This window comes from Lactuca sativa, chromosome 6 (assembly GCF_002870075.4).
Source record: "Lactuca sativa cultivar Salinas chromosome 6, Lsat_Salinas_v11, whole genome shotgun sequence".
Lineage (NCBI taxonomy): Eukaryota > Viridiplantae > Streptophyta > Magnoliopsida > Asterales > Asteraceae > Lactuca > Lactuca sativa.
In genome coordinates, this window is record NC_056628.2 from 192,238,933 (window position 1) to 192,311,021 (window position 72,089).

At 38.1% G+C, this 72,089-nt stretch overlaps 1 protein-coding gene across 2 annotated transcripts; it reads left to right on the top strand.

Annotated features, from left to right (window-relative positions):
• Positions 1 to 31,480: 31,480 nt before the first annotated feature.
• On the top strand, positions 31,481 to 37,294 carry LOC111879667 (amino acid permease 3). 2 transcript variants are annotated; one of them, XM_042895985.2, is made up of 7 exons: positions 31,481 to 31,631; positions 35,046 to 35,163; positions 35,268 to 35,501; positions 35,587 to 35,680; positions 35,790 to 36,004; positions 36,236 to 36,375; positions 36,467 to 37,294. In XM_042895985.2, the coding sequence occupies exons 2-7, from the start codon at positions 35,046 to 35,048 to the stop codon at positions 37,124 to 37,126; spliced, it is 1,461 nt and encodes a 486-aa protein (XP_042751919.1). In that variant the 5' UTR covers positions 31,481 to 31,631; the 3' UTR covers positions 37,127 to 37,294. The 2 variants fall into 2 exon arrangements, with proteins under 2 accessions (XP_042751919.1, XP_023731898.1); XM_023876130.3 differs by lacking the exon at positions 31,481 to 31,631 and having other exon boundaries at positions 34,782 to 35,163.
• The last annotated feature ends 34,795 nt before the right edge of the window (positions 37,295 to 72,089 follow it).

Sequence of the window (72,089 nt, forward strand, 5' to 3'; positions counted from 1 at the left end):
TTCCTATTGAGATACACGACACTAGCAACAGAATGGACACAACCATATCCATTGAGTTACATTAACCTACATGAGCATGTTCTCCTCTCTAGATCAACCTCATATGCATCTCCAATTCCTCTCACCCCAAACTGATTCAATCCACTTGGTAGCACAGTGTAGTTTCTCTGATAGACCTTTATTTTCTTGAGTAGCTCTTTAATTTATAGGAATACTTGATTTCCCCATGCTTTTCCCTTAAACTTAAACTTGTATAATCTTTCCATCATATGCAATCTTAACTCCTCTAACATTGTGATAGGAGGATTTTTTTCTAGCATCCACTATGAGGTAATTGAAGTTTTCACACATACCATTCTCTACATCAACACAACATCTTCCAGCTTGGTAAAATGCCAATGACCAAGTCATTGGGTTTTTGTCCATCAGGTAATTATAAGCATCTGTATTTATCATCTTAAGCTCTCTCATTGTGTTTTTGAATGATTGTTCATTTTTTGATCGTGGAACTCTCCAAAATAAGGTATTGTAGTGGGCACCACTATATGTTGTATGCAAATTTTAATTAATGTGTACATATTGTTTGTGCTCTGCAGTGGGTAGAATCTCTTTCACAACTTCCATCAAGCTCTATAACAAAAAACCTTAATAATATTAGATACAAACAAACAAAGCATGGATAGTCAATAATACTTAATAAAAACTTAGTAAATACCTTGTGTTGATCTGAAATTAAGTTGTATGCATTTCCTAAATTAAATTGCAAATCATCAATCATATTATCCAAAACCACTTCCAAATCTCTTTGTTCTCAACAAATACTATTGCCCATGCAATGGGATAAATCTGATTGTTGCATCTCTGTCAATAGCACATAGTAATTCTCCGTTACAAATGCCTTTCAGAAAACATCCATCGGGTCCTATTATCCTCCTGCATCCTATCCATCCTTTTTTTCACTCCATCAAAGTAAACATAAAATTTACTAAAGTACTTCATCCCATCTAACATATGGTTCACATCAAATTTGACAGTTGAACCTGGATTTAATCTCCTAATCCCTTCTCCATATGAGCATAACTTTGCATAATGCTCCATAAGAGTTCCCATCTATTAGTTGCCAAGCATATTTCTTAGCCTTACTGCATTGACCAAGACTCACATGAATACCAAACTTCCTAATAACTTCTAATCTTAATTTTCTCACACTCATCTTTTGTCTATGTAAGATTTTTTTGGTATAATGACTTCCTATCCATGAATAGGAAATCAATGAAACTAAATTAAAGTTCCTAGCACAATTACGTTCTAAGTTCAGAGATTTAATCTAGAAGTTGTCTTCATCACTCATCCATGAGGTACACTTACCCTTGCAACAATGTGCCAACAACCTTTTCCTATCATTTTTAACAAAGCATAATTGGTGCCCATTGACTACGACATAGTAGCACAACATAGTTTTTATTTGAGTTGGATCTTTAAATCTCATACCAAGTATGGGCTTTTTTTTCTTCCAATGTGTTGATTCATAAAAAAAGGCATGAACTTGAATTGTGGGTTCACTTTCATCCTCATCTTCTACATCATAGTTGGTATCCTCCTGCTCCCCCTCTTCTTGGGCATACAATTTAGTCAAGAGTTCATCACTAAATGTCCTATTTATAGTAACTATTTCCTCATTCAATCCATTGGCACATCCCTAAGGGTACCTATGTCATCATCCTCACCGCTAATACAAGAATCATGGACATCATCATATCATCCTTCTGAATCAAACATATTATCTATTCCATCACCAATATAATCCGTATAAATGGATATTTGACCATCAGTTTTGTATGCATCAAAGATGAAACCTGCATATTCTATTTCATTCAAGATAGGTATAATGCCACTCAAAAGGGGAGCACCTGGCTCATAGTAGTATAGCTTCTTACAATCTAATTACATGAAACGTTTAAGAAAAGTAATACACTTTGAGTGTGTCATAATAAAAAAATCATGATCGATGAAGGTGAATTTCATATCGTTAGTTTAAGATAAAGGGCGACAAATAAACACCCCCTTAAAGTTCAGTTCCACTATCAAAAATATCGCTTGGGGGGTTTAAGGTTGACATAACTTCTATTCCTCCCACTTCACTTCGTTCTGTGGAGGACTTGTAAACCCTAGCTCTGGCTCGAGGTTTTGGAGTACTGCTAATGAAAACGACGAATAACGGTTAAATTTAAGTTCCTCTCATTTACACCCGTCTCAATTAACTTGATAATTACGTGGAACTACCATCGTGACCTTCAATTTTCTTTCTAATCATTTTTCTAATTAACATGTAAGTAAAGTAACTAGTTCATCCAGTTCCCTTGCTCAAAATGATGTAATTAATAGGTAATTTTAAAGTTGAAGGACTAATTGCACAGAAAATAACTTGAGTGGCCGATCAAGGACAAAGCCAAAACTTTGTTGTGCTACATTATCAATTTCCCTTATAAAAGCGTAGTTATCTTAAAATGTGTTATACCCCTATATACCTTCAAAAGATTTTATAAAATAGGTATTACTTAAGTACAAAAATAATATTTTGTGTGTATATAAACACATAAATATATACAAATCTATTTTTATAAAAATATAGACAAACACGCATTTTATTAAAAAAAATGTATATATAAAAACACATATTTTATAATAAATGCATTTGTATACAAACACGTTTTTATAAAGAAAATGTATACAAACATGTATTTTATAAGATCATATGCAACATGTTTTCATAAACAAAATGTATACAAACAAATATTTCATAATAAACGTATTTCTATACATTTATGTATAAAAACTTGTTTGTATACAATCGTATTTGTATAAAACGCGTATATATATATATATATATATATATATATATATATATATATATATATATATATATATATATATAGGCTTAGGTTATTTTGCGAATGCACAGATCTAAACCACCGGATGGAATAGAATCAAATGTCATTATCTGAGGGTCTATGATATTACAATAGGGTAACATGTACCAAATAATCACACAAATTTCAGCATAAGGGCATTTTAGTCTATTAACCTATATTAAAAAAAGAAAATTTTCGGAGTTTTAGAGATAATTAATTCCTTTATTTTTAAAATCTGAATTTTTAAATTAATTAAATTTTAATTCTATCGTGATTTCTAAAAATAATCGATTTTATTTCGTCAGAATGTTTTTTTGTTATAATGATGTTCTTTCATAATTTTATTCTATTAGAATATTATTGTAGAATCACAGATTCTTGAATCCATGGTTGAAGAATAACAACATTCTAATATATTCTTATATATCTGAACTTAAATACAAATACATACATATTCTTACAGACTAATAGTCTTATACATTTTAATATAATTTTACATATTCTAAAAGAATATCAACAAAAATAAATAAAATTCTTAAAAAATAGCAAAATTCTTTGACTTTGAGTGTGATCAATCTATTATGCATTCTTCAAGTTATTCCTATCAGGTCTTTAACACATTCTTCTAGCCATCCAATCACAAATACAACAAAAACTAAGAATGGTTAAGAACATGTTATCAGTTTATATATTCTGACCGAATACATAGAGTATGACAGAATATATAGAATACATTCTAGAAGAATACATAGAATACATTCTAACAGAATACATAGAATAATTTTTTGCTAGTTGTAACTTTAATTGCCACTATAAAGAATTAAAAACTTGTTACTTGCAACTTGCAATCGTATTTCTAGATGATAAAACTTAACAAACCAACAATTTACAATTTAACAATATTGCAATTATTGTACAGTAGAAAAAATAGTAAAATTTAGCAAACCATTCTTACAACAATGATATTATATGAGAATGTTCTTGAAAGAATGCTCATAGAATGTTTTCCTTGCCTCATGATGCTTTGCTGAAAGCTTTTCAATCAATTCTTATACTGTCATTTACCATGTTTATCAGAATAATAGGCCTCAAATCAATGAGTGTTACTAACCTCATTCTAAAAGAATATTGTGTTAGCTCATTCTGAAAGAATTTGCAACTTTGAAATAACATTCATTGTATGTGTTTGTATCTTCTTGAACTCGATTCTACATCAATGGTAACCTCTTCAAAACCTAAACCCATAAAAAACCATGTAATAATAAAAAACAATTACATATGATAGACCTGTAATAATAATAAAACTTGTAATAATAATAAAACTTGTAATATCAAATTACAAATCCTAATTTCCATATAAATTGAAAAAATTATAAATTTTTTTATAAACCAAAACTGGAGGACGTCCCTCCTGTGACATTTTTAAATGATGCTAGTTAATTTAGCTTTGTTCTACTGATGGACAAAAGAATTATCCACAATAATTGGTTATGCTTGAATATGTTATTTCAAAATATTGATAATTATATATATTAAATTTCTCCTATCTTAGCTACAGTAATCTTCTTAGACTTTGGGCAAGACTAACCCCTCAACTTTGTTATATATTATACTAATTCTCAACTTTATAGAAATGGTCCATCAACTTTATTATATATTATACTAACTCTCAACTTTATTATATACGTTGGCAGAAATGGTCCCTCAACTTTATTATATATTATACTAATTTTCAACTTTATAGAAATGGTCCCTGAACTTTATTATATGTTATACTAATTCTCAACTTTATTATATATGCAAGATAGGTCCCTATGGTTCCACCGCCTCCACTTCACAATGATATTTAATGCGGTAATTGTACCATATATAAAGAACACTTCACAATGATGTTTAATGCGGTAATTGTACTTACTTTCTTTCGGTTAATGGCATTTTTTGTGTAGGGTTAAGGAGAGGTTGCAAAAGAGGGTGGTCGTGAATTTTCTCACAAGGGTAAAGAGATGTTGGATCGATTGGAGAACAAAGAGATTGTGAGGTTACGTACACATTATTGAATCAACAGTTTTATTTACTCATTCATGAACTGCTAAAGGACTATAGTTTTTTTATAATGTTTTTCGTTACTATTTGTGTATGCTATATCTTTGATATGGTATGGTAGGCTTTGAATTTGGTTTCCAGTTTCTTTTGAAAATAAATTGGGTTTTTACTCTGTGGTTGGCAGAAATGTGGTAATCAGGCTAATGAATATTAAACGCAATACCATTAAACTATAACAAAAAACCATCATTGAAGGATTTCGGACAAACGACATTGAAGGCTTCCGACCCCCGCAAAGCGGGGGACACTTTTCTAGTTAATATTAATATTATACAATAGATGTAAGTGATATTTTTATTAAGAGATTAAACACTAAATAAAGGAATTAGGAAAATGTCTAATCTTAGATTTCACAGCAAACATCGATTGATAAGAGTATGAAGCATCCTTCAATATTTAAATATCTCATACCTAAAAATCTACATAATGGAGAACCAGGCCTCTTTTTCAAATTAAGTGGTGATGGGAATAGTTACAACAATGCTCTTAGGGTTGAATGGCGGTGCCAAGTTCAGGACCGTAGTAAAGAGTTTTGTTGAGGATCGTGGTCACCGATTGAAGATTTTGGGGACTATGTGAAGGCCGGTGGCAGTTATAGGGTTTTCTACAAGTTTTGACTTTGACATCCCATATTTAAATGGATAATAATTATACAAATTATCTACCATAATTAAATATGCAAAGATTACTATAATATCCTTAAATGATTTATTATTTCCTTAATTCTCATTGGTGCATACATACACATAATAGTTGTTAGAAACATTTGAACCTATATATATATATATATATATATATATATATATATATATATATATATATATATATATTGGAACATTCCAAAAATACGTTCCAAAAATTTCCTTTTAAAATCATTTAAGTAAACCATATTTCATCAATCATCACAATAAAAATCATAATTCATGTATCTCAAACCATCATAACTAATTATTGTATCAAAATCATATGTCAAAATATCATAGTAAAAACATCTCAGGCCAAATCAATGGTGTGTGCACGGCAGTCATCCCGAGCTCTTCCCCTTGCTATTGGAAATACCTAAAACCAAAACTGAAAATTGTAAGCACGAAGCATAGTGAGTCTCTCCAAATTACAACATATCGTACACATAATCACAAAATCACATACATCGGTCTTAGCCCGCTACCTTGGGCCCCGCCTGGCATCGGACGAATCCGACATCAGGCCCCGCCTGGCATCGAGCCCTACTCGGTATACAGATCTGTTTCTACCAGAACCTACCTGTCGATGGGCCCCACCCACTATACACATACAAACATATAATCAATATCATGCTAGTACATAACAGACATACACAACACTATAACTGCTAGTCTCTAGGCCGCGCCTTTCTTAGGCCCCGTCCCTACTCTCCTAATAAAGAAATATGGAACCCCTTCCACACTCAGCTAGTGATGAGATATGGGCCCCCACCCACAATCACCTCCCTACCAGGCACATACAAGTATCACAAAGAAAACAAGTATAACTACACATGCATTTCCTTCCTTGGGTACCAGCCGGCATCGAACCGTCGTTCGTAAACATACATATAAACCTTCCGCGGGCCTCACCCGGCATCGGACCATAAAATGACCATTTTACCCTTGTGAAAGTCAAAGTCAACATTTGGTCAAATTCAAAGTCAAATTCAACACTCCGAGTTGACTCGACTCGCCGAGTTCTATAAATCAGAACCATGAACTTACGATCCAACTCGTCGAGTCACCCTCCTAACTCACCAAGTTCTCTGACTACTCAAAGTCGACTCCTGAATCGTCGAGTTATCTAGCTACTCATAGTCGCGATTTTTCGAATCAACTCGTCGAGTCCCTTGACAGACTCGTCGAATTCTACCCTAACTGAAATCGGGGCAACACGATTCAACTCGTCGAGTTCCTCTATCGACTCGACGAGTCCCATAGTCTATTTGGGCCATCTTAAAAGATTAAGCCCCTATTCTCCAGATCAAGACTCAATACTTCTTCTACATACAGAAAATGCCTTCTCAAGGGTAAAGTTTCCAACTTTACCCGCTACTAGTCCTTCTTAATGGGTTTAGCATAAACCCTAGTTCTTTAGGACATAGATATTGTCCAAAAAGCCATAATACTCCAAGCTAAAGCATAATAACATAGATCTAGACCTTAAACCTCATTTGGAAACGTAAAGTTATAGGCTTTCCTTCCATGCATGGCCTTTTGGGGATTAAAAGGCCATAATAACACTTTAAAGCTTACATGGGGCTTCCATGGGCATAAAGTTTGCACCTTTATGCCATGGAACCCCTTCTAGATCCCATATCCGAAAGATAAGTCACTTGGAATCTCTATTCCCTAAGGACTAAGCTTCTTGGACCGAAACCCTCATAAAGTGAGCATAAGGAGATATAAGAGATTACTAGGAAAGTTAAAGGCTTTATTACCAAAAAAGGATGATGATAAGATGTTGCTTCTACATCTACAATCTCCTCTTGGATTCCTCTAGCTTCTTCTTCTTCTTCTAAAATCTTCAAATCACACAAGGTTCACTAAAAAACGGATCACAAGCATTAGGGTTTCGATATCTAGGGTTTAGACAATGGAGGCCGGAAATGATTCCCTAAAGTGAAGATTAAGACGCTTAAATAGGGTGCAAAACCCCAAGTTTAGGGTTTTCCCAAACCGATACCAACTCGTCGAGTTGGTCCTCCCCAACTTATCGAGTAGGTCTCTCTAACCGTGTCCAAAAACAAGTTCCTAGTCGTCGAGTTATTCCCTATGGACTCAACGAGTAAACCTCCAATTTGCTTATTATCTTTCCTTAATTAGCCTTTTGGTTTCGTGGTGTTACAATTCTCCCCCAGTTAAACTGGACTTCATCCTCGAAGTCCGCTAAAATCACCTGCCCCTCAAACATCCCACGTGCCATGCCCGCAACTTTCCTCCTACCTGTCCTGGACCACTGGTGTTTCCCATCACCACCGACACTCGCCATCCTGGAAGTACTACTATCATCGTGAACAATCAATGGCCATCCCAAGGAAACTAAACCGTTTGAAACCTTCCAAAACCTCATCGAATAACTGTTCAACCATAAAACTTCTCACCTTGATTATCTCGATGCTAACATCAGAAACACAATCCCTGTCCATAACCAGCTATAGAATACTTATACTTGCCAGAAGGCTCAAGTAATCCTTCGACTAGAAGAGTCATGCATGCAATGGTTAGACTTAGACGAAAGTTGCGCAACAGGGTCAAATCAATTACTCTGAGATTATCCAATCCAACTATAAGTGTCTTCACTCTTCTGATCCGTAAGCTACCTCACTCACTAGAATCCTCATAATCATTATTTATGTCTGAACATCATGCTACCCCTTGCCTACCTTCCAAAGGAACCGGGACCTCCCAGGTCCAAACTTATATGTCCACTTATCATTAATATCGGATTCCACCCAACTACTGAACCAACGATCGACATCTCATTCGCTCCCAGCGGCTTCCGAAGAAAGCTTCGGCTATCGAAGCAGCTCTATCCATCTTGCCACTCTTGGCTAAATAAATCCTAGAATCCCCGATCCTGTATCTTGACCCCATGGTCTCTGCCAAGTCCTACCTGTCTTGCTACTATGACACGAGCCTCACCCACGAGTCTCACCCAAACCATACTACCGAGCGACCTTGCTCCTAGGTCTCACCTATCTAGGGCTACGCAAGTACAACTTCACCTCGAATCCTTATCTACCTATCCTTTCCTGATTCCGATCACGCTAACTAGGAAATACGGGCCTCGTCTACACCCTTCTGCCTAGGAGATATGGGCCTCCGCCCACACTCCGCTAACTAGGAAATACGGGCCTCACCCATACCCTTCTAACTGGATGCTAATGAATGCTACCGTTAAACCACAGGCTTACAACATTTCCACACTGTCTGGCTACTAGTGAATGGTACAACTATCGCGTAGTCTTACAACACTTCCCACACTGATCATGCACTTGAACCATTATCATGGCTGAACTAACGTCCTGACTGGAATCCCCATCCTGATTCCAAAGCTAGCTATCGAACAACAACGCGAACCTTACATTTGGAAGTTTCCCTAACTCCCAACTCACATACCCCTTAATCCAGTCATCCACTTGGGCTGCCTTACCTCCTGATTAGAATACAACTCATCCTAAATCCACACTTCCTTTTGCTCCTGAACTCTTGGAGAACTCTCCCCCACTTTGGTTCAACTAACATCTTACAGTACACCCCATTGGAAAGAATTCCAATCCTTCGTATCATCTAATGATCAATATTGCTGGCAACCAACGCTTACCATTATTAGTGTTCGATAAGTAACTGCCACTAAAGCAGTAAGACTCTTAAATACTATCAGAAAACTTCTGGGGTTCCAACCACACTTGCTACAGCTACCGCATCCTGAGAATCCACTTTATACGGAGACGTCCCCACACTACTACCCTAAGACCCATGGTATGAAGATGGTATATAACCCGAACATAAGCAGGAAGTATAATCCCAAGATACAACTACTCATATGGATGTAAGAAAATAATAATAAAATCATAAATAAAAACTTATACGAAAGAAAAAGATACGCACCTGCAACATCGGAAGTTGCTCGTGTCTCCTCTGTAACCAAATGAAAAGCCCTGCTCCAACTCTCCCCCACTTTGGTTCAACTAACATCTTACAGTACACCCCATTGGAAAGAATTCCAATCCTTCGTATCATCTAATGATCAATATTGCTGGCAACCAACGCTTACCATTATTAGTGTTCGATAAGTAACTGCCACTAAAGCAGTAAGACTCTTAAATACTATCAGAAAACTTCTGGGGTTCCAACCACACTTGCTACAGCTACCGCATCTTGAGAATCCACTTTATACGGAGACGTCCCCACACTACTACCCTAAGACCCATGGTATGAAGATGGTATATAACCCGAACATAAGCAGGAAGTATAATCCCAAGATACAACTACTCATATGGATGTAAGAAAATAATAATAAAATCATAAATAAAAACTTATACGAAAGAAAAAGATACGCACCTGCAACATCGGAAGTTGCTCGTGTCTCCTCTGTAACCAAATGAAAAGCCCTGCTCCTTGCCGCAGGCGCCTCTACCTGGCCCTGATGGCCATTGGTCATCCTCAATGTCGCAGGGCAGGTGCTATCACCTGTCTCGCTGCAACCAAACTCGGACATCAGGCCTTCTTGTGGCCCTGCTGAATGCAATGGAAGCAGATCAAGTCTAATCCCTGTGTGGTGGTAGCGGTACAATCCCTACTAAAATGACCGATCCGGCTGCACTTGAAGCAACCAAAATCACCACCACTACTGCTCCTACATGCACCCTCGTGTGTCCTGCCGCACTTGCCACATCGGCTATGGCCCTAATGACCTCTCGATCTAGAATATGATGTCTTGGGCCTCTTTCCCGATGTCGTGGATGTCTGCACCTCGTTTAGTTTCGTCTTCCTATCTGCCTTTAAGTCAATCTCCCTCTCCCTGGCTCGAGCGATCATATCGTCCAGCGTCTTGCAGCTGGACTGACTCACGAACTGTCTAATGTCGCTCCTCACCATATCGTGGTACCAAGCCTTCTTCATCTCCTTGTCCGCCACATATTGCGGAACAAGGGCTCTCTCTCTGAACTTGTCGAAGATCTCCGCCACTATCTCAGTAGTCTGCTTGAGGTCTTGGAACTCCCGTGCTAACTGGTGCACCTCAATAATTGGTGCAAACTTGGCCTTGAACCTGGCCAAGAAGTCACTCCACGTCGTCGCGTCTAACGCGACATCATCTCCAACAGCATGTCCAACTTCCTCCCACCAATCACGCGCTCTGTCCTTCAGAAGACAGGAGGCGATTCGGACCTTGTCCCCCTCGGGACACCGGCTAGAACAGAAGGCGTTGGTGACATCTGCCAACCATCGGCTGGTAGCAATGGGTTCCTTAGCCCCACGGTAGTCTGGAGCTCCACAGACTCTGAAATCTTTGAATGTCAATGTGCGCGCCCCCATCATGACCGCCATCTCGGTGCAAATCTCACCCAGTATCTCGTCCAAAATCTCCATAATGCCCTCCTTGACCGTACCAAAGATCACAAGAGTTTGGTCTAAAACACTATGCGTACTCTCAGCTGAAATACACTCTATCATCTGCGCATCTCGCTGCCCAGATCCAGAGCCCGAGCATGATCCCTCACCAGCACCTAAATTGCCCATTGGTCTGCCACGTAACGTCACCATGTTGCAACATATCCTAACAACCATCAGAATACTCATCACTATCAAGGGATCACCCACACACTATAAGTTTCCCAACTCCATCTCAGCCTTCCTTGATTCTCTATCACCGTAAATTTTCAACAAATTTTTCATTTTAAAACACAATAAAACAAATGTCACATTCCTTCAAAAAAATCACAAGTATCAATTTATCAACACATTTTAAAAGTAGTTTATCGCAAATCCAGGATCCTCAAAACATAACTCTTTTTATCTTGGGTGTACAATCAAATCGGTGCCTTCCCGCGATCCTGATAAGAACCTGAAATACATAACACATAACACGGTAAGCACGAGGCTTAGTGAGTTCCAGAGAATACCACACATATCACATTAGCCACTCGAGGCTATAACGCGAATAAGACCCTCCGGTCAATGTGTCTCAATGGAGACCCTCCAGTCAATGTGTCTCAATGGAGACCCTCCGGTCAATGTCTCTCAATGGAGACCTCGTAAGCAAGTAAGCAAATAACCTCATACTCTAATCTCGAACTAGCCTCCGCCTAACATAAAGGGTGAATATCTCTAATTAATACTCTTTTCACAACTTTAATAAACCGAAGGCTATTCTTTCTCTCTCTAACTCTTGAAGTGGATAAAAGACCATTTTACCCCTCCATGGTCTCCATTATTCATGTTTGACCAAACCCTAAACTCAACACTCCATGTTTGACACGACTCGCCGAGTGCACCCATGTGACTCATCGAGTCCACTCGTTTCCTCAGAAGTCTCGTGAAGGTCCAACTTAGCTGGTCGAGTTGACTCCAACTTACCGAGTTATCACATGATCAAGCTCATCAAGATAAACCCTAATCGACTCGTCGAGTTGGATCATCGACTCGGCGAGTCCATTCAACCTCATTCCTCATTCAGACGATTTCAAGGTAGAAAACCTTTCCAAACTCTAGATTCAACATCCCAAGGCTCTATTATCATGTAAAGCCACAAGCTTTACGTCCAGGCATGGCACTTAGGGCTTAAAATGCCAAGAACATGCTCTATTAAGGGTTTTTCGCTCAATAGCTCTATTATGGCTAAATAAAGCAATCGCCTTTGGACTCTAAGGACCTCACAAGGTCCAGGTCTGAATTCCATATCTCTATATGCACTCAATACACTCAAAGTCCCAATATTAGATGAAAAAGCCCTAAACTCCATAACCATGAGATCTACCTAACAAAATGAGAAAGGTGTGGACTTTTTACCTTTCACAGAAGCTCTTGGATGAAATAGCAACGGATCTAACAACCTCTTTTCGTCCCTTGGCTTGAAATCCTTCCCTTCTCTTCAAAAGATGCACCAAAGCACTCATTGTTAGCTCAAACACTCTCTCTTAGCTCAATGGCCGATTAGGGTTTCTCTTAGTTAAGTTGGGTAGCTGGTGAGCGGCAAATGAGGCTATTAATTTCCTTAAATAGGCACCAAACATGGGGATTTAAGGTTTCATCACTCAGTGTCTACTCGGCGAGTCGACTCTCTGACTTGTCGAGTAGGTTACTATTCCTACATGGTCAAACATGACTCTACTCGACGAGTTGAGGCACCAACTCGTCGAGTCACCCAGGCAAACTAAAAACTAACATATAAAAATGTTATATCGTAGATTCAGGATGTTACAATTCTCCCCCACTTAATTTGATTTCGCCCTCGAAATCGCTCCTTAACAATACACGGATCAAAACCCAATAACCCGAGAAGCACCACCGAAAAGATCTCATACCATACATCAATCTTCCTCCAAAGACACCTGAACCCAACAGCAACTCCCAATCCCGAAAAAGGACAGACCCTTTTGCCGCTACGACACCCACTTTGACTCTCCAAAATTTGAAAACTCTAGTGGTCTGCCTCCCAGTCAGACCTCCCTCGCAAGATATCATCATGTTAAGCGTTCCTAGAATAACAGACCCTAGTAGACACTGCCACTCTGATTCTCTTGTTGCGACTGATAGAATCATGTCATTGACCAATAATTGGCTACCGATCACTCATACTAGATATATTAATTGATCCAGATCGTACTCAAAAGGCACGAAAGGGTCATATCTCACCAGGGACCCACAACATGTACTGCTATCAAAACCTTGTCTGAAAATGAATCCTCAACACTCTGTCCTCAGACTCAAGAAAATGATCATGGCCGCTCGGAAGTATTCCCTGATATCTCTAACCATAAGCCCCAACTTTCTTTCAAATATCTCTCTCGACACTGAGCACCAGGTTGACTCCTGACCCGATGGTTGAACCTTCAAATGTTACCCATTGCACATCCGATAAAACGACTTTACAGACTTCTTTCTCACCATAGCTATCTCAGCCCATCGTGACACACAATTCACGTAGTTCACTTTACTTCAAACGAATAATACAGTCCCCTCAGGAGTTGCCTCATCACCGACCTCTGTCGTATACTATTCACTAGTTCCATGCGTCTCGCGATCCTTCCCATACCAACGAAACTGACCCACTCCGGTCTAAGACATCAGATGGATATTAATACCCCTCAAAATGAAACTGTAACATCCCAAAATTCAAGACAAAAAATTTCTTTTAATGAAACATCACTTAGGCCTCGCCTGTCACAGGGCCTCGCCCACTAACATATAATAGCACATAAACATATCACATCACATCACATAAGCTAAACACATACTAACGGATCTTGTCCCAAGGCCTCGCCTATCTCTGGGCCCCGCCCTTGTCCTGTTACTGAAGAGTCATGGAACCCCATCCATGCTCCTGCTGATAGTGAGGTACGGGCCCAGCCCACCCTCACTCCTTCCCTAACTTGGGTCTCGCCCCTGATCTGTTGCTACTGAGATGTGGAACACCATCCACACTCTGCTATTAGTGAGATACCGGACCTCGCCCACACTCACCTCCCTACCAGGCACATACAAGTATCACACAGACAACAAGTATAAACTATCACATAAACCATTTCTTGGGAACCCGCCCTCTATCATTGGACCTTGTCCCGAATCTCATACTAGCATATTGTGCCTATGGCTAAACCCCGGGTCTTCTACTCATAACTACATGGGCCGGCATTGTGGCCGTAGACCCATTCATACAAAGGGAAACTCACCTGCACTGGCTGAACTGGTTGATGAACCTACTAGCTGCTACCCGGCAACTCTCTGAACTCCTGCTCCACTCGCTCCCCGAGCTACCAATACCAAGGCAATCACTGAGTCTAACCGACCCCCGAAAGACAACCAAGACAACTCTGGTCAAAGTCAAAGTCCTGGTCAAATTCAACCTTCCAGGTCAACCCTACTCGCCGAGCCACCCTATCGACTCGCCAAGTTCATATGTTCAGAGTCCTTCTATTCACGACTCGACTCGCCGAGTCAGTCCATGACTCACCGAGTCTCCATTCGTCTCACTGATTCGAGTCTCAACTCGAAGGGTTTGGGGTTTCGCGACCTGACTCGCCGAGTCCAAGAACAGACTCGCCGAGTCCAAGACAACCTTTAACAGACTCGCCGAGTTGTTCATCCAACTCGCCGAGTTCCTACCCAACTTCATCTGACTCGACGAGTTGTTCATCCCACTCGTCGAGTTCCTCCCCATCTTCATTCTACTCGCCGAGTCCAATCAAAGGACTCGCCGAGTCCATTCAGATCTCAATACATGCAGAGGACTTTTGAGTCATGCATGGACTCCAAACTGTAGATCTACCCTTCCCAAGCCTATTCCTCACATAAAGTTGCAAACTTTACGTGTAGAGAAGGAGATCTAGGCAAAATACACCATAAACTAGGGTTTAAGGCAAAGAGGCTCCATAATCAACTCAAGGGCTGAAACTTTATGCTTCCCAAGACCAAAATCTGCTTAGATCTGAAGTAGTAACTCCAGATCCGGCTTCTAACTCAAATGGACAACTAATCATGGCTTAAAAAGCCGCAAACCTCACAACCATAGAAGATCTAAAGGAAGGAAACGACTTAATACCTTCAATACCTCAGAAAGGCTCCACAAACTCCAGATCTGAAGCCAATGCTTGAAGCTTCACTGATTCCCCTCTTTCTTCTTCCTTCAAATCACCCAAAAATGGCTTGGAAGCTTGAATGCACAACAATGGAGGCTTAGGGTTCGTTTTCTGTATGAGGGAGGCTCTAAGGAACCCTAATGGAGAGAATAAGGAGCTTAAATAGCGCCCAAAGTCCTGGATTTAGGGTTTTCCTCGAATAGACCTGACTCGCCGAGTCTCCTTGGCCGACTCGCCGAGTCGGTCACTTACTCCTCGACCCGGATCCCGCTTGGACTCACCGAGTCCCTCCTTAAAGTTAGGGTTTTCTTTCCTTTCTTGGCCTTCAAAACTTTGGGTGTTACAACTTTCCCCCACTTAAACTAAACTTCGTCCTCGAAGTTTACTATGGCCCACCGCCTGCGATCTGCCTCCAATATCCCACCAATTTAATCCAACACCAGCTGCCTACCTTCGCTGGCCTTCCGCTCGGTCATTCCGGCTAACACTAATCTTGCGGATAATAGACTCGGGTCACCCTGACCCTGAACATCCTGTAAACACAACTTACTCACCAACAATCCTTCTGGTACTCACCGAGTACTGCATTGAACCTATAGGGGTTCACCCCTTCTTTCCTTGCGCAAATTCCTTGCCTTCCCAAGGCAAAGCTCCATAACCAACCATTTCCTCTGTCACTGTGAAGGTCCTATCCTTCACCAACTCCATCACCCCCGGTATTTCCAGTACGGGTCATCACCGTCAGTAACCACTCACACTCTTCTCTGTCAAAACTTGGTGTCGAGCACCCCTCGATTCAACTACTGAATTCCACCATACACTGCTTACCCGCAGTACTACTGACTGAAAATTATGCTATTCCTTGTCTGCCTTCCGAATGAACTAAGACCACCCTGGTCCCTACCAACCTATCAATGTCTGGATTACCGGCTCCCACCGGTAGCTAGTCCCAACACCACCACTAGTCGCTCCCAGCGACTTGCGAAGAAACTTCGACCACCTATAACCGCTCAATCTATTCTGCCATTCAGGAACTACAATCATGGGATCCCCGATCCCCTAACCTGACACTAAGGTCCCTACCAGGTCCCACCTGCGCTGCTAAAACTCACGGGCCTCGCCCATGGGTCCCACCCACCTCTATCCTTCTAGTCCCACTAGTCTAATCACTCTCACTCGGGCCTCGCCCACGGGTCTCACCCAACCATATCCTGGAGCGGCCTCTCCCAAGGTCTCACCTCTCTAGGGCTATATAGGCAAACTCCCTATCATTCTCATCCACTACCCATTCCTGATCCCTGACCGATCACTAGGAGGTAAGCTCCTCGCCCCAACTCTGCTATCGAAGCTACTAAGGAATGCTACGGCTTACTCGTAGTCTTACATCACCATCCATTGCTGACTGCTAGTGAATGCTACGGGTGCCCCGTAGTCTTACATCACTTTCTACCACTGACTTCTACTACGAAAGCACCCATGTGCCATTAGCTCTCAAGATCCTCATTCTGACTCCCTCGATTCCTACGGGCGATCCACAACCTGAATTCCCAACCACGTACTAACCATTACCATCACACGCACTAGGTGATGGGAAGTTTCTCAAACTCCCAACCCTGAAATCCTCAATCCATCAAACACTGAACCACTTCTTTTCCTTCTCGGAGATCGCACACTCATTTTGGGTCTGCGTGCTCCTACCTTTGCACACTCGGAGGATTCTCCCCCACTTCGATCCTGCTTACCCCTTGTTGCTCAATACTCAAAAGAAATCCTTACTACCATTCCACAATCAATCTGCTGTGGAACCCAAGCTTACCATAGTTAGGGATCTAACCAATCCATTTCTAACACTATACAACTCCGATCTAGTGAGACATACCAAGTCCCTCCCAAGCATGTTACAGTTACTGCATCCTATGTAACCTTCTCCAATAGGGCACATCCCCTCACCACCATTCAAATATCCAAGGTATGCAGATGGCATATAACTCGATCACAATCAACCGCTCAAAAATAAAATACTCATACCAATAATGATGCAGAACCATAACAATATAATCATGCACAAATAGAAGAACTGAAAACAGAAATCGCATACCTGCAACGTCCGGTGCTGAGCGCGCCTCTAAGGTAGTCATCTGAAGAGCTCTGTCTCCTACCACAGGCGCCTCTACACGGCCCTGACGGCCGTCTGTGATCCTCAAAGTTGCAGCGGTAGGTGCCATCACTCGTCCTGCTGAAAACAAACTGGGGCACTAGGCCTTCTTGTGGCCCCGCTGATGGCAGCGAAAACATAACAAGTCTGATCCCTGCGCGGTGGTAACAGTACAATCCATGCTGAAATGACCAGTTTGACCGCACTTGAAACAGCCAGACTCACCACCGCTACCACTCCTACACGCGCCCCGGTGTGCCCTACCACACTTCCCGCACCGACTGCGGTCCTGATAATCCCTCGATCTCGAATCCGATCCCTTGGGCCTTTTGCCCAAACCTACAGCTACCTGAACCTCATCCGGCTTCCTCTTCCGGATCAGCTCCAAATCAATTTCCCTCTCTCTAGCCCGAGAAATCATATCTTCCAGCGTCTTACAGTTGGATTTGCTCACGAACTCCCTGATGTCATCCCTCAACATCTCATGGTATCGGGCCTTCTTCATCTCCTCATCTGTGACATACTGCGGTACAAGAAGAGCCCTCTCCTTGAACTTGGCGGTGATCTCCACCACAGTCTCAGTGGTCTGCGTCAAATCCTGAAACTCCCGTGCCAACTGCTGCACCTCAATAATCGGCGAAAACTCCGCCTTGAACCTGGCCGAGAAATCGCTCCAAGTCATCGCGTCCAACGCGACATCGTCCCCCAAAGCATGACCAATCTCCTCCCACCAATCCCTCGCTCTGTCCTTCAGAAGACATGAAGCGAGTCTGACCTTGTCCCCCTCAGGACACTGGCTCGTACGGAATGCGTTGGTAACATCAGCCAACCATCTGCTGCTAGCGATGGGGTCCCTAGCCCCATGATAATCTGGTGCCCCGCAAGCCCTGAACTCCCGAAAAGTCAAGGTACGCGCTCCCATCAATGCCATCATCTCAGTACGGAAGGCTCCCAGCCTCTCATCCAAAATCTCCAATATACCCTCCTTGACCGTGCCAAAGATCACAGAAGTCTGATCTAGAATACTGCGTGTAACCTCGGTGGATATCAACTCCCTCATTCGCTCCTCGAGCTGCTCGGCCCATGAACCCGGGCCTGATCCCTCTCCGGCGCCTGATCCGCCCGCTGGTCTCTCTCGCAACGTCACCATGCTGAAAATATACCACAACCACTATCAGAATACTCATCACTGATGCGAGACCAAACACACCCTACCAGGTTCCCGATCTTGTCTCGGCCTTTCCCAAATCGAGTACGGATCCTCTGCTTTTAGTAGTATGGGCCCATACTACCTTCCACATCTATCTGTACTTTCCACAGGAATCGCTTCGACTCCACCAGGTCCCTTATCCACTACTACTGCTCCCAACACTATCTCATCCTAGGCTTACCCTAGGGAAACCTCTGACTCAACTCAAACCATTCCTCAGCTGCTGAAGGTCTCCTTGTGATGCCAATTAGCCATCACCTGGATACCATCACATGTGACGAGGCTCATATAGTCCTTCAAGTAAAAGACTCGTCCCTACAACGGTTGGACTCAAAAAAGAGCTGCGCAATAGGACCAAATCCAGCACTATGAGATTATTCAACCCTGGTCACATGTGACGCATCGTATCCACCTAATGGCTAACTTTCATCACTCAGAATCCCACAATGCACAAAGAAAGCAGCATTCAGACAATGGAAAATCTAACCACAACATACTCAAGCAATCATATCCACATAGCAAGAAACTAAACTAGCATGCAACACAAACTCATAGACCCACACAAACTCATAAATTCAGGCATAACCTAAACAGGCTATTCTATTGTTGTCTAATCAGCACTATCATGCAGCTCAAAACACATACAATAGGCACATAAGGTATCATCCCTAGATCCTTAGTCCTAATCTAGCATGCTGTCCTACTAATTGATAATCAAATCATAAACTGTATGGGTATTTTTGGGTACTTACTTGAGCTCGGTTGATTGCATGCGCCACACCCTTTTTCTCTTGTCAAAGTTCTTTTCTTTCTGAATTATTTTTGCTTTTCTAAAACTGTTTTCTTTCCCAAAACTCTCTTTTTACAAAACTGTCTTTTCATTTTGAAAACTTTTATACCAATTCCTCGGTTTGAGTTCAAACACACCCGAGAGCATGTCCGAATCCCTCAAACCAAGGCTCTGATACCAACTTGTAACATCCCAAAATTCTAGACTAAAAATTTCTTTTAATGAAACATCACTTTAAGCAAATTCATCTTTTCAAAACATAAACAGAGTAATAGTTACCAAAATACACGATCGTTATCAGAGTAAACATTCCCAGGCTGACTAATTTAGGGTGTGTGCCATGTGATCACCCCGAGCTCTATCATCCGCTACCGGAAGTACCTGAAACCAAAACTGAAAACCGTAAGCACAAAGCTTAGTGAGTTCCCCACCCTACCACATACCATGCATAATCACATACTGCACATACTGGGCCACGCCCGCTATTCTGGGCCTCGCCCGCTATTCTGTTTCACTTAGGCCTCGCCTGTCATAGGGCCTCGCCCACTAAAATATAATAGCACATAAACATATCACATCACATCACATAAGCTAAACACATACTAACGGATCTTGTCCCAAGGCCTCGCCTATCTCTGGGCCCCGCCCTTGTCCTGCTACTGATGAGTCATGGAACCCCGTCCATACTCCTGCTGATAGTGAGGTACGGGCCCAGCCCACCCTCACTCCTTCCCTAACTTGGGCCTCACCCCTGATCTGCTGCTACTGAGATGTGGAACACCATCCACACTCTGCTATTGGTGAGATACCGGACCTCGCCCACACTCACCTCCCTACCAGGCACATACAAGTATCACACAGACAACAAGTATAAACTATCACATAAACCATTTCTTGGGCACCCTCCCTCTATCATTGGACCTTGTCCCGAATATCATACTAGCATATTGTGCCTAGGGCTAACCCCCGGGTCTTCTACTCATAACTACATGGGCCGGCATTGTGGCCGTAGACCCATTCATACAAAGGGAAACTCACCTGCACTGGCTGAACTGGCTGATGAACCTACTAGCTGCTGCCTAGCAACTCTCTAAACTCCTGCTCCACTCGCTCCCCGAGCTACCAATACCAAGGCAATCACTGAGTCTAACCGACCCCCGAAAGACAACCAAGACAACTCTGGTCAAAGTCAAAGTCCTGGTCAAAGTCAACCTTCCAGGTCAACCCTACTCGCCGAGTCACCCTATTGACTCGCCAAGTTCATATGTTCAGAGTCCTTCTATTCGCGACTCGACTCGCCGAGTCAGTCCATGACTCGTCGAGTCTACCGATTACCGAGTCCTGACCTGACCAACTCACCAAGTCTCCATTCGACTCTCTGATTTGAGTCTCAACTCGAAGGGTTTGGGGTTTCGCGACCTGACTCGCCGAGTCCAAGAAAACCTTCAACAGACTCGCCGAGTTGTTCATCCAACTCGCCGAGTTCCTACCCAACTTCATCTGACTCGACGAGTTGTTCATCCCACTCGTCGAGTTCCTCCTCATCTTCATGCTACTCGTCGAGTCCACTCAAAGGACTCGCCGAGTCCATTCAGATCTCAATACATGCAGAGGACTTTTGAGTCATGCATGGACTCCAAACTGTAGATCTACCCTTCCGAAACCTATTCCTCACATAAAGTTGCAGACTTTACGTGTAGAGAAGGAGATCTAGGCAAAATACACCATAAACTAGGGTTTAAGGAAAAGAGGCTCCATAATCAACTCAAGGGCTGAAACTTTATGCTTCCCAAGACCAAAATCTGCTTAGATCTAATGTAGCAACTCCAGATCTGGCTTCTAACTCAAATGGACAACTAATCATGGCTTAAAAAGCCCCAAATCTCACAACCATAGAATATCTAAAGGAAGGAAACGACTTAATACCTTCAATACCTCAGAAAGGCTCCACAAACTCCAGATCTGAAGCCAATCCTTGAAGCTTCACTGATTCCCCTCTTTCTTCTTCCTTCAAATCACCCAAAAATGGCTTGGAGGCTTGAATGCACAGCAATGGAGGCTTAGGGTTCGTTTTCTGTATGAGGGAGGCTCTAAGGAACCCTAATGGAGAGAATAAGGAGCTTAAATAGCGCCCAAAGTCCCGGATTTAGGGTTTTCCTCGAACAGACCTGACTCGCCAAGTCTCCTTGGCCGACTCGCCGAGTCGGTCACTTACTCCACGACCCGGATCCCGCTTGTACTCACCGAGTCCCTCCTTAAAGTTAGGGTTTTCTTTCCTTTCTTGGCCTTCAAAACTTTGGGTGTTACAGAAACCCATCCATGAATCTGAAACCTCATCTTGCCTACTCAATACACGAATGGATCCAGACTCGAGCTCGAGAGTCGGATTCAACCGTAGAATTGGAACCACTCATTTCCAACCTGGTACTCAACTCATGACCCAAGATTCATGAATTCATGCGCACATCAACTCCCCAATTTCCTTCTGATTATGGTAATCCTTCCTCATCCCAGGGATATAACGATTCCCAACCGGCACGAAGACCCACGTCTCGCCCCTGGTTCGGCAATCAGGCTCCTGAACACTCAAGTGGTAAGGCTACCCAAGCCTAAGAACTCCTTTGCGTCATACTTTGAGTAGTGAATACTACAGCTCTCCACTGAACAATACTCTCTCTCATCAATTACTGAGTGCTACAGTTTCCCATGTAGCCTAAGACACCCCATCGTTGACTCGTGAATGCTACGACTCCCTGCAGTATCACATCACTCCCTCGCTAACCAGTGAATACTACGGCTCCCCGTAGTATCATGACACTCTCTTACGGACTAGTGATTACTACATCTCCCCACAATATCACAACATTCTCCCACTAACCAATGAATACTACGGCTCCCCGCAGTATCACGACTCTTTTTCGCTGACTCATGGATGCTACGGCTCCCCGTAGTCTTACAACACTCTCTTGATCACTAACTCACCATGATCTCACTCCATGGTTTTCCTGATAATCCCAAGCGATTACTCCCACTCATATTCACTTGCTCTCTTATCACCCCCAAAATATCATCATCAAGTCATCATTACATTGAGTTCATCAACTCATGCTCCGCAGCTCAGCATAGATAGGTGCTTACACCCACTCAGCTTATGCACCTCCAATCTTGATGTAAGTTCTCATAGATAAGACACTTTTCTCAGCATAGATACACCCTTGGAACAGTCTCACTCCGGCGACAATTAACTGATGGGTTCCTACTGGAACAAAAATCACTTGGTATTCCACTCGCCATCTCACAACTCAATTCTCAACATGACCAAAAAAAATAGGACATCACGTTTAGGTACCTCGGTACACCATCATAGTATCTCACGCTGTCTTGCCTCAACCACTGATCTTCCACTTACGCAACTCGAAACCTCAAAATACTCCCATCTCCCGGATTGAGACACGGAGGAATTGTCAACGACTGGATACATGTTGATGAAATTTCGAAGCTCCATCCTCTACTAATCACCACCCATAGGAAACTACTCATATCGAATCTAAAATTGGTTGACAACTCAACTGTTGCCCCTCCTGGAGTATAGATCATAATCTATACATATACCCGCCAATCTTGGCTATTGCACCCTGAACTCAGCGACCCAACTGCCTCGAACTCAACTTTTGCAAACCCGAAAAATCCCTAGCCACAACAAATTCCCTGACCAACGGCCACCTGTCGTGGATTCACTCATCCTTCCTTACGCATATAATCATACATTATCTCGCCTTGCACCTCGCCTCATCCACCAATAACCCATGTCTCATGTGTCTGCACTGCGGACCTCCATAACCAGTTCTCTAACCGCACTTGAACGGATCGCTGATCCTCTCAATAGAATACTCACTTCTCCCCCACTCAGGGTTCGAACCACCACCAATTAGCATACCAACAATCTGCTCCATAGACTTTTTCACCAGGTACATCACGCTTGACTCTTAAAGAGTACCACAAAATTACTCAATGATCTTCCCAATGAAAACCAGGTGACTCCAAACATGCCGTAACTCAGAAATAAATCTCAGAATCCTCCCAACGTGACTGCCTCTAGTCATCTTGAAACCTCAGACCGATATACCGCCAGACACCTCAATTGTTCTGAATTATTCCTGACCCTAGGTCCATAAATAATGCACTATCACGCACTTTGTCTCTGCCTTCTCGACCAATATTCCCTCATGTGGATCATCATAGAAACAAGAGACATCACTCTCACAGTCGATACACAACGTAGACAACACAACAAGGGCCGCCGCCCATGTATACTCCTCTTTATCACCTGAAAACTGTTGCCAAAAGTATGCCTTACTCAGCTAGGGCATCTTATTGTCCTCTTACATCTCAGTCCCTACTAATAACTCTCTCATGGTATAAGAAATACCTCGCTGCAAGCGTATTGCCCAGATACTCTGGTGAAAAAGGTCGCAACCATATGCTACCCTATGGGGTTTTCCTCCAAACTCTGAAATTTGAAGCTCGATATCTCTTTTGCTCCACAGAAGAAACAAAAGTAGCGAAATTCTCGTCACGGAAAGTAATATCTCAACTATCGACTGATTGCTCGTCTCAAATCTCAATCCTCCCCAAGGCAGCATGCCTACTCCTCCCAGAGTCTTGCGACTCCAACTGGCATCTCACCAGTAAAATCTCTCGGGACTTTACTCAATTTCTCTCTCAAGGTACACTCCAAGGAAGTTCGTCCGACATGGCCCTCTGGCCCCACATATTATCATACTGATCCTCAGCTCGAACAATCACAACGGAAGCAACTGGTAAAACCATAAGCACTATCCTCCACGAATCATGGTATTCGAACCATGTGATCACCCATCAATCTGCTACGAAAGATAGTACTCAAACCATGTTATCACCTCTCAATCTGCTACGAATCATGGTACTCGAACCATGTTATCACTTCTCAATCTGCTACTTAGAACCTTGGGAATTCTCCCTGTATCGAGTATGGGTCCTCTGATTTTAGTAGTACGGGCCCATACTACCTACCACATTTACCCATACTTTCCACACAGATCATCCCAGATTTCCTAAGTAGCTGCTCAACCTTCTCGATTGCCAATCCCGATATGCGTGGTCGCTCCCCATTGAATACTTTCTTCTATCAGCATACTCATCTGACTAAGGTCACTCCCTAGGCTCTTCCTAGGTTCTCTCACTTCTCTACCATCAGCTACTAAAGAACTCCTTATGATGCTAGCCATCTACCTCTTGAATATCATCATATTCACTTAGTAGCTGACTCCCATCATCAAGAGTTCCACAAAGCACGAAGCAAGTAGCATTCAGGCATTGAATAATCTCTACTAACACAAACAACCATTCTAGGTTACAACTCCACTTGCTCTACTCATACTCAAAAGGTATCACTGAACTCAAGCAACTCTACCCCCTCACCGATATCTAACTACTCTATCGGTAGGCTCCTCCAATGCTCATCTAGGTATCTCTCCTAGATTACTCCTTTACTCAAAGTTCTCTCTAAAAGATTCATGTTGGATACTCTTACTCAGCACGTACTCAAAGCACATCACAGATAGCAAAATTCCTAGGCTAAGGCATCACAAATTAGGCAACTCAAGCCCTAAAATATGAAATACCTAGCCTATCTTCTAGCATGCATCACTAATATCTCAATAATAACTCATAACACAAATAAGTAAGGGCATTTTGGGAAATCACCGTTCAGGCTCTGGCTGATTGTACACACTGCTCCTTATTGTTTTTTCTCTTAGAAACTCTTGGTCATTTTAGAAAAATCATTTCTTTTGAATTTTTTTTCTCAAATCCTTAGTTTGAGTCCAGATATACCCGAAGGTGCATCCGACTCCCTCAAACCAAGGCTCTGATAACAACTTGTAACACCATAAATTTTCAACAAAATTTTCATTTTAAAGCACAATAAAACACATGTCACATTCCTTCAAAAAAAAATCACAAGTATCAATTTATCAACACACTTTAAAAGTTGTTTATCGCAAATCCAAGATCCTCAAAACATAACTCTTTTTATCTTGGGTGTACAATCAAATCGGCGCCTTCCCGCGATCCTGATAAGAACCTGACACACATAACACAAAACACGGTAAGCACGAGGCTTAGTGAGTTCCCCAAAATACCACACATATCACATTAGCCACTCGAGGCTATAACGCGAATAAGACCCTCCGGTCAATGTGTCTCAATGGAGACCCTCCAGTCCCACAACTCGGGTGGACCCTCTGGTCCTATCTCAATAAGCTCATAACAATAATACACAACATAAATCACAAAGACATAATGCAGGATATCTCAATACTCAAGATAAGCACACAAGACCCTCCGATCACACAAAGATACCAATCATGGTAAGTATAGTGAGAAGACTCACCTCGTAAGCAAGTAAGCAAATAACCTCATACTCTAATCTCGAACTAGCCTCCGCCTAAGACAAAGGGTGAATATCTCTAATTAATACTCTTTTCATGAATTTAATAAACTGAAGGCTATTCTTTCTCTCTCTAACTCTTGAAGCGGATAAAAGACCATTTTACCCCTCCATGGTCTCCATTACTCATGTTTGACCAAACCCTAAAGTTAACAGTCCATGTTTGACCCGACTCGCCGAGTGCACCCATGTGACTCGTCAAGTCCACTCTTTTCCTTAGAAGTATCGTGAAGGTCCAGCTCAACTCGTCGATTTGACCCCCAACTCGCCGAGTTATCGCATGATCAAGCTCATCAGGACAAACCCTAAGCGACTCGTTGAGTCGGCTCATCGACTCGGCAAGTCCATTCAAACTCATTTCCCATTCATACGATTTTAAGGCAAATTTTTTTTTTCCAAACTATAGATCCAACATCCCAAGGCTCTATTATCACGTAAAACCACAAGCTTTACATCCAGGCATGGCACTTAGGGCTTGAAATGCCAAGAACATGATTTATTAAGGGTTTTTCACTCAATAGCTCTATTATGGCTGAATAAAGCAATGACCTTTGGACTCTAGGGACCTTACAAGGTCCAGATCTGATTTCCAAATCTCTATATGCACTCAATACACTCCAAGTCCCAATATTAGATGGAAAAAGCCCCAAACTCCATAAACATGAGATCTACCCAACAAAATGAGAAAGGTGTGGACTTTTTACCTTTCACAGAAGCTCTTGGATGATATAGCAATGGATCTAACAGCCTCTTCTCGTCCCTTGGCTTGAAATCCTTCCCTTCTCTTCAAAAGATGCACCAAAGCACTCATTGTTAGCTCAAAAACTCTCTTTTAGCTTAATGGCCGATTAGGGTTTCTCTCAGTGAAGTTGCGTAGTTGGTGAGCCGCAAATGAGGCTATAAGTTTCCTTAAGTAGGCCCCAAACCCGGGGATTTAGGGTTTCATCACTTAGTGTCTACTCGGCGAGTCGACTCTCTGACTCGTCGAGTAGGTTACTAGTCCCACATGGCCAAACACGACTCTACTCGACAATTTAAGGCACCAACTCGTCGAGTCACCCAGGAAAACTCAAAAATAACATATAAAAATGTTATACCTCAGAGTCAGGATGTTACAGATTCGAGTACGGATCCTCTGCTTTCAGTAGTACAGTCCCATACTACCTTCCATATCTATCCGTACTTTCTTCAAGAACTGCCTCGACTCCACCAAGTCCCTTACACTACTACTGCTTCACGCATGAATCTCATCCTAGGATTGCCCTAGGGTAATCACCGACCCACTCTCCGCCATCAGTTGCATAAGAAGTCCTTGCTATCTCCCCCTAACCAGCTCGCGAATACTATTACATATTACTAAGACTAGATAATTCTTCGAATGAGAGGTCCTACCCTACAACGGTTGGACTCAAGCAAGAGTTGCACAATAGAGCTAGACCAAACCTTTTGAAATTATTGAGTCCTCACAATATGTAACTTAATATCTTCGTTTAATAGTTAATAAAAGATAATTACAACCCCTAAAAGCATAAAGCAAGCAGTATTTGAGCATCGAGTAAACATAATCAAGCATATCTCGTTCAAGTTATCCCTAACTAATTTGTACTAGCATGCAGTTCATAAAGTTAGGATACATACAACAGGCACATAAGGAATCCTTCCTAGATCCTTAGTCCTACTCTAGTATGCAATTCTCATAACATATCATAACATAAACTTGTATGGGTAATTTGGAAGTACTTACTTGAGCTCGGCTGATTGCATGCACCACACCCTTTTCTCTTTTCAAAGTTCTTTTCTCTTTTAAAATTGGTTTTCAAAATAATTTTTATAAAAGTGATTTCCTTTTGAAAATTTTTATACCAATCCTTAGTTTGAGTTTAGAGACACCCGAGAGTGTGTCCAAATCTCTCAAACTAAGGCTCTGATACAAAATTGGAACATCCCAAAAATACGGTCCAAAAATTTCCTTTTAAAATCATTTAAGTAAACCATATATTATCAATCATCACAATAAAAATTATAATTCATGTATCTCAAACCATCATAACTAATTACTGTATCAAAATCATATGTCAAAATATCAGAGTAAAAACATCATAGGCGAAATCAATGGTGTGTGCACTGCAGTCATCCCGAGCTCCCCCCCCCCCCCCCTTGCTACCGAAAGTACCTGAAACCAAAACTGAAAACTGTAAGCACGAAGCTTAGTGAGTCTCCCCAAACTACCACATACCATACACATAATCACATAACCACATACATTGGGCGTAGTCCGCTACCTCGGGCCCTGCCCGACATCAGACGAATCTGGTATCAGGCCCCGCCTGGCATCGAGCCCCGCTCAATATACAAATTAGTTTCTACCAGTCCCCGCCTGTCTCTGGGCCCTGCCTATTATACACATACAAACATATAATCAATATCATGTTAGTACATAACAGACAAACACAACACTATAGCTGCTAGTCTCAAGGCCCCACCTATCTTAGGCTCTGCCCTTACTCTGCTAATAATGAGATATAGAACCCTGTCCACACTCAGCTAGTGATGAGATACGAGCCCCCACCCATACTCACCTCCCTACCAGGCACATACAAGTATCACAAAGAAAACAAGTATAACTAAACATGCATTTCCTCCCTCAGGTACCACCCGACATTGAACAGTAGTTCAAAAATATACATATAAACCTTCCTCGGGCCTCGCCCGACATTGGAACATAATCCGGAAGCATACAAACTACATCGGGCTAACCACGACATTGGATCTAAATCCGGTATACACTCACATACATAAACGATTCGACATTGGTGCATTACACCCGTTCCTACAGGAGAAAACTCACCTCACAAGCTGACTGTAGAATCCCGTGAATAAACCTCTCGTTGCTAGCTAGCAGATCCCTGAACTGCTGATCACTCGACTCCCCGAGCTATCATTACCAACATAATACTTAGTCAAGAACTGATAATCCTTCTTAGGTTAAAATAACCATTTTACCCCTGGTCAAAGTCAAAGTCAACACTTGTCAAAGTTAAAGTCAACACTCGGAGTTGACTCAACTTGCCGAATTGTTCCATCAACTCGCCGAGTTCTATAAATCAGAACCCTGAACTCGCGATCCAACTCGTCGAGTCACCTTCCTGACTCGTCGAGTTCTCTAGCTACTCATAGTCATGATTTGTCGAATCAACTCGTCGAGTCCCTTCACAAGCTCGTCGAGTTCTACCCTAACTGAAACCAGGGCAACACGATTCAACTCGTCGAGTCCTCTGTGGACTCGACGAGTCCCAAAGTCTGTTTGGGCCAACTTAACAGATTAAGCCCATATTCTCCATATTAAAACTCCATACTTCTTCTACATATAGAAAATGCCTTCTCTAGGGTAAAGTTACCAACTTTACCTGCTACTAGTCCTTCTTAATGGGTTTAGCTAAAACCTTAGTTCTTTAGGACATAGATCTTGTCCAAAACGCCATAATACTCTGAGCTAAACCATAATAACATAGATCTAGACCTTAAACCTTATTTGGACCGTAAAGTCTTAGGCTTTCCTTCCATGCATGGCCTTTTGGGGATTAAAAGGCCATAACAACACTTTAAAGCTTGCATGGGGCTCCCATGGCCATAAAGTGTGTACCTTTATGCCATGGAACCCCTTCTAGATCCCATATCTGAAAGAAAAGTCTCTTAGGATGTTTATTCCCCAAGGGCTAAGCTTCTTGTACCAAAACCCTCATAAAGTGAACATAAGGAGATCTAAGAGATTACTAGGCAAGTTAGAGGCTTTACTACCAGAAAAGGATGATGATAAGATGTTGCTTCTGGATCTACAATCTCCTCTTGGATTCCTCAAGCTTATTCTTCTTCTACAACCTTCAAATCACACAAGGTTCACTCATAAATGGATCACAAGCATTAGGGCTTCGAGATCTAGGGTTTGGATAATGGAGGCTGGAAATGAGGCCCTGAAGTGAAGATTAAGATGCTTAAATAGGGTGCAAAACTCCGAGTCTACGGTTTTCCTAAACCCAGACCAACTCGCCGATTTGGACCTCCCAAACTCGTCGAGTAGGTCTCTCTACCCGCGTCCAAAAACAAGTTCCTACTCGTCGAGTTATTCCCCATGGACTCGATGAGTAGACCTCCAGTTTGCTTATTATCATTCCTTAATTAGCCTTCTGACTTCTGGGTGTTATATATATATATATATATATATATATATATATATATATATATATATGTGTGTGTGTGTGTGTGTGTGTGTGTGTGTGTGTGTGTGTAAAACGTGTTTTTATAAAAACGTGTTTGTATACATAAATATATACAAATACGTTTACTTTGAAATAAGTTTTTTTTATACTTTTTTTTTCTTTCTAAAAACGTGTTTGTATTCATTTTTATAAAATACATTTTTTATACATTTTTTTTTATGAAAACGTGTTTGTATACAAATGCATTTATTATAAAATAGGTTTTTTGTTACATATTTTTATAAGATACGTGTTTGTATACATTTGTTTTTATAAAAATATATTTGTATATATTTATGTATTTATATGCATACATAATGTTTTTTATGTATTTAATAAATACATATTTTTATAAAAGGTTTTTAAGGTATATATTGGTATAATAACGTATTTTACATAAGTGTAGTTCATGCATTTTCACATAACTATGTTTTTTAAAAATAGGTATTTAAAATAAAAAAAAATACTTTTATAAATAGATATTTTGCATACAAAAATATTTAAAAAAAAATTTATATGTATTTTGCATACAAAAGGTTTTTTTAATATATAGAAAAATAAGGTTTTTTATGTGAAAAATATGGTTTTTTGTATAAATATGATTTTATATAACAAACAAAACATATTTGATTTTTTTTCTTGAGAAAAATGTAAAAACCTTTGTTTATGATGAAATCATAACAAAATTTTGAAATCTTGCCTAAAAGTATAAAATTTTTACCAAATTTGTAATAAAATTTAAATTATGGGCCAAAAGTATAATTTTTAAAATTGTGATTACCTGATAAGAATGTCAAATTGAATACATTTTCAGATTTTGAGACTTAATTTAATAAAAAAAAATATATATATAAAGACTAAATCGACTATGATGTCAAAACATAAGAACTTTTATAGAGTTTTCCCTTTATAAATAAGCTATATTAATTTTATTAAAGTAAAGAAAAAAAATTAATGATCAAAAAGATTGATGAGATTGAATTGATGATGGAGTTTATTTAAATTTTTTAGGTTTTTTTTAAGATGTCCTAATAGATACCTTCTGCCTTAATTATTTTAAAATGGTAATGTACAAATCTCAAAATTATGCCATCACCTAAACTCCTAAAGAATATCATAAATGGATAAAAGGTTGAGATAATTGTTTTTATATCTACCAGATAAAGTTTCAAAATGTTCTAAAATATATATAAAGTGGGTTTATGTCTAAATTCCACAAACATAACCCTTTTTAGGTTATAAAAATGCATAGTAGTCTATATTGGATTCTCAAGATTAGTATTTATAGCGGCTGAAGGGTAGATAACATTTGTGAAACACACATTAGTGTTGAGGTGCATTTGAGTGTTTTGCTCTCTTGCTCCCATCCTTGTGTTTCCCTTTGCAAGTAGCCTACCAAATTCAAGGTATGTATCTTCTTTTCAGATTATTTTGATTTTATTTCATATGGTTATATACAAAATCACATGTTAATCATATTTAAGATGTAGACATAACTTCATCTATCCCTAACGTAGAGCCGATTTCATTATTCACGTTCATTATGTGCTATATGATCATTTTATTTTTCCATATTATTTGTCTTAACGGTTGATGATGAAATTCTGTAATTGGAATTTCGTTTGAAGTTTGACAATAAACTTCCATGTTTTAGGAAATTATTATCTAAATACTCATGTTGGTAGTAAAACTAATGAGTGGAAAACCATTAAATATGACATTTTCTAATGATTAGCAGCACCCTTAATTAACTTCAAATATGATATGACAAATCTCTTTTTCAAAAACTTTTCTTTTATTTTGTCCTTTCTAACAACCTTAATATTTTAAAGAAAAAAATAAAATTGACTCAAGTGAAACATTTTTGTGGTGCAAGGTTTGAGTCATTTCTTTTTAAATACGGGTCATAAACCTAGATGACCTCTTTTCGAGCCACTTCGACCAATCTTATCCAAATCAGCCACCAAATCCAAATCGTCCCATAACTTGATTTACGAATTTGGTTCAAATTTTAATCTATATTTTTTTCAATTTTTGGTCCAATTTTGTTTTTATATGTTCTCAAAGCCTATTTTCTTAGAAAAGTATTTCTTTTCTAACTTTAAAGTTTAAACCTTACTTTTTAATAACAAAAAACGTTCTTACAACTTTTTTTTAACGAACCAATTTTTTTTCTCCATTTTTTATTTAAGATTTTTGTGAAATTCATTTTATAAGTTTTTTTTTATATATAAATTTAAAATTACTTTTCTAAGAAATACTTTTTTATTATTTTTTTACAATTGTTTTTTTACAAAATCATTTTTAAAATATTTAGTTTTCTTTACATACTTATTAATTACTATTTTATTTTACATCTTTGTTTATTATTGATTTTAGAATTGTTATATAGTAGAATTAATATTTTTTAACTATTTTTTATTATAATTAACTAAAGTTATTTAATTTGATATTCAATCAATATATCTATTACGTAACTCTCGGTATAATAATAGTTTCATTCCGACGTCATACATGACACATTTTTATATAAAACTTTATATATTTTTTTATCTTATAAATATATTATTTTCGTAATTATAATTTTGAAAGTTCATATTACTGAAATATAGAAGTTCATATTACTGAAATATAGAATTTATGGGCATTCAAATTTAAGATATAATTTTGGAACACATTTAATTTCCAAAACACATAAAAGAAAAAAAGAATGGATAAATATTGATTACACTTATGGCCTTTATTTGATTATTTTGTTATATTTGGTATAATATTTAAAAACAAAGCAACAAACAATGTGTCAAACATTATTAGGCACCATTTGGTATATGGAAATGGAAAGAAATGGATGCTTTGTTTATTTGGAATTTATAAAGTTTTTTTTATTTATCTTATTAATGAAGTTGATCATTTTTAAGGAATATAATTATTTTCTTTTCTTAATTTTCAGTCACTTGAAAAATGCTTTTTTATTCGTTGTCTCATTGAGTTGAGTCAACAACTATAGTATAACGTACTATTATTTATTTAATCTTTAATGGCTTCATTTGTTTACAATTTTACGATTGTAAAATTGAATCACAGTTTTATCTTTAAAATAAAAAACTACAAATCATATTTAGATTGATATGAGCTATTATTACGTTTTATTTTTTAATTGAGAAATAAAGTTCGTTAGTTAATATACATTAAATGCCATTTAATAAATATTTATTTTGTGGAAAATATTGTCAAAGAGTTATAAGTTATACTAATATTTATGTTTGACGTACTAGGTGAAAAACTAACTGTTAAATAAAAAACTAGTTAATAGCTGAAAAACTAATTGTTAAATAAAAAACTAGTTAATAGCTGAAAAACTAACTGTTAAATAAAAAATTAGTTAATAACTGAAAAGTTAACTGATAAAAAATAAGTTTGTTAAACAAACTAATTGTTTTTATAATTAATTATGGGTATATTTGAAAATTAAAAAAATTAAAAATTAAAAAAATAAAAAAACTCCTAAAAAATTATTCTAAATAACTTTTCAAAAAGCTAGTTTTTAAGCTATTTTTAAATTTCCCCAAACACATCAACATTTTAATAAATAAATAAATAAATAAAACTAACTTATCAGCTAACTGTGACATACCAAATACAGTCTTAAATGAGATCTCTTTCATTATTATTTAATTATATTTTATATGTTTGTTTTTCATCTAAAAATATAAAATTAGTAATTATTTAGTATCAACAAAGTACTTAAAGATGACAATAAAATTGTATCATGTAATCCATTACGCTGCTATGGATTCAATTGTTATACAACTATCTCCAACCAAAATAAATAAATAAAATAAAACGTATATTGAAATTTTATAATTTCTTTAAACGTATAGCTATAAGCAATCACAAATATATTCGTGCATAGATCGACTTATATGCACAAATTGAAAAATATACTTTTATCAGATTTGGAAATAGTTTTATTTCAACTCTAAATAATTGAATTAGGTAGATGTTAACTTCAAATATTTACAAGAATCATCTTAGTTTGGACTAAAATTTAATGGTGCATATTAGGAGAAACTTAAAAGCAAAAAACTTAACACACCCAAACAAAATGCTCAAAGTCAAAAGAATATATCATTTATGCAATACAATACAAAAATTTGAACTACCAAACAAACATATAAAACCTAACTTAATGATATAAATAAAAAAAAAAAAACATATATTGTAAACTTATATCATTCATGGTAGTTGATAAATAACAAATAAACAATCCAAAATACAACTTTGTAGGCTAAGGGTGTCATGAGTAGTAGAATATTTAGTTTGCTTTTTCAATTTTATAAAATCTTTATAAATGTTATAATAATAGAATAAAGTTTATTTCTAATAAAAAATAAAATAAAAACGTAAAAAATGAAAAACACAAGTCGGCTACTAAAGTCTAATTCTAGTGTTTTTCTTTATTGATTTTAAATCGTTTTGTGACATTATTTGGACACGTGATGCCCTTTACCTTCTCTCTCATCTCCCCATAACCACAGTTTATATAAACCCCTCAATCCCACCTCCATTTACACATCCCTTATCACCTCCTCTCCATTCCTTTAGCTTCTTACTTCTTTTAGCCTGAAAGCAGACACCAAAGGCATTAATATCGATCTTTGACCAAACTATTTTAAACACCATTGAGAATTGTGTTCTCAGGATCATCTGCTTTCTATTCAATTCTGCACAAAGTTTCAGAATTTGCGTATTCAATTCCATAGAAACTTGAATTCATTTGAAATTTACATCTGTTACGTTTTGGAAATTGTTCCTAAAAGATGGGTGCCGATAACGCTGCCGGAAAACCCCAACAAGGCTTCGAGCTTGCTGCCGGAGATTTCGCTCCTCAGGGACCATCGAAGTGCTTCGATGATGACGGACGTCTTAAAAGATCTGGTAAATTTTTTGGGGTGTTTCATCATTCTTGACTTCCATGGTCAAACGAGTCAACTTTGACTGTTTACTGATTTTGGGACTTGATTTTTCTTTTGTCGGAATAGGTAATGTTTGGACTGCAAGTGCACATATCATAACTGCGGTTATCGGCTCCGGTGTGCTGTCACTGGCATGGGCCACCGCGCAGCTGGGTTGGATCGCCGGACCCACCGTTCTTTTCCTTTTCTCATTTGTGACTTACTACACCTCTTGCCTTCTCGCCGCTTGCTACCGCTCCGGCGACCCTGTCACCGGAAAACGAAACTATACGTATATGGAAGCTGTTCAGAGCAATCTTGGTACGATTTTCTGAAATTTTATAATCAGAATGTTTTTTTTCGAATGAAACAGAGCCTAATCGCAACGTGTTTTGGAAAATTTCAGGTGGATTTCAAGTGAAAATCTGTGGGTTCATTCAGTACTTCAATCTCGTCGGAGTGGCAATCGGATACACCATTGCAGCCTCCATTAGCATGATGTGAGGACCTCTAAAAAAACATTTTGTTTAATGTTTTTGAACATTAAAATAGATAATTGGCTTCTGGGTTTCTTATACTTACTTTCTTTTTGTTGATTTGTGAAAACAGAGCAGTAAAAAGATCAACATGTTTCCATGAGAAAGGTCATGATAATCCATGTGGTGTATCTGGGACTCCATACATGGTCATGTTTGGTGTTGTAGAGATCTTCTTGTCACAAATTCCAGATTTTGATCAGATTTCATGGCTTTCAATGGTGGCTGCCGTTATGTCGTTCACTTATTCCACCATTGGTCTCGGCCTCGGAATTTCTAAAGTTGCTGGTAAGTTTATGTTTCATTAGTCAAAAAAATCGGGATACACCCTACTTTAATTAGTCAAAACCTATGACTTTTTAGTCAAATCAGTAATTAATTGACATTAAAAATTTCTACAAAAAGTGTGTTGGTTGTTTTGGAATATCAGATACATTATTAAAATATGCAATAATTTTTTTTTTATAAAATTTTAAAGAAAATGGAAATTGACATCTAAGTTTCTCTTTCGATTAACAGAAAATCGCAAAATTAAGGGAAGTCTCACTGGTATTAGCATCGGGACAGTGACTCAAACTGAGAAAATATGGCAAAGCTTTCAAGCTCTTGGAGCCATTGCTTTTGCTTATTCTTATTCCCTCATCCTTATTGAAATCCAGGTAAAAATATAATCTTTTTTAGTGAATCAATACTTACATATGACAAAAAGGTAATCGGAAATTTTAAAATATATTTTCCGGTGATCTTTAGGATACTTTGAAAGCTCCACCATCAGAGCATAAGACAATGAAGAAAGCAACTTTAATAAGTGTAGCAACGACGACCATCTTCTATATGTTCTGTGGATGCTTTGGATACGCCGCCTTCGGAGACAGTGCTCCCGGAAACCTCCTCACCGGATTCGGTTTCTACAACCCTTACTGGCTTCTCGACATTGCCAACGCCGCCATCGTCATCCACCTCGTCGGAGCCTACCAAGTCTACTGCCAACCCTTATTTGCCTTCGTTGAAAACACCGCCGCTAAATACTTCCCGGAAAGCAAGTTCATCAACAACACTATCGAGATTCCCATTCCGATCGGAGGATACCAACCCTACAAACTGAACTTTTTCCGGTTGTTCTGGAGATCAATCTTTGTATGCTTGACCACTGTTATAGCCATGTTGATGCCGTTCTTCAATGACGTTGTCGGAATCCTTGGGGCGTTTGGGTTTTGGCCGTTGACTGTGTATTTTCCGGTGGAAATGTATATTGTTCAGAAGAAGATACCGAAATGGAGCACACGGTGGATCTCCCTACAGATTTTGAGTGCTGCTTGTTTGATTATTTCCATCTGTGCTGCCGCCGGGTCCTTCGCCGGAGTTGTTCATGATCTCAAAATCTATCAGCCGTTCAAGACAATGTATTGATTTTTAGGAAGACAAGGAGTTCAATACCTTTGTTGATAAAACAATCCTAAAGAGAGAGGGATTGTCATTCTACCTTTGTACTTTTTTGTCTTTTTGGTCATTGTATGTATGTATTCTATGTATTGGAATTAATCAATCCCAACAAATGCAAGTTTGGTCTTCTATAAATGTGTAACTAGGTATTTGAAGAAAAAAAACACTCCACTACAAAACAAATGGCTATTAGGCTATAGGGAGTGTATAGTCACTTGTAAGAAGCCATGCAACACCACCCTTAATATGCGTCAGGCTATATGGAATGCCTCACATTTTTAAAGGTAATGTAGCCAAGTTACGTGTGAATTACCTCCAAACACCATGCCTAACATCCGCAAGCATACGGTTCGTCACAATCTCTTTCCTTCCTCCTTCTCTCTGTCTCACTCTTCTTCTCCACTCTATCTTTCTCTTTCTTCCCTGAACTCACTAGCAACTTAAGGGCATGGTGTTGTAAACCATTCCGTATAGCCTAAGTGTAACCTTGCGTGAAGTTGGATATGTTCGGTTACATCTCTCTCTTTCCCTCTCTATCTTGTTACTTCCTTATTCCCTGACACCATTTTAGCCTTATTGTATTGTGATGCATTCCGTTTAGCCTTATTGTATTTATATATAAAAAAAATCATACATCTCTCAATAATATATTATTATTAAATTAATTTCATATAACACCTGTTTCTCATGTATTTTCATTTATAGCATAAAGTATGGTTTTCTTGCAAAAATCGTCCTTACGTGGGGCGTAACATACTTCCTACACATGGCATTGGAAGGGGTGTGATACGTGGGGGCTTAATGTCGTACGCAGGACGTACTAGTCCTACGTAGGGCGTAAGTGTGCAGTGTCTAAACCCGGAATTTTAGGATTTTGACCCTATTTAAAGGCCTTAACTCCCTTGAGGCCTCTCCTGACTTAGCCTGCACTATCCCCAAACAACTAACTCGAAACCTTAATTCCTTGTGAGCTTGCTTTGAACATTTTGTGTGTTTTGCTACATATTGAAGAAAAATGAGATTTATCATAGTAGTGCGGTGTGGCTCAAGCTTGAAGTTCCAGAGCTTTCATCTCATTTGCCAACTTCTTGAGGTATAAAGTTCTCACATTTATGGCTCCATAGTTTAGATCTAGGTTAGTGTTTTGGTTTGTATGATTATGGTCTCATGGTTTTGGTTATTGTGAGTAACAGCTACTCCAGAGCTTAGAATTAGCATTTCTTATTGTTACTGAGGTTCTTATGACATAAAAATGAGATTTTGATGGTTATATTTCACTCATGCATGAGTTGTTGGCCATTAAAAATGATGTTATGAAACTAGGGTTTGGATTTGGGCTCTTTTTAGCCATGCAAAGACATAAAGTTTGAGACTTTATGATTTAGAATGCTCATTGGGTTCAGATCTGAGTATTAAGTGTAAAGTCTTAATGAAATAAGTGCTTAATGTGAGTTTTGGAGCATGGGGCAGTACACACTGCGTAATCTAGGCTACGCCCCCACGTAGCCATTATTAGAGTCCTGTTTTTTTGGTTGAAGGCCCTACCTCCCGTGTAGATCCATGAGTATACCATGCATTGTTCAATGGAAGGTTGACCGTTAACTTTTTGACTAGTTTGACTTTTGGTCAACTATGAGGCGTTTAGGGCTTGGAATGGCAAAATGATCTTTTGCCCAAATAAGAAATTGTTCCAGTGGTTGGACTTTTAGAGTTGGGTACCTTAATTATTAAGTAGGGTTTGGTTTGATATGTATAGTGTGAGGATGTTCTCGTACCAGCAACTTGGGTGTGAGATTTATCTGTTATTGATTGAGGTAAGTCTCTTCGCTGTACTCGTAGGTCGAAAGCCCTAATGTCGGCCCACTGGATTATGCGTGTAGGATTTTAGTTGTCTTCATGACCCTTACATGTTATGTATGTTTGGCGGGGCTCATTATGTAATTTGGTCAGTTTCTTTTATTGTTTTTGAAGAAAAAATATATAAAGGTTAAATTATTTTTTTATTATGTTTCACAAAAAGATTATTCCTCTTAAATCATATAATTTGATTTTTTATATAAAAAACTTATTTATTATTTTATTTTAAAGTTAATTCTATAACTTTTAATATAATTTCCTGAATTTTCAATATATATATATATATATATATATATATATATATATATATATATATATATATATATATATATATATATAGAGAGAGAGAGAGAGAGTTAGGTTCAAATGTTTTCACTATCTATTGTATGCCTGTATGATTGATTATGGACCAATCATTTTAGTTATTTTAAGAAACTAATTAATGCATATTAAATGTTGAAGATGTAATTAATATCTATTATATCTTCAACATGTAATATGCATTAATTACTTTCTTAAAATAACTAAAATGATTGGTCCAGAATCAGTTATACATTCATACAATAAATAGTGAAAACAAAATAACCTAACGATATATATATATATATATATATATATATATATATATATATATATATATATTATGTTACTTTCATAACTATTAAATTATTGGTATAAAATTCTTATTTTGTTAATTTAAAAATAAAATAAAATAAAAATGTTATATCAAAATATCAACCAAACTTAAAAAAAATAAATCCAAAGACTCTTTTTTTTTAAATAGTGGTAAAAGTAAAATTAAAATAGTAATGTCAAATTAACTAAAAAGTTATCTAAAACTAATTTTTTATAAATATCAAATTTTTAAAATATAGATTTAAAAATAACTAATAATAATAATATTTAAAGGAAAAACTAAATTAAAAATTATATTGCTACCTTAAAAATAAAACAATATTTGATATTTAAAATAAAAATAATTATACAAATAAGTTACTTTAAATTAATTAACCATAATAATAGTTATAAATATTATTACGGCAAATATTATATTTATTTTATTTACGTATAATATATTATCAAATATTATATTTATTTTATTTTATTTTTTATAAAACGGCGAGTTAGTATACATTCGAGATTAAACCTAAAACCTTATTAAAAACATCTTGTTATACACCATGTTAGCCAAATAGAATAGCATAAGCAACCATAGATTTACAACCAAAAAAATATGTTTTCACGTAACATTCTAAGATAATATTACTACTTTGTTTCTTTAAAAAAAAAAAAAACAAACTTGAAGTTGTTAAAAAAAAATATTACTTTTCATGAAATTAAATATTTTTCAAAAAGAAAAAAAAAATCATATTCCGAAGATTTTGTTTATTTATTATTTTAAATATTTGGCATTTAAAATATTATAGTATTGTATTGTTAATTGATCATGCATAATTGCATGGTATCAGATACAGTTAAAAAAGTAATAATTATAGTAATCCGATTAATATGTAACTAATAGTTCATACTTCATAACATAATATATTATATTCAATAAAAAAAATTCAAACCAAGTAAAAACAAGACTCAGTAGTCAATCCAACTATCAGTCCCATTTTTTTAGTCGATAACCTGCCAGGTCGAACCTGTTTTTATGGTACCGTGTCCCGTGAGCAACACAAAGTAACAAAGTCTAAACAACTCTTTTGTCAAATATAAATCATATTTCCATTTATTTAAATATCAGATATTCGCAATACAACAAATATTAAGCATGATTTGTCTTTTTCAATTTTTATGTTGCGTAAGCAACCCAAACTCTCCATTTGTTATCAATGGTAAAAAAACAAATTATATATATGAAACATCATTGACCATTTACATTTTGTTTTCTGATTGATATAAATTTTGTTTTCTGATTGATATATGAATCAAAAGAATTATCTAGTTTATGTGTGCAAGATTAATAAATATCATTATTAGAGTTGGTACAATAAATATCATTACTAGCGTATGAAGTTCGGTTGACCATCCAATTAAATCTTTGGTATTATACTGAGTTTTATAGATGGTTTGTAACGTAAAATTAGGTAAGGTGACTAGGAACGGACAATGCGCCTCCCCATTATTCCGAGGGGCATCCAAAAAACAGCGTTATAATGCCTTCTACACCGCCTCTAATACCCGTTTTTGGCCGTTATGTTACAACCCGCTATGGTGACAATGGGAGGAAACGGGTGAGGCTGGCTTGCATCCGAGAGAAACGATCACTTTTTTAACCGTTGTGAAACAGTTATGAAAAAATAAATAAATAAATTCTTTTAACTCTAATATAAATACACATATAACTTCAATTTTTACATACATATTCAACCTATTTCTCTCATCTTATTACATATAACTCAACCAATTTCACATTCAATCACTATGGATCAAAACCCCAACACTCATCCTCCAAACACAAACACATCCCCTCCTCTCGGTTTTGCACAATATGAGGCGTACACGAGCATCCGCAACTCGCAAAGTTCACAATAATTTTCATTTTCAGACAATTTTTTCAATTCCGTCTCACCCCCACCACAATTTCCTACAACCTTCCACAAAACTTTTTCAACACATTTGCTACCATGTAACAAAATACCACAAAACCACCACCCACACAAGAAATGGATTCCAAGACGCACGCAGGGGGAGTCGGAAAGAAACGTCCAACAAAGGGAGAGTAAGAAAGGAACGGAAAGTGGTTGCGGTGGAGCAATCGGAAGAAGAACCTCCAACATGGTGGACTGCGGAGGAAGAAAGCACGTTGGCAATGACATGGTGCGGGACATCAAAAACCCCAACTGTGGGAAGCGATATGAGAAAAGTTGTTTTTTAGGAAGTTGTGATCGGCAAATTTCGGACTACTTTGAAGAAGGTAAAAATTATCGCAATCACGATATGTTGAGTAGCAAGTGAACTAAAATAAGCAAGAAGTGCACCAAGTTCAATTCTATTTATAACAAACTTTCCCGCACAAGCAAAGTGGTGTGAACGATTTTGATGTTTTTAGAGCGGCGATGGTCCTATACCGTGTCGAGACGAGTCACATTTTCGATCACGAAAAGATTAGGGAGATTGTTAAGGACGACCCAAAATGGACTAAAACGGGCACATTTTCGGAACAACAATCAAAGAGGTCTGGTGGCTCGGATTCGGTCAACATTTTCGATGCACGCACGAACCATGACCTTAATGTGGACACGGATGACCTACCAGACGACCTCAACGACATCGAAAAGATCTCCCCACCTCGACGACCGATAGGGCGCCACAAAGCGAGGCTCAACTATATGCGGAGAAAAGTGAAAGTAGACTTCGAGAGGACGCAGAACTGAAACAGAAATTTGACGCCCATAATGACATCGCAATCAAAAGATATGACTTGCAACGTGAGCATTTGGAGTTCCTTCGTCAAGAAGCCAAGGAAGATTGCATGACGAAAGATTTGGCAATTCTAATGATTAGTGAGGAAAATATGTCACCGAGATAAGCGCAAGTGCTCCAAAAAATGAAGGCAAAGATCGAGCGGAAATATTTTGACAACAAATAGTGTATCGGTTTTAAGTTTTTTAAATTATTAGGACTATCGTATGTTTTTTGTCAATGTTTTTTTTTTGCTTTGTAATGTCGGTTTTAGTTTAAAATGGTATGTTTAATTTAGTATTTAACTGAATTATGTTTTATTAATTTATATGCTTTTTTATAAATATTTTGACATAATTTAAAAAAAAAAACAAATTTGAAAATTTGAAATTAAAAACATAAAAAAAAAATAAATAAATAGAAAATGGTAGGTGTTATTACATGTTATTTGGTGTTGCCCATTTCCATATTGGGTGTTATAACATCAAAGTGTGACTAGGATGATAAGTTGGAAATTTTGGGTATGATAACGTGTAATAACATGTTGCTCACACACAGTAGCCTAAGAGTGCTCGGTATGGGTAACGCCCATACTCATGCCACATCATCATCTTCTTTCTTGTTCTTTCCATCACATTTTTGGGGGGTGGTCTTCCAAGCCTTCAACGCAGTTTTGAGGCCAAGAACGAAGCAAGAAAGAAGAAAGCAAGAAAGAAGAAACACAGAGGAAGGAAGAAAGAAGAAATCGACGTTTCCCTTCATTGCCGTTACCACGCATGGGTAACGCCTTATACCTTAACGTGAGTCGGGGGTGGTGTTCCCGACGTTTTTCGGTGTCCACATCATCATAACGGGAGTGGGCCTTGCCCACACCGAGCACTCTAACAATTTAAGAAAAAAAATCTAGTTATTAAAATATATATCAATTCAATCTTATTTTTGAAATGAATATAAAAAGAAAAGAATTTTATTTTGGTTGATGCAAATGATATAGAAACATGTTACAAATTTCGTATATAGCTCCTGCGAATTAATGGACTTGAAGTCGGGCTTTGTTGTACGAGAGTAAAGTGAATGACGTTAAAAGAAATATATATGAATGAAGTTGTTGTTACATAATTGAAAGATTGTGACTCACTTATTAGATTCTTCATAAACATGTGGGTATTGACTTGATCCATTTTACTAACCCAATTTATGTGACAACCTGAAATTTTCTATCCTGTACAGTCAAATACTTCATTGAAATTTAAACTCATTCCTACTATCATTTAGCACAATTTGGAGCCTGATTGAGTGTTCTGAGCCTTGTACACTTAATAGATAAGTGTCGGGGTTTATCTGCTGAAGCTATAACACAAAGATCGAGCCTGAAACACCTTGACCTGGAGTTCATGGCCACCACATGGGAGTTTACGGCCATAAACTCCATGAGGGCCGTAACTCCACCCCATATGATGATATGTTGGCCATTAGTTCATTTTTTTCATTTCCCTTGGCTGATTTCCTCCCGAATCCTCTCAAGTATCATCCCGATCTTCGTCCCCGATCTTCAAGACTTGTAAGTGTATTGTCCTAACTAGTTGATATCTTACATGAACTAGTGATCTTACATGATTTCATCCATGAAATCATTCCATTTTGTAGATCTTCAAGTTTGATCACCAAGAACACCAAGAACACACACTAGTGTTCTTGGCCAAAAACGACCATTCAAGCTCCTAGATCATAAGTACTCTTGTTCTAACTCGTTGTACACTAGGTTTAACATGTTTAGAGCTTAGAATCATCAAGAATCAATGGTTGAATGAGAGTTTACGGCCAAGGATCTCCCAAGGTCGTAAACTCCCTATAAGGGTGCAATGATGCCCTTTCCTCCTTCCAATTGACTAGAACTTAGCATAGAACCAACCACCATTGAACTAGGGACTTCAAGCAACAAAATGGTACTTCCTACCATGAGTTTATGGCCTGATTTTACGGCCGTAAACTCATGGGGAAGTGGTCCCCAGGCCGTAAACACAAGTTAGGGTCGTTCTTGGACCTTAAACTCACCTAGCCTCTTGTTTAAGCCTTTGAACACTTAACCACTTAAGACACCTTGCCTTTAAGCCTCAAATGGAGACCCATTAGAGAGTTTACGGCTAGGAGTAAACTCCCCTGGTCCGTAAACTCCATTAAGTATGGTCCATTGACCATAAACTCAAATAAGATGCCTTGCAATCCTTTGTTGCAACCCAATGGCCTCCTAACACTTTGACCAAAGTGTTTTCCACACATTAGGATGTTTATACTTGTCTAATTAGTGTTATAATCACTAATTTTATATATACATATGTCTTTATATGTTATTAGGATCATTGTGTGTGTTTAAGTCTTCACTTGACACCGAGCACTTGTCCGACACTTCCCTACGATCCACTCACTGCAGGTGAGTTCATACCCCTTAAATAACCCTTTTAAATGTTTATAAATGCTTTTATGGGGGGAATACAAGTTGAATCATGCTAGTTAGTACATCAATCACATGTGATTAATAACTAGCATATAAATGGATTTACTACACTTTTAGCTATTTTACCAAACAGATTACATCAAATGGCTTTCTTAAACGTTTTTACATGTTTAAAACTCTTTATCAAACTGTCTTACATACCATATGTTTCCTTTCAAACTCTATTACAATTGTGTTTCAAACAAAGGTTTACTTATACTTAAAACTGTTCTTAACAAACAAACTGCTTTCAAACCATTTTATAAACTGACATCAAGTCATCATTTCTTAGTTATTAAACTTTTCAAAGGTTTTATAAAACTTCTTTTATACTTTTATATTGTCAAATGCATGCCTATATATGTATAGTTATATAAGCAATGTTTAAAGGACTTAGGACGGCTAGCTCGCTTTACTTCCTTTTCCTCGTTGGGATGTGGCCTTAGGGCATCGGTTATTCGTCCAAATGTCGTCTAAACATTAGTTATATATCATGTATACATATATAGACATAAAAGCTCCATTAGTCAGTTCAGTACCTGTGGGTAGCAAAGGCATACTTCGGTTATACACACACATTACTAGTAGCTATAATTGGTATAGTTAGGGGATACTACTTACTATTCCAAGTACAAGGAATCACACAAGAGTCAGTTCATTCATGATTCTATACTAATACATTACATACTATATGAAATACGAACACATTACATACTATATGAAGAGATACGATTACATACAATTACAAGACATACAATTACAGGACATATAATTACAAGACATACAATTACAGGACCTACTCAACCCAGCCACAAGCAAATAACCATGTGCCCATACCATCATATACATGCATATACAACATCAAACGTATCTGTCACACCAATCATAAAGCATAGAATTCTCCTGTAACTAGAGTACTGACCTAGCAGGTCATTAACATACCAATCCCTACGGATCATAAGAGTATAACATATTGTCTATCCCGATTCCGATCTAACAAATCATAACCACATGCAGCATACCATAACAATAACAACTAAAGGGTCGGCCTTGGTGACGTAGACCCTATCGATATAGTGGGGATAACTCACCTCGCAGATGTCAACACGAAAGGTAAACTCCAACCCTCGGATCACTTGACACAAGCTCCACCACCTGATATCATAATACAACATACTCATAATTCCTTAACCTTATAGGGTACCCCATAACCCACTAGTCAACCCCTGGTCAAAGTCAAAGTCCTCAGTCAAGGTCAACAGTCCATGTTGACCTTAACTCGCCGAGTACCCTTGGCTACTTGTCGAGTTCCCTGAAGTACGTTCCAGCTCGTCGAGTCATCGGAGTGACTCGTCGAGTTCCTTTGATTCTCGATCAAACTTAAGGTCACCCATTGAGTTCCCTCCTTGCAACTCGACGGATACTCACTCACACATATCCCAGAGGAAACTCATCCGACTCGCCGAGTTGTTCTTCAACTCGTCGAGTCTTATGGCGATCTCCATAGGACTCGTCGAGTTGTTCGTCCTACTCGTCGAGTTCACGGCCATCTTCATGTGACTCGCCAAGTCACTTTGCAACTCGCCGAGTCCATTCAGTCCTTTTTCTCCATACATACATATTTTGAGCCATGCAACGGCTCCAACTCATAGATCCAAGCTTCTAGGGCATGCTTATCACGTAAAGTTTCAAACTTTACGTGCATGCATGACCATAAAGGATCTAAATGTCTATTCTAAGTTCTTAATGGAACCTCATGCTCAAGAGGGACCTTAATCAAAACCAAGACTGTGACTTTATGCTTCTAGAATCCAAGGAGGGTCCAGATCTAAAGTTACAACTTCAGATCTAGCCCATAGCTTATCATCTCAACTTGAAAATCCATAAAAAGCCCTAGAAACTCAACAAAAGGGAATAAAAGGAAGTAAGAATGGCACTTTGATACCTCCAAAAGATGCTAGCTAAGGTAAATCCTGCTTCGCACTCCTTCCTTGCTTCAATTTCCTTTGCACTCTTAGCTTTCTTCCTCTAAGATCCTCTTTTCCAAGCTTCAAACCCACACCAAGGCACATACACACGAATTAGGGTTTTAAGGGGCTCTCAAAGACTGTAAAGAGGCCAAAGGAGGCTAAGGCTCCTTTAAATAAAGGTGCAAACCCCGGGATTTAGGGTTTCCACTGCCAGCTCCTACTCGCCAAGTCCAAAATGGACTCGTCGAGTAGATCACTTAACATGCGATCCCACCCCTCTGCTACTCGACGAGTAGGCCAACCAACTCGTTGATTAGAGCTTACCCCAATGAATCTTGCTTAAGAATTACCTGAGAATCGGGGCGTTACATCCTATGTGTTAAAAACTCATAGGATACAACCACTTTCAAGTGTTTTTTGACTCTAAGATCTTCGCCATCACCTCCCTATACAACCACAATCACACTCAAGGTGAGTTCATACCCCTGCAGTTTTTGAGATTTTCTATGTTTTAAAGGGGGGGGGGGATACAAGTAAAATCGTTTAATTATCCAAATTATTATACAAACTTCCTTATCTAAATTGTGCAAAAGTATTATTTACAAGAAATGAAGTTATTACATTATTTTTATGAACCTTGAAATAAACAGAGCAAAGCGTATAATTATATAAGAACACATACATAATTATTTCATTCTATTTTATAGTAGAAAAATGATAATTTTACACACAAAGATTCTCATTACGAACAAAACGTTTGTTATAAACTATAATGGGTATAGTTTATGGGTCATTACACTGTTATACCATTTTGGGACAAATAAATAATTATTTAAAAGTGTAATTATTATACACTCTGAAATTCCTATGGAAAAGTAATATTTTTATTTACTAAAGGGTTATTCATTTCATTACACGTAAACTTGTTGAATCAGTTATTTGTGAGACACGTCTTCAAGTACTTACTTTATACCAACAAAAGTCCTGAATTATAACCAGAATCTCCCATAAGAGAACGAGACACTTGTGTATAGATCAATATGGGACTGACAATCCCGCACCCTAGTTGTTAGCTACCGTTGGAACGGTAGGTTTGGGGTGACAAATGTCGTTAACATTTCGACGCCTGAAGAATGTTGCATCAGGCATATCAATCATAGTATGATTATAAGAACTCACATGGGAAACAACGACACATTTGGTTTACAGAGTAATATACCTTTAAACGGTTTTATTTAGATAAAGTTACATTACACTGTTTTCCAATACAGAACAACTTTAATTTCTGAAATCGTATATTCAAATGGTTTTATATAGATTAATACTATATAATACTACTTTCGAGTACGACGATACTTATATGTTTTGGTGCTAAGGATTTTAAGACTACAACACATATTAAGAAAATATTTGATTTTCTGGAACTAAATACTATCATTTTAAAAGGAAAGGTTTACAAATTCTCATACAAACTCTTATGAACTCACCAACTTAATTGTTGACCCTTTTTTAAACCACTTGTATTCTCAAGAAACCACTAAAACACGTAACAACAAGCTTTTGGGGATGAGACACTAAGACGTCGGTCAAATCTTTTATCATCATATTGTAATTGTTTTTGAAACATGTAACTCGTACAACAATGTAACTATTTTCAAATTAGGATTATGATGATTGTGTTTGCTTTGATCACTCTTATTTAATTGTTATGATACTATACATGAAGTCATCCACCCCCAGATGTTTCCGCCGTTTCTCGGTTTAGGGGTGTGACCGATTGGTATCAGAGCATTGTTTATAGTGAACTAAGTATATCAAACCATGTAAGATATACAACTATAAATACAATGGGACTAAAACCATCTGACAAAAACATTTTCACACAAGTATAATTTTAAAATAAAATGATATTTTAGTAAAGTATAAATATATACCTACATACTAGGGTTGTGTCATAACAAGAACAATACAATGTATTAAGATAACTTGAACACTACGAGTAGACCTTGTGGTATGTAATTAGGTCTGGGATGGTTATAGCCTGATCAACTATATTTATCCAAGAGGTGATTAGCATATGCCTGGGAATAATCGTGTTGAGCAACAAGTCTAAAACTTACCAACACCCATACAAAGAAACCCTAAAGAACCAAACATAAAGTTTAAAAATACTATAGGAGTATTTTATGATACTATAGAACCACACACCTAGATTCTTTATGTACCTCCATTATCACACAAATGACATGGCCAGATTTCTCCACAAAGACCCCTACTACCCTACCGCGACAACCAACAGATGGATAGACGAGGAGATAGCCGCCATAAGACGAAAAATCCTTGCAGCTGAAACTAGGGCAGTCATTTCAGAACACAGAGCGGAAGAGGCCACTCGCGAGATGTGTGAGATGGCAGGGCACCTTTTGTATCATTTTCGAATATGATAAAATAGTATAGTTTGATGAGTTAGTGACAACACTACTCACACTATGTGTTAGGATTATTGCATCTTTCATCACAACTTGTAGAAGCAAATCAAGCGAGATACGCCCTCCCAAAACCCACGAACCTTGAACCAACTTAAGGTTTTGACATCTATGTCCTATTTTGCTAACTTAATATATGTACAATACCTAATACTACTCACTACCATAAGTACGTCACGAGAATATTGGCCGAAACATTGGGAATCATACAAGAAGGCATGATATTTATATGTATATAAATATAGATGGGATACAACTAGCAACGAACATAGTTACTTATGAACTCATTTCATACCATGAAACATAATCATGCCACAAGAGGAAGGAACCAGCATACCGACACAAAACCATTTCTACAAATGGACCTCACCACATTCCAAGTCATTGTAGCAGCCACCGTGACAGCTGTCATCACACAACTTAGCGCTAACAACATGAACGGTAACCACAGTCCAAATCCAGGTGACAACCAAAGACACCAACGATCCTGCTCCTACAAGGGCTCCCCAAGTTACAAACTTAAGAACACCTACGACAAAGGAGGAGTTCTAACCAAGAAGAGAAAGTTCTGGAACAAGAAAAGGGGTCGTCCGACTCAAGGACCTGCCAAAAGACAACAAACTGTAGCAATCCATACCACCACTGTCCCTACTGCCTCAGTGCCAACAAGACCATATGCTGGAAACCTACCAAAATGCAACAAGTGCAACTTTCATCACTATGGGTTCTGCAGAGAATCGCATTGCAACAAATGCAACAAGAAGGGGCATACCACTCATTACTGTAGAGTGCTGGCTCAACAAGTCACCCAGGCCACCAATGCTGGGATGGGTCAGGCTTGCTACAGATGTAGGGAGGCGAGGCATTTCCAAAGGGAGTGCCCAAATACTATAAACAAAAATATCAGAGGCATCATAAAAATTTCAACAACAGGACATGAGGAAGCAACAAGGGACCCTGCTGGGATTACCGGTACGTTTCTACCTACATAACTCATATGTATGCATACCTTACGATAGTGATGTGGACAGGAGTTTCGTGAGACATAAATTCGAACATTTCCTCAAACAAAAACCTCAAACACTTAATGAAAAATTTACCGTAGAAATGGCTAACGGGAAGACCGAAACCACAAAAGACAAACACATAGGATGCACTCTAACACTAAACAACCATTTCTTCCAAATCGGCCTAATGTCGGTTACAATAGGAAACTTCGATGTGACCACCGACATGCTTGTTTAAGTCATCACCATACCAATATCAGGTGTTACAAAAGGTCATTCAATTTAACTTACCAAATAACGAAAACCCTTGAAACCTATGATGACAAACCCGACACAAACCTCCGAATCGCCTCTCACTTCAAGGCTTAGAGGTACCTACACGAGAGGCACCACGTCTTCCTAGCCCACGTTGTGGATAAGAAACAAGAAGCGAAAGACATCAAGGATGTTCTAGAAGTCCGTAACCTTCCCGATGTATTCCCAGAAGACATTCCGGGAATACCACTTGTACGATGAGTCAAGATTAAATCCAACTTAAATACAGCAGCTATGGAAAAAGTAGTTGTAAATACTGCCTCACCCAAATTAATCACTTCACTCACACAGAAACTAAGGACCCATGCTGGTAATCTGTGATTACTAAGTGTATACGTTAGGGTTATATATAGTTAAAATTCTATGGACTTAGGATTTGTGATTCCGCTTTAACTCATGTTCCTTGTTTGGTTATGGGCTTAGGGTAGAATCACTTATTCGACTGTCTTTTTTCAATCTTGATTGTATACGACTTTTATACACAAAACGATTATGGAAGAACCAGGGTGGACACACTACCACTTGTGCAATCGTAGACAAATTAACCAAACGCATACACTTCCTACCGACCAAGGCCATAGAGAAAATAAAAAAGCCGATAGGAACGTATCACAAGGAGATTGTGAGACTTCATAGTGTGCCCCTATCTATCATATTGGATAAGGGACAGTCGATTCACCTCACATTTTCCACAGTCGTTACAGAAGTCCTTGGGAACCAAACTCGACATGAGTACAACGTATCAACCTCAAACTGATGGGAAAAGCGAGAGAAACATTCAGACATTGGTAGTCATGTTGAGACCTTGCATGATAGACTTTGGTAAAGCGTGGGATACCTACTTACCACTCGTCGAGTTATCATACAATAATGGTTATCACACTAACATCAAAGTTGCTCCATTCGAAGCCCTCTATGGGTGCAATTGCATATAACCTATGTGATGGGATGAGGTGGGTGACACACAACTAAGAAGAGGGCAAGTACCTAACAACACTATCACCAGCCTATAGATCATACACGAAACAACAGAGAAGATCACTCAAATTCGAGAATGACTGAAAACACCTAGGGACCGACAAAAGTGTTATACAGATAAACGAAGAAAGCCCTTGAAATTTCAGGTTGGTGACCGCGTAATGTTAAAAGTCTCACCCTGGAAGAGAATGATACGTTTTGGAAAACGTAGGAAACTAAATCAAAGGTATATCGGTCCATTCGAGATCCTTGCCGGGATTGGCACGGTAGCTTATAAACTCCGACTACAACAGGAACTCAGCAACATACACCCCACCTTTCACGTGTCCAATATGAAGAAGTGTATATCCGACTAGACTTTTGTAATCCCACTCGATGAAATCGAAGTAAACGAAAGTCTACACTTCGTAGAGGCACCTATGGAAATCATGAACATGGAGATCAAAAGGACGAAACAAAGTCGCATACCCATAGTGAAGGTCCGTTGGAATGCCAAGCGAGGGCCTGAATTCACATGGAAACGAGAAGACCAGATGAAAAAAAAGTACCCACATCTTTTCCCTAGTTCATGAGTGCCCACTCTATAACTAATTTTGGGATGAAATTCCCTCTAACAGGGGGATATAGTGACAACCGGCTATTTTGGGTCAACAAAAGTCAAGCAAGTAAAACAAGAGTCAAATAGATAAGTCGTAAAGCATGAATTTATACCTTGCTTAAGAGTGTTCGGTTTTGGGAATCAAAAACCTTGAGATTTTGGTTGTGATGGACCGAAATCTCATGCCATGGCCGAATTCATACTAAGACCGAAATCATGCTAGACAAAAGTCATACCTACATCGAAATCACATGTGATTTCGGTGGTGTACAAGTTGATTTCGGTCATGCCTTGGCCGAAATCACCAATTTGATCCAATGATGTTGCAATGTGATTGGTTGATCCCTTTCCCGATAAGATAAAATACACAAACCAATGCAAACATCACATCACTCTCACCCTATCTTTATATTAGGTTGAACTCACTTCTTCATTTCTCATTTACATCTTCAAAATTTCCTCCATTTGAAACATCTTGAAACCTTCGTACATTTCTCCCCAGTAACACCTTCAACCATTTCCAGGGAAGCATACTTCAAGATATGTAAAATCCCGACTTCCAGGTGTAATATTTATATATTTATTTAAGAGTTGATTGAGCAACTCGACGAGTTGGATGCCCTAACTCTTCGAGTAGAAACGAATTGGCCACGTGGGTTTTATGACCAACTCGATGAGTCGGAGGGACCAACTCGACGAGTAGGCGATGTGAGAGGAAACCCTAAATCTTCGGGGTTAGGTCCTACTTAAAGGACCTTAAGCCCTCATTTCCGCCTCACCAACCACCTTACTCCCCTGTGTGAAGCCCTAATAATCTATATTGAGCTAAGAGAGAAAGAGAGCTAATCTTTGGGCATTTTAGTGCACTATTAGAAGAGAAGAAAAGAGTATCAAAGCAAGGAATGAGAAGGGACTGTTGGATCTGGTGTTATTTCATCTATAGCTTCTGTTGAAGGAAAAGAGTCTTCACCTTGCTTATTATTGTGATTAGATCTCGTTTTTATGGAGTTTTAGAGATTTTCCCATCTTTCCTTAAGACTTTGAGTGTGTTGAACTTACCAAGAGGTTGAGACTTCAGATCTAGACCTTGTGAGGTCCCTAGAGTCCGAAGGTCTTAGTTTTATCCAACTGTGGAGGATCTTTTATCCTTAAGACCCTAAATGGAACTTGTTTTGGCTCGTCTTCACATTTCTAAGGCATAAGGTTAATGCGAGAAACACCCTCGACGATTGAATTCACCAAATCTGGATCAACTTGAGGAACGGATCCTTCACTCCCAGCAATAGGGGTGCACCAAGCGCCTGGCCTCGATCATCGCTAACAAGGGGCGTCAAGATCTCCACCAAAGGCACCTCATGGTATTGGAGATTCCCCTTAAATTTTCCCTACAAAACTATTTCAAAAGTTAAGACCCTCTTGTGGCCTACAAAGACAAGAAGTAAAAGAAATGAGTAAATCACTTTCACAAGAAATATCCCTTGTGGGGAGGAGAAAAAGTGAAGGGTTTTGAGCATCCTAACAAACTTAAGGTGCACATACTACCTTAGATGCTTTGGATCTATGTTTTCTCTAATTATACATGCAATTTGATTTTCCAAAGCATTTCCCTAATTATCATACAAACATGGGTACTTGTATAACAAAATCTAGTTAGAAGACATACCTTATATTTTAGCTTGATTCCTTAGACCTTTAAGAGCCCAGCACCCGAAATGTGATGCCTCAAATGCTTCACACAAGACCACCAATAATGGAGGACTTTGAGAGAGAATACTTGCACTCAAAAATCGGCTATAGCTCTTCCAAGAACACTAGGGTGCCAATTTTAGGAGCCAATAGGTTTCTTATATAGTGTGGAAAAACTAGCGTTACACCATGTAAACCCTAATGTGCATGACCTTCCATATTCCTTAGGCTCCATGGGTTTAAACCTCCATGGATAATCCATGGGTTTTCACATGGGTTTAGCCCAACCTAATGAATCATGGATCATTGGCCCACACCATAAGAAAGAATGATTTACCAAATCAATCCCTTATATTTAATTAGTCTCTTTTGATCACAAAATTAATTCCAAATTAATCCCTAATCAATACTAATTAAATAATATGATTTCATATTAATATATTAGAACTTATAATATATTAATAAATCATAAATATCCACTTCTCAAAAGTCCATCCTTACAAATTGTTTCGGTGCCATGCAACCCAAATGGACCATGCTACTCTTGGGTCAAGTACATACCAATTATAGTTATGGGCTTAGACACTAAATCCAACAGTCTCCCACTTGGATAAGTCTAGTAACTATAACTTCAAGTACGACTTAAACACCGACTAGAAATCGTAGTTCTTAAAAACCTCTGTCGAACTGTGACACTCCATTTTAGATAAGTGATCATATAATAATCTGTTCTCAAGATATCAGCCAGACAAATACATGGAACAACGTCATACTTATTGTCCAGCAGTTTTTTTTTCTGATTTCCGATTTGTTTTACACAGAACTTAATCGAACACATCAATTTAGTTCTGACCGGGCCCGATACATAAGTCAAAACAAAATCATCGAGGGGCCCAATATATCGCTTTTAATCCTCCAAGGGCTAAAAGGAATAGATAAACTTCGACTCATATTCTTGTACTAACTACTCATCAAATTGTACACAACAACACATTTTATAGCATCTAGTTACTAAATCGGTTTCATACTACCAATGCACAACCAGCTCATAGTCAACAACTCATATCTCTTGGTTTGAAGACTTATATGATATTATCGTCTCACGATCACTAGAGATAAATTCCATGAAGTGATACAAGTGAGCGTGGGTTGAATCCAATACTCAGACCTTATGAGCACTCATGAATGTTGCAGCAAACTTTTCTATGTCTAATACAATTCATACAATCTACAAGCCAAATTCATGACAATCTTGCCTCAATAACTACTTCCAATGTATGATCGACTGTGGATAGTTTGAATAACATAATTATTTTGGAAGTCAAAGCATGCAAAGTGAAACAATAGTAAATGATTGACACAACATAGTAACATTACTTATAAATAAAAAAACACCTTTTATTTAAATCATCAAATGTCAATTACATTTCAACTATTACAAGTTTTAAAAACTATCTAATCATTAAAACTAATATCGTCCTTCAGCCCGATGCGCCTCGCATGCTGTAAGTGCTTAAACCTACTCAGTCCCTTCGAGAGGGGATTTGTTGGGTTATCCTCAGACGATACCCTCTTTGCCATGAGGAGTCCTGTTTCTATTTGATGTCTTATGAAGTGGTATTTTCTGTTGATGTGCCTGGATTTGCCATGATCCCTTGGTTCCTTGGCTAAGGCAACTGCACTCTCGCTGTCACGGAAAATCTCCATAGGCTCCATTATAGCTGGTACCACTCCAAGGTCTCCGATGAAGTTCTTTAGTCATATTGCCTCCTTCATCGCCTCGCTTGCTGGTATGTACCCTGATTCGCATGTTGAATCAGCTACTGTCTCCTGCTTGGAACTTTTCCAAGTTATTGCTCCTCCATTCAGGGTAAAGACCCAGCCCGAATGAGAGCGGAAATTATCTCTGTCAGTCTGAAAGTTGGCATCACTATATCCCACCACTCTCAAGTCATCACTCCCACTGAGGGTAAGGAACCAGTCCTTAGTCCTCCACATGTACTTGGGAATGTTCTTTACCGCAGTCCAGTGAGGCTTGCCATGATTCCCTTGATATATGTTGACCATGCTCAAAGCAAAGGCCACATCAGGGCGAGTACAATTCATAGCATACATGATCGAGCCAACTAGGAAAGCATATGGTATTCGACTCATCTCATATGTCTCAGCCTTTGTACTCGGACTCTAAGCTTTACTCAGTTTGGCATTTCTCTGTATCGGTAAGTTACCTTTCTTGGAGTCCTGCATGTTGAATCTTTTCAACACCTTATCCAAGTAAGTACTTCGACTAAGTCCAATTAGTCTCTTACTTCTGTCTCTTAATATCCTTATCCCAAGAATATAGGCAGCTTCTTCGAGGTCCTTCATAGCAAAACACTTCCCAAGCCAGGACTTAACCTCATGCAAGGTTGGGATGTCATTTCCTATGAGTAGTATGTCATCCACATACAATACCAGAGAGCTAATTATGCTCCCACTAGCTTTGACATATACACATGACTCATACTTGCTTATCGAAAATCCAACTCTTTTACTTTCACATCGAAACAAAGATTCCATCTGTGAGATGCTTGTTTCAATCCATAAATGGATTTCTCAAGCTTACACACTCGGTTAGGGTAATTTGCATCAACAAAACCCTCTGGATGACTCATGTAAACATCCTCAGCCAACTTTCCATTAAGGAAAGTGGTTTTGACATCCATTTGCCATATTTCATAATCACGAAATGCATGTATGGCTAGGATAACCCTAATAGACTTAATCTTCGATACTGGTGAGAAGGTCTCATCATAATCAACTCCCGGAGTTTGAGTAAAGCCCTTCACAACCAGTCGCGCCTTGTATGTGTGTACTTTCCCATCCATGCTGGTCTTCTTCTTGAAGATCTATTTGCACCCGACTGTCTTACGACCCGGTACATTTTCAACCAAGTTCCAAACGTGATTGTCATACATGGACTAAATCTCGTTATCCATTGTATCTTTCCATTTTGAAGACTCGGGGCCTGCCATGGCTTCCTTGTAATTTTTAGGTTCATCCAAATTTATCAGTGTGCTATCACTGATAAATGTATCACCATCAGATGTTATATGAAAACCATATAACACAGGTGGAACACTAACTCTACTAGAACGCCTCAGAGGTACAAAATCATCAACTGGCTCAACAGGAGTTTCCTCCTTAGGTTGATCGCTAGTGTTTGAGGTTCCTTCACTGCTTGACTCTTGAAGTTCTTCAAGGTCAATTTGCCTCTCACTGTCTCCTTGGATTATGAGCTCACTCTCGCAAAAGACTCCTCTCATTGCAACGAAGACAACATTGTCACTCGGTCTATAGAAGAGATAACCAAAAGATTTATGTGGGTAGCCGATGAAAATACACCGCTCACTTTGAGGTTCAAGCTTGTCGTGAGTCTCGCATCTCACAAAGGCCTCGCAACCCCAAACCTTGATGTGTGATAACGAGGGAGCCTTCCTTGTCCACATCTCGTGAGGTGTTTTGACAACCTTCTTGGTTCGGACTACATTAAGGATATGGGTGGCAGTCTCAAAGGCATACTCCCAGAACGAGATTGGTAACTAAGCTCGACTCGTCATGGAACGAACCATGTCCAACAAGGTTCGATTGTGCCCCTCAGCCACACCATTAAGTTGTGGTGTCCTAGGTGGCATCAACTGTGAAAAAATTCCACATTCCTTAAGATAGTCAAGGAACTCGATACTAAGATACTCACCACCCCGATCGGATCAGAGCATCTTTATCTTCCTGACCAACTGATTCTCCACTTCTTGTTTAAACTCTTTGAATTTCTCAAAGGTTTCTGACTTATTCTTGATAAAGTAGACATAGCCATATCTACTTTATTCATCAACAAAAGTCACATAGAAGCGGTTAGCATCCCTTATGGTGGTTCTGAAAGGCCTACACATATCAGTGTGTATGAGATCCAACAAACCTTCACCCCTTTCACGAGTACCAGTGAAGGGTGACTTGGTCATCTTTCCAAGTAAGCAATATTCGCAAGTGTCATCCGACTTTAAGTCGAATGACTCCCAAAACTCCAGCCTTTTGGATTTGGCCTATGCTCTTCTTGCTGACATGTCCAAGACAACAATGCCACAAGCATTCCTTATCCAATTCATTGGAAGAATCAATGTGCAACACATTATTTCCAAGAGTTAGAATGTGATGAGTTTTTAGATAGAATAGTATAAATACCTGCATGGGTGGGCTTAACCTTCCCATCCTTGACATCCTGCAAGTATTTGGGGCAGCTTCGCTTCCAGTGCCCTTTCTCATGACAATAGAAACACTATGCTTCCTTAGGAATGGAAGAGGGAGCAGCAGAACCAGCCTTGGTCCCACTTGAAGAGGATCCATCCAGAGACTTTCCCTTGCGACTCTTTGAGGGAGCCTTCCTCTTCTTCCCTTTCCCTTGTCTAATTGCATGAACAAGGGCAGTTGTGGTAGGAGTAGAAACAACATTTTTACCTTTGAGACAACTTTCGACAGTCCTCAAAAGCCCTTGAAGTTTGCTAAGTGTGACCTCCTCCTTGTTCATATGATAAGTCATGTGGAACTGATCATAACATGGAGGTAAGGAGTATAGAATGATATCTATAGCCAACTCCTCAGGGAAGTTCACAGTTAACTTTAGCAACCGGTCCACAAACCTTTGCATTTTCTGAAAGTGGCACGTGATGGGTTCACCATCCTTCATCTTGGTTGTTATCATGGAAGAGATGATTTCATACCTCTCTTGACGAGCACTCTGATGGTATCTTTCCATCAGGTCCTGGTGCATCTCAAAAGGTTAGAAGTCCTCATAGGACTTTTGGAGTTCAGCTGTCATGGTGGCCATCTGTTGGATTAATGTCTAAGTCCATAACTATATTTGGTAAGACTTGACCCGACCCGGCATGGTCCATTTGGGTTGCATACCATCATGCACTTGAATGAGAGAAATAAGACACTTATGGTTATTAATATATTATAAGTTCTAGTATATTAATAATAAGAATAATAAGATTATTTAATTAGTATTGATCAAGAATTAATCTAGGATTAATTAAGTGATCAAAAGAAGACTAATTAAATATATGGGTTGATTGTGTAAATCATCCATACTTGTATAGTGGGCTAATGCTCCATGGATAATCAAGTTGGGCTAAAACCCATAGGATGGTCCATGGATGCTCCATGGTGTATTTGTACCCATGGATCCAAGGAAATGGAAAGCCATGACAATTAAGAGTTTACCCTAATTGTGTAACTATATAAGCATCTTATTATTGAGGAAAAATCGGCCACTAGTGTGTGTGAAGAAAGGGCTAGCCGATTTTGAAGAGTGTAGAATTCTCTCAAGTTATTCTAAGTGTTTTGATGATTGTGATTCCATTTGAGGTGTCACACTTGGGGCACTAGGCACTCAAGCTTCATGAAGACATTCTACACCAAAGAGGTATGTATTCTATCTTGCTATAGTTATTGTTTTGTATGCTAGATTAGGATAATACCTTGGAAGTTCTTATTTGCATGTATAATAGAGAAAACATAGATCCAAGGTATTTAGGGTTGCATGTACACTTAGGAAGTGTTAGAATGCTCAAAACCCAACAGTGGTATCAGAGCCACGGGTTGTTTTCTGTTATATTGATGCAAATATTTTATTTTCAAAGTTGGAAAAAAAAGAAAAAAAACATGAAGTTTGTCAAATTTTAAAATAATTACTTGTTCTTGTGAAAAACTAATTATTTGTAAAATTTGAATAATTTGCTTTATGAGTTGAATAAGGTCAAATTTAATAAAAGATAAAATAATATGATTATTTTATTAGTTTTAAAAGTTTGATCTAAAAAGTTTTATTTTTTTTTGAAACCTCCATAAGTTATGGATTTGAAAAGGTTTTAAAAAAAAAAATTGATTTAAAGTTTTTTTTTGGAGTTACAAAATTTGGTGTTAATGTTTTAAAGGATTCCATAACTTAAGAATAAGTTATGGATCACCAAAAGTTTTTTGTTATCTTGTTTTATGAGTGAATTTAGATTAATGATGAAAATTATGTGATAGTTGGTTTTAATCCAAATTAATCTAAAAGAAGTTCATAAAATGTGTTTATGTAACTTAAAAGTCACATTTATGAATCTTAAAACTCATAAAGTTGGCAAAGGTTACAAAAAATGAAGAGTCTAGTTCTAATTAAATGGTTTTATGACTCCATAACTTGTCCTCAAGTTATGGAGGACCAAGAGTCTCTTCATTTAATAAAATAAAATAAAAATAAAAAAAAGGTGTAACCTTAATTAATTCCATAAGTTATAAAATAAAGAAAAGTTAATTCTTTTATTAGTTTAAAGTCTTCCATAACTTGTCCTCAAGTTATGGAACTTGAAGAGTTTTTGGATTAAAACTACTTTAAACACATAAGTTATGGAATTAATTAGTTTTGAATAGTTTCAAAACTTGCCCTCAAGTTTTGGAATTTGTAAAGTTTTCACTTATGAATACTTTAATTCCAAGTTAGCCCTTAGAATTTTAAAAGTTAAAATTCAACCCTTATACTTTATAATATTATAAGTTAATAATATATATATGTATAAGAGTAAAGTCAGTCTTACCGCTAGTACGCCTCATTCACGAAGCCAGTCTATAAGGTGGGTATAAGGTTGTTGCCTATAAAATGGCAACTTAATGGGTGTCCACTCTCACCCACCGCTTGCTTGACTGGTGGAGGGTCGTTAGCCGAACGGGTTTGACAGGACTAGAATTCTCCCTTCATTAAAAGTATTAATGATAACACTAAGTAACTAAACTCTTAATAATACCCAATCTTAGTTACTTAGGAAAAATGTGAATAAGGTGCTAATCCATGAAATTACACTTTACACTTTGTCTAAGTCGTTAGTGGAGCGTGTGTGGTTAACCGGCACACTAACTTGGACTTAACAAGGTAGGTAAAGGGTGACTTAATATTTATCATAGTATCGATGGAGCGTGTGTGGTTAACCGGCACATCGATTGAGGGGTAATTTATTAAGGGTACCAAGTGATTTGCATGGTTACTTCACACCTTGTTTTGTGATCCTCGGCATCCCAGTCACAAAACCTGAAGGGCACACTCGAGATTGAAACATGCCTTTGAAAAGTTCAATGAATCTCAAAGATCTAGGAGTTTCAAAACCAATTAAAACCTAATAATTCATTTCATTTATCTTGGTGGAAATTGGTGAATCGTCATTCACCTACCTTCAAATATTTTATAGCTTGGATTACGACATACCTCTTCTAAGTTATAAAATAGTTTGTTGGGTCCTAGCCTTAATATTTCATATTGGGTGTCATATTAAGGACTTTAAATCAACTATCTTGAATATCTCCCAAAAGATGTCTGGTTTAGACACCTATGATCTTCCCAAATCTCTTGAAACAAGGTTTCCTAATGAAGATGATGTCCCATGGATATCATACTTCTCTCACCTCCTCCAATTATTCTCCCCAACCCACAAGTTCTTGAAAAAGTTTAAGGTCACTCAAGTCCTATTGGCAAGGCAAGGTCTAGGTGTGGTCACATCTTGGAGATGTAGTCACATATTGACAAGCCGGGAGAGTTGGGTGTCAAAGTCTTGAGAAAGTTGGTGGTTCAATCACTTTCTAAGTCACATAGTGAGTTCCTTTGGGACACCTATGAAACAGACTATGACAAGACCCTTATGATCTTATCTATTTGTTAAGATCAACTTTCTTAAAATTTGATGGACATTGACAATAGTGACACAGGAAATCCGAAAAGCATTCTCTTCCCAGTGGAAAGGGATCGGCCATAGTCAACTCGGTTGACCAAATGGTAAAGAGAAAAAGCTAAGTCTGTGATAGTCCCGTGTACCTTTATCAAAGGGTCCATATGTTTATATTGCCAAAGGAAGGGGCATTGGTTGCGAAGCTGCCAGATTTACCTAAGGATGTTAAAGTCAATAAGTTTGACTCCACTTCAGGTAAATTCCACTATCTAACTCTGTTAAGTTTCTATTCTGAGATTCTTGATACATGATGTGACTGGGTCACATGGTGATGTTTAAGAATCAAAGAAAAGTGAAGAAACTTAAAGAAAGAATATGCTGAATCTGATCACGTAGATGGATTTCTATCGCGTAGCCTGAAAAATCGGATTCGTGAGCTACTTCTCAGGAGTTATGAGATATTGCTTAGGAATAGATAACAACAAGTTTTCATATGGATTGTAAGGATAAGTTTTTCCGCAAAGTTTTAAAATAAAAAGAAAATTTTTGATTTTATTTATTTTAAAATATCCTTACAATGGCATCTGTGGAAATTTTTGTTGCTTATAAGATTCCATTAGTAGCAAGAGTGGAAGTATGAAATTGATTCTTTCATTTGTGGTAATGTCTAAATTTACCAAATAAGGAAAGATTCTCATCACCCAAGTTTCAATTGGACCGGAACTTGGAATCATGCAAGTTGTATAGCATGATGAATGAGAACTTTCAAGTTTTGGAAAATTAAGACTAATTACTTGTTCACATGGATGTGTGAGTCAAGTAAAGGACTTAGGGATCGAGTACACATTCTTGTGCACTGATTAAGTCCACCACTAAAGATCGATAAGAAGAATCAAATAAGGCAGAAGGGTAAAAGTTTCTCAAATCTGAAAAGATGGGAGAGTACTTTAGTATCAGTTTTGTGATCATCTTAATGATTAAGAAACCATATCAAAATTAGTTCTCTAAGGAAATCTTAGTGCATTCTTATGACTAAGAAGAGGAACTTGAATTGTTGAAATGGTTAAATCAAGAAGATGAGTCATACTTCGTTCCAATACAAGTCTTAGAGTCATACTCCAAGATTGTCATTTGAGTGACATGTCTTAAAGAAGGTTTAAAACACTTGTCAAATGTAAGAGTAAAAGTTTTCTACTCTTGTACATTTGAAATTGGTAAGTTGTGATGTTTTGGATAAAACAAAGACCAACTTAGGCCAATTGGGTAAAGTGTTTTTCTTGATTAGAATCCGCACTATCTCTTGGATGTTTGACAAGGGAGTCTTATATGTCAAGAGGACAGTGGGAGTCTTAAAGGTCTTGAAAGTCTCAAGAACTAATCAAGAATAAAACCTAAAGTTCTTCTCTAGCACACAATTTGAGGTTTATAATCTATTGTGTTGACATATCAGTGCCCATTCCAGTTAAAGTTGGCTTTGCATATGAGTTCTTAGAGTTCTCAGTTTGTTGCATAACAACTTGGAAGCAATGGCAGGCCCTTGAGCTGCCAGGTGGCAAGAAGTTAAGATTGAGTTCAATCCATATGGTTTTGGATTTGTCATTATCTTTGTCTTGTGATTATGGTTTGACAAATTCATATGGGTAGGAACTCATACACCATATAAATCTAAGTGTCATAAGGTTTCTCTCCGATTCATGAAAATGATGGTGAGGAAACACTTTCACTAAGTAGATTTTATCTAGATAGCAATTGTGATATTTGCATTCTCAAAGTCGTTAGTGGAGCGCGTGTGGTTAACCGGCACACTAACCTGGACTTGTGAGAAGTGGCAAAAAGGTCTAAACATTATGATTACGGCATCCCTCTTCATAATTGTTTAGATACACAAGTGTGCTATCTAAGGGAAGGTGTATGATTTTGATAAAGACTTATCAAAACAATCTAGTATCAAAAATCTGAACTTTGGTAAGAAAGTCAGCTGATTTCTGAGTACATGTCAAAGCTAGTGGGAGCATAAGTGTTATGCTAATAATCATCATGTTAGTGGGAGCATGCTAATTATGATAAGTATTGCAAGTTAGCAATGTTAATTATAGAAAACAAAAAATTTCAATTGGGAAAAAGTTGTTTTGCTATAATTAAGGGAGAGGAAATTATACTTCATATCAAATCTATAAGGTTTAGATCTGAGGTTTTAATCATTTAGTCAAGGATATATATATGAATTTCATGTTGGAATGGCTCAACATAAGGAAATTCTGTATATGAGTCCATTATTTGCGTTCTAAAATTCGATTATGATTACGGCATCCCTTTTCATAATCTGAATTATGAGAACTTGGCAAATTGAAATGGAAATGTTATAGCAAAAGACTGGTTTAGTCTTTATGTGAGACATCATGAATCGTGTCCCATATGCTTCGGATATAGGATCGATTACATGTGCTATAATCATCCGTTCTAAAATTTTCCAAATGCCTGTGGCATTAAGAAGGGAAAAGGTTTAGAACTGGATATGACTAAAAGGATTAAACAATTGTCGAGGACAATCTAAGGTTTACCAAAGATTGGTTGCTCAAGGACAGTTGGAAGTATAGTGATAATTCTGGAAGGACCATATTGACATAATCTGTAAGGAGGCAACTCTTGTTCAGAAGTGATAGTCAAAATGGAATCTGGAAATGTTTCAAAGTTAGAATTTTCACTCTGTGTAAGATTAAGGAAACTTAATGCAAGAAGGATGGTTCCAAGGAGTTGATCTCCTTTGGAATGATCTGTAATGTTTGTTGTCAAGTCTTTATGACTTTGTGCATAATCATTACAAGAGGATCAATGCATATAAGTTTAGAATCTGACAGATTCCAGTAAATGGCATGAATTTGGAATTCTTGCATTTGCAGTAAGGATTTGGGAGTGTGAAAAGAGAATCATTGAAGTTATGTTCAATGGATCTAGTTCACAAAGTAAAGATCATAGACAAACATAGTATGCATACTTAGTGTGTGGCATGACTAGTGTTTAGAAAACATAGTGTACATGCTTGGAGCATGGGACAACTATTGTTTTAAATTCAAGATTAAAGTTGATAGCTGAAACAGTATACAATGAATAATGTGTAATCATATGGTGATAAATAAAAGGTGTTTTATTTATGTTCAAAGGGTTGATACCATATTGGATTCAATTATTATTGTGTTTCACTTTGCATGTTTTGACTTCCCGAATAAACTAGGTTATTCTTCCGGAATGACTAAGTTATTCAAACCATCCACAGTCGGTCGTATTTTGGAAGTAGATATGAATTAAGACTGTCATGATGGGTTGTAGAGGTCTAAGGTGTTGGACAAGGCTACAACAATCATGAGTGCTCATAAGTTCTGAGTATTGGATTCAACCCGCGCTCATTGGAATCACTTCATGGATTTTATCACGAGTGATCATGAGACGATAATATCTTATATTCTTCAAACCTAGAGATATGAGTTGTTACTATGAGTTGATAGTACATTGATAGCACGAAAACGCATTTGGTAACTCGGTGCTATAAAACGTGCCTTTGTGTATGATTCAACAAGTAGTAGAACAAGCCATATGAGTCGAAGTTTATCCGTTCCTTTTACCTTCGGGATAAAAGCGATATCTGTGGGCCCCTCGATGATTTGATGATGACAAATGGAAGTGCTCGGCCGGGCCAGGACTGATTTGATTTGTTCAATTAGTCAGTTGTCATAAATCGGAAATCGGGAAACAACAAATGGACAGAGAGAATGATTATAATCCATGTCTCAGTCCATATGATATCTAGAATGGAGGAATATATGATCCCTTATCTAATGGACAAGTCACTGACAAAGGTCAGAGTTCATCTACAAGGTCAGAGTTCGACAGAAGCTTTTGAGAGCTACGATTGCCGGTTGGTTCCTGAAGTCATACGCAATAATAGTTTTAGACTTATCCAAGTGGGAGACTGTTGGATTAATGTCTAAGTCCATAACTATATTTGGTAAGACTTGACCCGACCCGGCATGGTCCATTTGGGTTGCATACCATCATGCACTTGAATGAGAGAAATAAGACACTTATGGTTATTAATATATTATAAGTTCTAGTATATTAATAATAAGAATAATAAGATTATTTAATTAGTATTGATCAAGAATTAATCTAGGATTAATTAAGTGATCAAAAGAAGACTAATTAAATATATGGGTTGATTGTGTAAATCATCCATACTTGTATAGTGGGCTAATGCTCCATGGATAATCAAGTTGGGCTAAAACCCATAGGATGGTCCATGGATGCTCCATGGTGTATTTGTACCCATGGATCCAAGGAAATGGAAAGCCATGACAATTAAGAGTTTACCCTAATTGTGTAACTATATAAGCATCTTATTATTGAGGAAAAATCGGCCACTAGTGTGTGTGAAGAAAGGGCTAGCCGATTTTGAAGAGTGTAGAATTCTCTCAAGTTATTCTAAGTGTTTTGATGATTGTGATTCCATTTGAGGTGTCACACTTGGGGCACTAGGCACTCAAGCTTCATGAAGACATTCTACACCAAAGAGGTATGTATTCTATCTTGCTATAGTTATTGTTTTGTATGCTAGATTAGGATAATACCTTGGAAGTTCTTATTTGCATGTATAATAGAGAAAACATAGATCCAAGGTATTTAGGGTTGCATGTACACTTAGGAAGTGTTAGAATGCTCAAAACCCAACACCATCATGATACAAGACACCTTGGTGGCATCCTTTTCATGAGTCCTAAACTCAGCGATCTCTTCAGGAGTAGCAGAAGACTCGTCGATTTCCTTAAGCTCCTTGTCTAGGACATATTCCTTGTCCTCATAGCGAGTAACCATCCTGGTGTTCCTAATCCAATCATTGAAGTTGGAACCATCAAAGATGACTCTCACACACAAGTTTATGAGAGAGAAGGAGCCAGTAGGGTTTGAGCCAGAAGCAGTGTTAGTAGACATCAGAAAAGAAAGAAAGACAGTTTAGATTAGATAAAGAGTCCTTAATATAACACCCAAAATGAAATATTAAGGCTAGGAACCAACACAATATTTTACAATTTGGAAGAGGGTTGTCGTAATCCAACTTGCAAAATATTTGAAGGTAGGTAAATGATGATTTACCAATTTCCACCATGAAAAACGAAATTGTTATTAAGTTTTAATAGGATTTAAATTCCTAGATCCTTTGAGATTCATTGAACAATTCAATGGCATGTTTAAATCTCGATTATGCCCTTCAAGTTTGTGACTAGGATACCGAGGATCAAAAACACGGTGTGAATAACCATGCAAATGTTCTTGGTACTCTCGATGTCATTTATCACCCAATCAATGTGCCAGTTAACCACACACGCTCCATTGATCTTATGATAAACATAGAGCCACCCTTTTACACCCTTACTAGTCTAAGTTAATGTGTTGGTTAACCATACACGCTCCATTAACGACTTGGCAAGGTGCAAAGTGCAATTTCATGGATTAGCATAAATTTCACATTTTCCTAAAGTAACTAAGATTGGGAATTTTAATAAACATTTAGTTACGTTATTATTATACTTTTAATGAGAATTATAGTTCTTTCCTACCCGTTCGACTAACAACCCTCCACCAGTCAAGGAAGCGGTGGGTGAGAATGGACACCCATTAAACCACCATTTTATATGCAGTAACCTTATACCCCCTTATAGACCGGCTTCGTGAATGAGGCCTACTAACGGTAAGACTGACTTGATCTTATATATATATATTATTAAACTTATAATACTATAAAGTATAAGGGTTGAATTTTAAACTTTTAAAATTCTAGGGTTTGGAATTAAAGTATCTTAAGTGACTTTACAAATTCCAAAACTAGAGGGTAAGTTTTGAAACTATTCAAAACCTTTCATTTCCAAACTTATGAGTTTTAATGGCTTTTAAAGACTTTTGGTTTTCCAAAACTTGAGGATAAGTTATGGAAACCATTAAAAGACATTTAGATCAACAATTAAATTAAAAAGAAGTGTAAAATAATATATATGATCTAGAAAAACTCATAAGCAAAGATAATTCACATCAATAATTTTCAAGAAATTAGCTAATCATATAAACTAATACAAATCTTGAAACTTTGACAATTATCTTCTAATTAGACAAGCATGATCATTACCTTATGAAAAAAACAAATTTCGTGGTTCAAAAAATAGTTTGGGGTAATGATCCTAATCCAATTTATGGCCAAAAGTCGAAAATCTGCCCACTAGAGCACCAACTCGGAGAGTACATGAACTGGACACGTCGAGTTGGTCATTTTACAAGGGGAATCGGCGAGTCACCCAGTGGACTCGGCGAGTTCACTAGGCAGAAGGCAGAAATTCGATTTTTTCCACTTTGAAAATCAATAAAACATCAAGTATAATAGAAAACAATCTTAGGCTCTGATACTACTGAAGGGGTTTGAGCATCCTAACAACCTTAAGGTACACATACAACCCTAAATGCTTTGGATCTATGTTTTCTCTAATTATACATGCAATTTGATTTTTCAAAGCATTTCCCTAATTAGCATACAAACATCGGTACTTGTATAACAAAATCTAGTTAGAAGACATACCTTTTCTTTTAGCTTGATTCCTTGGGCCTTTAAGATCTTAGCACCTCAAATGTGATGTCTCAAATGCTTCACACAACACCACCAATAATGGAGGACTTTGAGAGAGAATACTTGCACTCAAAAATCGACTATAGCTCTTCCAAGAACACTAGGGTGTTGATTTTAGGAGCCAATGGGTTTCTTATATAGTGTGGAAAAACTAGGGTTACACCATGTAAACCCTAATGTGCATGACCTTCCATATTCCTTAGGCTCCATGGGTTTAAACCTCCATGGATCATCCGTGGGTTTTCACATGGGTTTAGCCCAACCTAAAGAATCATGGATCATTAGCCCACACCATAAGAATGAATGATTCACCAAATCAACCCCTTATATTTAATTAGTCTCTTTTAATCACAAAATTAATTCCAAATTAATTCTTAATCGATACTAATTAAATAATATGATTTCATATTAATATATTAGAACTTATAATATATTAATAAATCATAAATATCCTCTTCTCAAAAGTCCATCCTTACAAATTGTTTCGGTGCCATGCAACCCAAATGGACCATGCTACTATCGGGTCAAGTATATACCAATTATAGTTATGGGCTTAGACACTAAATCCAACAAAAAGCTCTTACCGTAATTCTCCACAAAGCATTGATGCATCATCCCTTGAACCCTCCAGGAGGCACTTGATATGTGTATTTATATATATATATATATATATATATATATATATATATATATATGCACTTTATCTTAATATTTTGGCCTTATTTATTCTCTTTTAGAACTAAAAAGTACTCATAATGCTTTGAATTATGTTTTGCAGCTATTTGTTGTCGATAAAGCACAAAAGAAAAGACTGAAGCGGAAACCGGACGTAGAAGCTAAAACAAATTAAAAATGCTGAAGGAGTGAGTACGCCCCGCATCCATAGCTATTACGCGCCGCGTAGAAACTAAAGTGAAGTACGCCCCGCGTACCTTAAGGTTACGCCCCACGTACAGACTTGCATCGGATAAACTTGATCGTGTAATTATCCTTAGTACGCCCCGCATAATCCTACGTACGCCCAGCGTACGTAAGTCGGTTACAAAGGCTATAAAAGTCGATTTTCAGCTAACCAGGAGAGGGGATTCGACTTACAACTTAGTTTAGTCGATATTTAACTTCTGTTAAGCCGTTTTGAGGGTTTAGAAGGCGGTCGGAAGGCCGTTAAGCTAACGGGAGCGGAGATCGGAAGGATCGGAGAGCGGATACATGTCGGTAATCATATGGGTTGTTAACGTGACCATGTTTAGCATTCCATTGTGTTACTATTCTGTATTTAGTTTCTGATTTGGGTGTAAAAACCTTTTACTTTGTGTTTATGGTTGAATGAAGCTTTAATTATTAGACTAATTGTTATATTAAATTGTTTACTTATGTTTAATTTATCTTGCCAAGCTTGTTAAAAGATCCTTATGTGTTAATGAAGATTATTTTCTGTTAATTGTCAGGTGAATTGAGTTGCATGAACATCTGCTTGATTTGCTTGTCTCTTATGATTTTTGATGACCATCGAGATTATAAGTCTAGAAATAACGAATGTGAAACTAGGATTAACTTGAGAATAAGTAAGTTAATGTGTGAGCCTTGTTTGATGACCATTAACAAGAGGTTAATTGAATGATTAATTTGATTGACTATATTTACAAGTCTTGCTTGATACGAACTGAACACTAGGAAGCATGTTAGTTTAATCAACTGATCACTGTTTAAATTGACTTGTTTGCTAAAGGATTAGTTATAGTGAACGCGAATCTAATCATTTTAGGAATCGGTAAATATGAATAAATGAATTTATATATGCAATTGTCTATGTTTTTAAGGTGTAATTTGTCTAAACCAAAGTACCTGAAGAGATTTGTTTTCCTGTTAGTTTATCGAGAGTAGTTAATTAATTGTTAGTTTGAAATTTATTTCTTTATTCTTTTCGTGTGACCTATAACCTATAATTAAATATATTAAATTAATCAACTGTTCCCTGTGATTGACACCCGACTTACTTAAGCTATACTGTAATCTGACTAGGTACACTGCCTATAAGTGCATAGATAGTCTAAGTTTGTTAGGTTATAAATATTAAAATTAGTGGGTACTTTTGTGCACATCAGCACTCATCCCTACCGCGGCTATGATATGATCCTCCCAGTGTTCCTTGATGAAGCAGACACCCTTCAGCGCCTGCACCACGGTTAAGCTAGCACCCCACAGTTGGGGCGACCAATCAAAGTAAAAGGTCACTTGGGGATAGCCGTAACCAACCAAGTTGCGATTCACCCAAATACACTTATCTTGCTAGTTCTTCTTGGGCGCTTTTTGGTTAACGATGAATGCATGAACGCCTCGCCTTTGAGAAAAGGTATGAAAGCCAGATTGGATGGAAGTGTTGAAATAGACTTTGAATGCCCAGAACTGAGGCATCACTCCAAGGGCTCAAAAGGCCAATTTAAAGCCTACGTTTTGTTGACGGTGTTGGGAGTCAGATCATCCACAGAGAAGTCATATTGATGCATTATCTCATAAAAAAAGTCAGTTTTCGGCATCCTCAAGCCTGCCTTGAAGATCGGAATGGGGACTCCGACCTTACCCTTTGGTGGACGAGAGATGATTGTCCTTTTCCTGGGATAATGTGCCCTGTGTTTAGGCAAGAAGCTGAATCAGGCTTGTAAGGCCTCGAAATCGCTTGGGGTTGTCTCGATTCCAGTTATTTGTGTCACCATTGTTCTCTTAGAGCAAGAGCAGAAATGAAGGGAGGGTAAACGAAGAAAAGATAGAAGCAGATGAAGGATGGGAAGTGCAAAGAGTAAAACCATCCCTGATAAGGGAATATTTAAATGAAAAGAAATAGAATCGAACAGTTACCATGATGAAACCGTTTACATCAACGACTCCGTCACATCAGCGGACGTCACAACCATCTTCGTCGAACACGTGTCTTGATCTACGCTAAAACAACTCAGCTACGCCAGGCCAATGCTGACATCTACTAGCCTAGGGTACTTGTTAACGTATCCCACTAGGAATACGTTAAAGATAACAAAACTACTATATTAAGGACAACCTTGATAATGGTCACAAATCCACTCTAGCGCCAAACCTAGTCCCTCGCCCTCATGCTAAGACCCTCACACTTGGCGCTCTCGCGCCTAGGTCTAATTCCTGATGACAATCCCTGGTCTATAATAAGACAAAACACAGCTGGTCATGTCCCAAAGCGACAAGTGTAGTGCCTAGGGCGTTGTCCTCTTTTTATTATGCACTAATAGCAGATGACCACTAGTGGTGCACGATCCACCAATGGGGCTCTTCCACATCCTGATGGCTAAGACATGACAAAGGACACCATTGGGATCATGCACAAGGAATGAAATGTATAAAAGGATCGTTCTTCTCTAAAAGAATGGATCAGTTTCTCTCTATAAAAAAACCCTAATCGCCTTATTCTTAAACATAGACTAACTAGGCCGTTGGAGCTTCGTCCCGGGACCACCTCCCGGACGTTGACTGACATTATCTCTTCTATGTTGTGATTACAAGACTCAAACCAATCGGAATCATCAAGTGACGGTGTCAAGTCCAAAGCACATATCACAATAGCCATAAACCCTCATTTTGACCTAATAGGAGTTTAAGAAATGCATTGGACATAAATTTCAGAAAAGCATGGGTTTTTATGTTATTTATGATCCTAGAAACCCTTCTAGGAGTGTTGGACTAGATTTCTTCAAGATTAA

Coding starts and splice junctions, on each gene's coding strand:
- LOC111879667 (XM_042895985.2), top strand. CDS start 35,046: ATGGGTGCCGATAACGCTGCCGGAAAACCCCAACAAGGCTTCGAGCTT. Junction 35,502..35,586: donor AGCTGTTCAGAGCAATCTTG/GTACGATTTTCT, acceptor GGAAAATTTCAG/GTGGATTTCAAGTGAAAATC. Junction 36,005..36,235: donor CGGAATTTCTAAAGTTGCTG/GTAAGTTTATGT, acceptor TTCGATTAACAG/AAAATCGCAAAATTAAGGGA.